Source organism: Gopherus evgoodei, chromosome 8 (assembly GCF_007399415.2).
Source record: "Gopherus evgoodei ecotype Sinaloan lineage chromosome 8, rGopEvg1_v1.p, whole genome shotgun sequence".
Taxonomy (NCBI): domain Eukaryota; kingdom Metazoa; phylum Chordata; order Testudines; family Testudinidae; genus Gopherus; species Gopherus evgoodei.
The window spans coordinates 107,828,943-107,899,127 of record NC_044329.1 but is presented as its reverse complement, the minus strand read 5'-3'; the positions used below and the strand labels follow the sequence as shown (position 1 = coordinate 107,899,127).

Below are 70,185 nucleotides of genomic sequence, written 5' to 3'. Positions count from 1 at the left end.
ATTCAGAAGCTCTGGGCTTTATCCCCACTTCCAATGACAAGTAGTGGGTGGGGAATGATTTTCCTGTCCCATAAAATTTTCTCTCATCCTAAATGGAACAAAGTTGAAATTTTCATGAACTGAAAATCCAAAGGAAAAAAAGTGATTGGGGTCAATTGCAACATTTTATTTAGATTTCAACCCTTTCTTAGTTTTTTAAACTGCAATTAGCTTATATTTTGAAAACAAAAAGCCATTTCAAACTGGGAAACCAGAATTCTTCATTTAGAAAATATTGAAATATCTATTTGGCCAACTGAAACATTTTCAAGTCAAAAAATTCATCCAAACCAACCTTTTCCCACTAAAAGCTTCTATTTCCACCAATCAGCATTTTCCGATGGAAAAAAAACCTTTCGTTGAAAAAATTCCTGAGCAGGTCTACTGATGATGTTACCTTTACGGCTCGCTTTGCAGAAGAGACTGAAATAGAAAACACCCCACCTAAGAGAATATGTGCAGTGCCCATTCTCTACTGCTAAAAATTCCAGTGCGCTCCATGCAATTTCCTAGAGCTTCATACTGCCCCTCATTACCGGAATATCTGAGCATCGCTGTGGTAATTCCCCTCTCTTTCCACCCAAGACTACATGACCCAGCTTGCTGAGCAGAAACACAGAGGCTTCCCCTCCTAACTTTATAGGGCCAGTACATCTTCTTGGACTCACCCGATCTATGTACGTATAGAGGACACTCTCTGGAGAGAGGGAACCTTCCTTCAGTTTCTCAGCCAGCTCCACAAGTGGCAGGGAGAGGATGTGACCAGCCTGTATCCCTGGGTTCTGCAAGGTGGAGATGCATTGTTACACAGGGAAGGTTTACAGAAAAGATACTACAAACAATGGAGCAATTACACTCCAGGAGTAACTCTACTGAAGCCTGCAGAGAGTTACAACAGGGATGAGCTTGGCTCCCTGAGTGAGCTTATAAACACCATCCAGGAGTATTAAAAACTCTTGGCGATGATTTATTCATGCTCTGCCTCCTCCTACCTAATCCACACTCTTCCTCCATAGATATATCCCCAGCCAACATGGCAGAATCCATTCTCCTGGACTCTGTGCGAGTCCGCCGAGGGGAAGCTCCTTACGGCATTGGAGCTTATCTTCTGGTTGCATTAGGGGACAAAGCAGAGACTTATTGAAAAACAACAATGTTTGGTTATTTCAGCGAGAGTGCTCGAGCAGGTTGTCTGCCAAAATACTTTAGTAAGATAATCGAGTTAGCTGGGTTGGGGCAAATTAGGGGAGTGGGAAATAGCTGCGGAAATTTTATTTTACAAATTCCGATCATGATTTACAAAGTGACCCAGAGAAAGACTTAGTAAAAACAGAAGAATCACACTACATTTTGTAAGAAACTAGTCAGAAAAGAGTTCGATTTTCAGTCTTGTAAAAGGCAATTTTGCAGCAGTTTCCCTATGAAATTGTTTTGCCATTTTTGATCAGCGATCACTGCTGGATGATTTCTGCCTATCTCTGCTAATCACCTCCAACAGGGGATTTTTAAAGCTCATAGAATCACAGAATCTCAGGGCTGGAAGGGCCCTCAGGAGGTCATCTAGTCCAACCCCCTGCTCAAAGCAGGGCCAATCCCCAACTAAATCATCCCAGTCAAGGCTGTCAGGATGTTCACTTTAAAGAATCAGAGGGGGAGCCGTCTTAGTCTGGATCTGTAAAAGCAGCAAAGAATCCTGTGGCACCTTATAGACTAACAGAGGTTTTGGAGCATGAGCTTTCATAGGTGAATACCTACTTCGTTAGATACATGTAGTCACTTTAAAGAGGTAGCCTTGCAATGCAACAGACCATGCAGGAGCAGGGAATGCATTGACAGCCAAGTTCCTGTTAATAATACAGCGCCGTCTCATTCCGAAAACCCACTAATTACCTCTTTGTCCAAGGAGCTGCAGCAACCTCAGTGTTTTGAGCTGTGTGACATAGTGGCATTACTTTTCTGTATGGCTTTATCCTTGTCTATAGTGCCTTGATTTTTCAGCTGAGACAGTCACCATTTTCAAAAGGGATTATTTGGTTGGAAAAAGAATTAAAAAAATTCACATTGTTCTGCCCCCAATTTGCAACTAGCAATAAATGTCAGTTTATCCCATCTCTGCTCCAAAGACCTTACAATCTAAGAGCTAGATACACACTGCAGCAGTGTCTGCTCATTTGTATGCAAGAGTTAAGCAGAAATAAAGTCCCTTTGCGTGGGCGTTACACCAAGGGCCCATGGCTCTCCAAAGGGAAAGGAGGCACTGAGGGCACCTGATAAAAGGGGTACATCACTGTATATGGAAGGGAGTTCCCCCTTGAGGTGGGCCGCTGCTCAGCATGATCTTGCCCCAAATGATCATTTAGGGAATGAACAATCTCGACCCACTTGCTTAAGGCAACGCAAATCCACCCCCAGCCAGAAAGTAAAAGTTACCTGCTGTTTAAACCGCCGAGCCACCTCTTCCATTCGTTCTAGACTCAGATCCCGAGTCCTCCTTGCCTGGTCCATCTTCTTCTGGATCTGTCTCTGCCCCACCCATCGCCACACCAGCACCGCTATGGCTGAGCCGCAGAGCAGGGCTACCACGGCATGAGGATCGACCTCGCCCTCAGGCAGGAGGAGCCTCCAATCTGCCTGGACCATAGCGGGACTGTCTCCCAACCTTCACGCCTGCTGATACGCTGGGCTTGGGCGCATTAGCAGGAAAGAACAGGTGAAGGCTGGTGCTACTTAACTGTCTGCAGCGCACAGTCAGCTAGAGACCAGATCTGAAACAGGAGAGTGTAGAACTCCAGAGCTGGGCATCCTAAACCCTGGACTCTGGCAGTGAACCTTTGCCCTGTCAGCAATAGCCAAGTGGGGACTGCATTTCTCCTCTGAGAAGGCCAAGAGGCTGTCCCGTTTGGAATGGGATGTTGAACATCAGCAGGAACCAATGAGAGCCTCACGGGCCTGAGACAAGCAGCACTCATGTCCCTGGTTTGGTCTCTCTGAGCGCCTCCTTTCCACGGATCAGCCTCTTGCCTGACCCTGTCTCATGAGATTCCCCCCAAATTCTTCTACTCTCCGATCAGGACCCTGGCACACTGCCTTGCATACCAACCACTTATCCCTCTGCAGGTCCAGCTGGGTTTGGGCCCCTGCGTTTCCTCCCTTCAGGGTCCTGGGGCCCACGATATAGCGACCCTCCACCTCCTTGCAACAAAGTGTTTTTACTGAGTGGCTGGAACAAAGCATCAGAGAAAAAAGGGTTTTGAAAACATATCAACCCCCCGCATTTATTTCACCCTATCTAATGGACAGAACCAAACCAACTCACGTTCTCCTAGCCAGGCCAGCAGTGACTAGAGGGGCCTGAGAGAAAGCAGCACGCCCATGTCTCCCTGTTCCCCGGCCCAGTTAATTCTGCACCCAACCCCCAAGTCAACCCTGTCCCTCCCTCAATTCTACCCCCATACCCCACTTCGGCTCCTCCTGGGGTTCTTCATTCCCCCCCCTTGAGGGTGGGGGCAGCAGCGGGGTCCCCTCTCCCCCTGCCAGGCATTCCTGGGAAGCACAGAGGAGTGATGAGCCGCTGGCCTCCTTCTGTTCCCTCCTCCCTCTGCTTGTCTCTTGCAGCAGCCCTGCTTGGTTGCTCATCCCCAGGAGGGCTAGGGAGGAAAGCAGCCAGTCAGGGTTTTTTTCTCCCAGGCGGTGCTTTAAACACTGCAGCCTGGGTCGTCCTGAGACCCATCCCGAGCTGGCTATAGGCCCTGCTGTTCTCCTTCCAGCCCCTCAACCTCACCCTCCCTCCCCTTGTCCCCTGGGTTCTCCCAAGTGTACGTGGGTCCTGACCCACCTTATCAAGCCAGGTTGGGGGCTGTCCAGGAGACTGGCCCAGGGCTGGTAAGGCCACTGGCTCTGGCACAGTCTCATACTGAGCCTTACATGGAAGTGATTCGGTGACATAGAAGTGGCCTCCTTGCCTGGAGCACCCTAGACAGATGCATTTAATCAAAACTCTCCGGACAGGCACACCAGGCTAGTGCCAGATCCAGAGACCAGCATGAATCATTATCAAACAGCACCCTCACACGTGTCCCAGCTTCCCCGGCTTTCCCAAGCCATGGATACAGGGCAAAGAGAACCGTTTTCCCCGCAGAGCAGCGTCACTCCCCCTGGGGCAAGCTGAACGACATCTCCATCGGACTCTGTGGTTGTCACAAAGAGAGAGATCCAGAACACAGCAATCATTGTAACCAGCTCGTAATCAAAAAAAAGAGAGAGGTCGAGATGGGGCCCATCTAAAATCCCAGAGCTTTGGGCACAGGGTGGGCTGAGAGGGAAAACCCTTTTCCCTCCCCCCATAACTTCCACGATTGACCCTTCTCGAAGGCGCTTATCTGTACCCCATCACTGTGGGATCAGAGCACTTCACACTCTCCTACTTGTTGTGGAAAATTGACCACACGGTTGATTTTGGATCAGGCAGCCTGAGGCTCCTTTATTTTATACGAGCATATATGCAAGGAGAGTCAGCATGGCGCCATGCAAGGCAGCAAGCTGCTCTGGCCTCCTTAAATTTTAGCTAGCTTATGGAGATTAAAACCACAGACAAATTACACATACTTCCATGTTAATTACCTTATTTGGAATACATTGCAAAATGAATATAGGACAAAAGCAAAAACAAGCATCTCGCTCACTAGGTCCCCCCTGTTACTCATTGTCTGTTCTTTTGTGGTCAGTGACCTCCTCTCTGCCCCTTATACACAGAGACAAGCTGAACCAAAGTTCAACACAGCCTAGAAACAAGTTTATCCAAAGTTTAGGCCTAAAAGCCTGGCCAAAGTTGTACGCCCATCATATTTTCCCTCACATACTTTTATCCTCAACACCCCTGTGAAGCTGGACTGGGGTGTTATCCCCATTGCACAGATGGGAAACTGAGGCATAGAGCGATTGACTTACCCAGGGTCACATGAGAAGTCTCTGGCTGAGCAGGGAATTGAATCGAGGCTCCCAAGTCCTACGTTTGGTGTCCTAACCACTGGGCAGTCCTTCCACTTTATATAATGGACAGACCTCTGACCTACCCTGAGCTTAAGGTGCTCAAAATCCAGCTCTGAACTGCATGGCTTAGACCCACCACTAGCAATAATTAATATAGTAACTAACCTCACTAACTAAAGGTTACAGCAGGAGTAGATGTTTTCTCTTACCCTGGCTACAATGAAATAGAGTTTAACCCGCCAATCTCTACAAGCGGTTTTGGGTTTTTTTCTTTTTGCCTCTCTTGGTGTGTCTCCACTACACCGTTAACCTGGCCTCCTATCCGGGTTCTAGCCCAACCCTTCCCCCCATCTTTCATACACGAAAACTTCAGACTTGGGTTTTGATGCTTATAGAGGTCTGAGAAAAAAGTGTCGAGAGGGGTGTGGGGGGGTCTATCACCAGCCCCAGATGTGTCCATCCTCTTGCTTAGAACTCAACTCCCCAAAATCAATCCTGTGCCCCAAGACATCCTATCAGTTCTAGCCTCATGTCTGTTCTGCCCACCATCAGTTTTGCTCCCCGCAGCGAGAAAGCTGTCAGCTCCGGAGGGGAAGGGGAAAGAACTTTGCCTGCTTTCTGACACAGCCTAGCCCTGATTGCTCTGCCCCTGGGCACTGGGGAAAGCAGCTGATCAGAGAAGCCCCCCTCAGCCTCCTGGCACACTGAGCCCTGATCGGGTCGGAGGTGCTCTCAGCCCCGCTGAGCTAGCCTGGCATAGAGGTAGCCCGGGCTCTGCTTTCACTCATGCTGGAATGCGCCCTGTTTGCAGTGAGGACGCAGGCTAAGCCACTCCAATGCTGATAGTCTGCCAGAGCCTTCCCAGGACTCCTGAGGACAGACGAGTTCTCCTGCAAGTCACACAGTGGACTGGGAAAGACTCAGCATTTCAGCCCAAAGAACCAAGGAACGTGCCCCCCTGAGTCTCCTGGGGGTTAATGCAGAAACCATGAGGGCACAGAAACGCAGGTGAGACTTCGCTGCGGACTGCTCACACCAGGGCTAGGCTAAGCCATGTGCTCAGACCAGGGGGCTGCTCACGTGGGCTAACTGCGCAGTGAAGAGACAGCCTATGTTTTTGTTGCCAATTGCCCTGATTCCCTCCTGGCAGCTGCTCGTCTTTAGTCCAGCCATCGCGAGGCACACGTCTGAGAGAAGCCGCCTGCGGCTGCGTGAAGGCCCCAAGCGTACTCAACAGCCATGGATTTCCACTCTAGGACGTGGCGCTAGAATCACCAGGCCAAGCGTTTCAAAAACGACTTCTGCTCATGGGCGCCTACATTTCTTGGAACCCAATTTAGGTGCCATAAGGTGGCCTGATTTTCAGAGGGTGTATGCTTGGCCCTATCTGTGAATCAGGATCTTTAAAGTGTCTCAAGCTGGGCACCCAAAACTCAATAGCTGCCTAAGAAGATCTTGGTTAATATCATCAGAGATCAATAGTTATATAGGTAATTTCTCTCCTTTCCCCCCCAACGTTTTGACCAGCAGAGGGCAGCAGGGCTGTGCAAAGTATTCTCGCCATGTTAAAACCACCACAGAATTCAACTTTTTGAAAACTTCACAGCAAATTCCACAATCACAGCCCAATGCAAAAAGTCCAAACATCCCCTGCCCCCCCAAAAAACGTGTCTCAGATCCAGAGAACAGTTTTCCTTAGCTTGCCATGGGTTTACATCAAGTCCTTTGTTTCTCAAGCTTAAACCCGGAGAAACTCCACTGAAATCAGAGGAGTTACTCCAGATTCATAGCAGCACCACTGTGGAAGTAGAGAAAGAACTGACAGGGATTTGTAGGGGATCTTAATGCATGACAGTCTCTGATAGCAAGCGTTAGGCTAACTGTAACCCTAATGACGCAAGATACGTAGAAGCGAGGATTGTGAGAGGCTGTGTGAGAACTGTGAGAGAAGTTGTTTTGACCTTGTGTAGATAAGAGACTCCAATCTACATTTCGTGTTAAGTGAGAAGAACAAGATTTAGGATGACCTATGTATAAACAAAATGCAGCTGTCAAGGTTTCTTTCCTCACCCTGAACTTTAGGGTCCCGTTGTGGGGACCTGCCTGGGCACTTCTAAGCCTAACTACTAGCTTAGATCTGGTATACACTGCCACCACCCAGAATTCCAGTGTCTGGGGCACTCTCTGTTTCCCCAAAACTTTGTCCCCTCCCTGGGTTGCCTTGAGGGACTTCACCAATTCCCTGGTGAACACAGATCCAAACCCCTTGGATCTTAAAACAAGGAGAAATTTACCATCCCCCTCCTTCCCCCCCCCACCAATGCCTGGTGAGTCCAGATCCAATCCCCTTGGATCTTAATACAAGGAAAAATCAATCAGGTTCTTAAAAAGAAAGCTTCTAATTAAAGAAAGAAAAGGTAAAAATTATCTCTGTAAAATCAGGATGGAAAATGCTTTACAGGGTAATCAGATTCATATAGCCTAGAGGGGCCCCACCTAGCCTTAGGTTCAAAGTTACAGCAAACAGAGGTAAAATCCTTCCAGCAAAAAGAAACATTTACAAGTTGAGAAAACAAACATAAGAATAACACACCTTGCCTGGCTAATTACTTACAAGTTTGAAACATGAGAGACTGATTCAGAAAGATTTGGAGAGCCTGGATTGACGTCCCATCCCTCTCAGTCCCGAGAGCGAACACCACCACCACAAAGAGCACAAACAAAGACTTCCCTCCACCAAGATTTGAAAGTATCTTGTCCCTTTATCGGGCACACGGTAGGTCATGCCGACGTTCCTCCGGGTAGCAGGCGCGGGGCAGGTCCGGCCAGCGCTCCTCTGGGTAGCGGGCGCGGGGCAGGAGCCCGGGCACCAGCGTCTGTCCTCTCCGGCAGCCTGCACCCAACTGAGCGCTGGGTCCGGGCTTTTATACTTCCTGTCCCTCCCCTTGACTTCCAGGGGGCGGGGACAGGCCGTGCTGGCTCCGCCCACTGAGGCACCTGCTCTGGCTCGTCCCTCTCAGGCGCAGGGGAGCCAGGGCGCCTCCTTACACTGACTCTGCTGCACCCAAACAAAAAGTGAGAACTGAGTTTTTCTCCGACACCACCCAGGGCGAAGTTAGGCCCAAGAGCTTTCAAACTGGCTTTGCAGAAACGATCTCCCTTTTCCGTAATTACCCTAAGAGCAGGCCCTCCACATTGCTTCTAGTACAGTTACATGGATTTCAAAGGGCAGCCGGACAGTCAGAACAGGTGACTGGATCGTAAAGGTATATATTTACATCACTGCCAAATAGGATCGCAGGGGTTGTTGGATTGCTTGTGTGGGTCTTGGAAGATGTTGGTTCAATTCCCTGCTCTCTCAGTGTGCCGAGGAGATTTTATATATAATATGTATGTGTGTGTGCGCGTGCACTCTCCAGTCTCTGGTGGGTGGGGGGGAGAGGATAAGGGGAGGGGCAGAGCCTCGGGCAGAGGGGAAGGGGCTGGGGGCTAGCCTCCTGCAATGCCACATTCACCTGCAGCCCATGCAGAGAAGGAAAGATCAGAAAGTTAGGAAAGGCCTCAGGGAAATGCAGCAAGGTCTGGGGTGGAACAGGCCTATACTGCTGACTATAGGGTCCCTGAGCCAGAACACGGAGTAGAGGGTGAGCCCAGGTTCTCCAACCAGCCACTGGGGAAGTGGCACCAGGGGAGTAAGGAAACTACTGGAGCCTGTGTGTGAGGAGAGACTTTCCTACTCCCCAAAGGGGAAACCACAGTAGTGACCTGAGGTGAGAGAGGGGCCGCAGAAAGAGGCAGTGGGACAGTGCACAGCTGCAGAAAGGGGAAATCGATCTGGTGAGCTATTCCCAGAACAGCCAGGAGGAGGCACCATACCTGCTGTGAGTGGAGCACCCCGTGACAGCTACCTCCACAGAGGACATGAATGACGAGGGAGTAAGTGATGTGACCTGCCTTGGATGTGCTGGGTTTTCATTTCTGCCAAGGGACAGAAGAGATTTCTCATGCAAGCCGGCGGACATACCGGAGAAGATACGCGGGCTGGAAGTGCAGATTTCAACCCTGCATAATATTTGAGATGACAAAGTCGTCTTGGACAACCAGACTTGGGAAGAAATCGTTGCCACAGAGCCCACAAGGGAAGGATCTGTGACAAGGCAACTGGAACAAGTGGAAACTGAAGGACTGGTCACCTGGGACCAAGAGGGAAAAGAGAACTACGAGGCGGGGTGCCGAAACAGGGAGGGGGCCAGGACCCTCCCACTTTTCTCCACAGGTCCTGCCTCTTGCCTCTTCCCTCCCCACCAAGGCTCTGCTCCACAGCCAAGCTGGCAGCTGGAGCCCAGCTGGGGAACCATGAACCTTCCATCTGCCTGGGGTGGGGGCGGGCCTGAGGCAGCTCCCAGCCCATGGCCCCGCTCCCTGGGCCCCCAACCAGGGCAGATGGAGGGTTTGCAGTTCCTCAGGCAACTCTTACCATGGCCCGTTCTGCCACAGGCTATGGGTCAGTCTTCACTGCAAAGTTAACGCAGGTGATCGGCAACTGGATCTGAGTGCCCAGGTCAGCCTAGCCCAGGGGCAAGGGCCACACTGCCAAGCCATACTCATGTTACTGTGTCCTCACCGGTGCCACCCTCCCAGTGTGTGTCACTGGGACTGCAGGTAGCACATCCCAGGGTTCTCTGTGCTGCACTCAACTGAGCTGTTCTCCGATTCCTTCCCGGTGAATTGTGGGAGAACACATCTGGGCATGCAGGGGGGACTGTGGGACAGCACTGGAGTGATGTAATCTGCACCCTCACTGCAAAGTGGGTGGGTTACCAGCCCGAGTGAAAGCAGTACCTACGCCCTAACCTGGGCCAGGCCAGCTAGGCTGGGCATGAAGTACCAAACTCAGGGGAGAGGGCTGTGTGTGTGGACGGGGGGCGGGCTACAGGCAACGTCTGAGTAAGAGTTAACTTTGCAGTGAAGACAGACCCTACGAGGCCCGGACCAACTTAAAAACAGCCCTGTACCTCAGTTTCCCTGCCTATAATATGGGGGAAACAATACTTCCCAGGAGCGTGGTGTGAGCCTTAGGCCTGGTCTACACTCAAAAATTAGATTGATCCAGCTCCGCTGCTCAGGGCTGTGTAAAGTTTTGCCCCCAGTTGCCATGGTTAGGCCAACCTAACCCCCAGTATAGCCGCAGCTAGATTGACAGAAGAATCCTTCCATTGCCCTAGCTACTGCCTCTCAGAGAGGAGGATCAACTACAGGAATGGAAAAAAACCCACAACCCTGCACTGGCACAGGAAGTGTCTCCGCACAGATGTGCTGCTGTACCATAGACATAGCTGTAGTTAGCGGTGTGCTAGCCAAAAGCTCAGAGATCCTAGAATGAGACTATGGCAGTGCCAGGTATTGGACTGGCATGTCAGTGCTGATGCGAGAGCCACCACAGCCAGGCGCGCCTCCCCCTCCCGCTGCCTGGAAGGGGCAGGATACAGCGATTAGCCGGAGAATGGAAAGCGCTATCAAGTTATTTATTGAAACCAAGGTTGTGCCATTAACATCGCTGTTTGATGCAGATGGCTGGCTGGCACAGACGAAGAACATTGTACCCAGCAGCGTTCCATCCTCCCCGTCGTTCAAAGTTTTCTTTGCCTCCTTCGGGTCAGCGTCTCCACCTCCTTCATGAACCGCAGGCACAGCTCCTCCTGCCACGGCAGAGCTACACACTGCACCGCCACGGGCAGCCCCACGCCTCCCCGGATAGCCTGACAGAGAGAGGGAAACAGGCTGATGCCCGACGTCCAGGGAAAGCCATCGTGGCCGATATAAGTTGTGGTTAGATGTTTGGCTGCGTGTGGGTGTTCTCCCTCTGCACAGACAGCCGGCACAGGAGACCTCGAGCGAACCACCCGATGACCACCAGATCTGTTAAGATCTTGAGCCATTCGACCAAAACATCTCTATTTATTACACTGTGATCCTGACCTTGTCTTTTAGGAGGGTCAGTGTGTTCCCGCTATCCATGGGTAATGTTTTTACATCATCCTTGATATCAGGATGTTCTGGATGTGTTCGCATGAGTGGTTTGTGCTCAGCACTTCTTAGGAATGTGTATTTCTGCAATATCAGCCCTGTTCTTGCCAGATTCTGTGAACTTGCAGGCAGAGCCCGTCGTTAGCTCGCAGCCTGACTTTGGCTAACTTTGCTTTATATCAGCAAAGCTTGCCCACTACTTTAGCTCAGGCCTCATACCAGGCCTCTGACACAAGGGCTTCTCTCTCAGGCTCTCTTCCTACTGCACCTGTCTCCTGAGAATGGTTAGCGACTGACCTTTACAAAGACCTTGTCCCACCAATCGTTATAGTGTCCTCTGTGGTTCTTCAGCTCTTCCTCATCCTCCTTCGTCACCGCAGTGACAGGCACAACCCCGGCGGGGAAGTCCAAGTAGTTATACAAAATAGTGTAACTCGCTGCCACTGCGAGAGAGAACAAAGAGGTGTCGCATTCAGGTTACCAATTGTACCCAGTTTTACCAGAAGAGCCTCCTTTTATTTGGGGTATGACACCAAGAGCAAAGATTTTTCATTGGTGATCGACTCCCTTTGTGAGGGAGGCATTACCATTGTTAGCTTAGAGAAGGATTTCACTGCTGGTTCCTCACATGCAGCACGGTAGGAACACTGGACCATAAAAGGCCTGACAGCTTCTCTACATCTGTCTTCTCTTTTGGAGGTCACTCCATCCAAGAATACCTCTTTTCCAGCAGACATTTCTCAAATGCCTGTCAGCTATCCTTCTCTATTCAGGGGCTTATCCCACATCCATCACCCTGGTATCTGCTCCTGAGATTATTCCATACCCAGACTATGCAACGCTCTGTAAGAACCACAGTATTGCGAAAACTTCAGGCTGTGCTGGGGAGGATATTTACAAAACATCAGAGGTAAAATTTTCAAAAGTGTGCAAGCTTTTGGGGTCTGGAAGGAATTTTCCTCCCGGGTGGATTGGCAGGGGCCCTGGAGGTTTTTCGCCTTCCCCTGCAGCGTGGGGCACGGGTCGCTTGCTGGTGGTTTCTCTGCAGCTTGAGGTCTTCAAACCAATTTTGAGGATTTCAATAACTCGGTCCTGAGATAGGGGTTGTTATAAAATTGGATGGGTGGGGTTCTGTGGCCTGCCTTGTGCAGGAGGTCAGACTAGATGATCAGATTGGTCCCTTCTGACCTATGAGTCTATGAGTCTATAAGCGACTTAGGAACCTCCATGCCATTTTCAGAAGTGACTTAAGCACCGAAATACCTTTGAGGATTTGGGCCTAAGTCTCACTGACTTCAAAAGGAGTTAGGCACCCAAATACCTTTGAGGATGTGGACCTAGGTGGCTAGGTCTCATTGACTTTCAGTGAGACTTGGTCCAAGTTATTTTTTAAAATGGAATGTAGGTGCTTTTGGAACTGTTATTGGGCATCCTTTGCTACATGTCCTGTGGCTGTGGTCTGACTTACAGGTGGACAAATGTCATCAAAATCAGAGAATTCTGCAAAAAAAACCAAAACCACTGCAGTGGGACTGCATTAAACCCTCTGGCATTAATGCTTGGAAACTGGACCAGCATTGAAAGGAATTTTGAACAAGTGCCTCCTGAACCAAACCGGTTGAGTTACCAGCGTAGACAAGACAAAACCACTGTCGGCGTGGAATGAAGCCTCAGTCACGCTTTCCAAAACAATATTGAAGATGGTTTGGTCCTACTACATTGGAACTAACCCATTTTCAGCAATGGTTCAACTTCTGAGCATTAGCAGAGCTTTCCAGGAAGAAGAAATCTCTTGGTGCTAGGATATACCCTAATGGGGGCTTCTGAGCCTGGGAGCCGTGACCACCCTGGTCTTTCCATGTTGCTAAATATCCTAGCTGGGTCCTAGATAAATCCAAGCTAGAAGGACAGGAGCTCCTGAGGTAGGCTAGCCTCCAGCCATTTCACAGTGGACTGCGAGGACTATTAAGCAGAGTAAGAACTGCCTAGTCAGAGTTCCTTGAACAACCCAAAGAGTTGAGATGGGCCTGACTCTAGAAGTTCCCAAGGAGTTCTACCTGAGAGCTTCCCAGGAAATCCAACCTGAAAAGCAGGGCCCACAACTGGACACAGCATCACATCCAGGTCCAGCTTCCTCCATTCAGTGATGAATTCTTGGCAATACTCCTAAGGAGCAAAAACACACTTGGAATTCAGTGTCAATAAGATCATAAAAATGATCCTACCAAAGAATAGACTTAAAATAATAAACCCGGGGCCAGATCCAAATTCCTGCTGAAGTCAATGAAACAAAAATCCCTTCCCATTGGCTTCCGTGGTCTCTGGGTCAGGCTCCGGGTTAGCAGGATCGTCACTGGGGCTCCACCATAAAACAGCTTTTAAAGTGTTCTTGGCAGTGGGAGTTTGCCAGGACATCTCTCCTCCTGACAAGGCTGATTTCAGACCAGCAAACAGTTTTCCAGTCTTTTCTCAAAGCCTGCACATAATAAACAACAGTATTTGGCACCTTTCAACCGCCCATCTCAAAGTGCTTTCCAATGGTGGGTAAACACCAACACCCCTGGGAAACCGAGGCACTCAGCAATCAAATGACTTGCCCAAAGTCATGCAACAAGACGACGGAAGAGTTGGGATTAGAACCCAAATCCCCTGTCTGCCCTATCCCCTTCCTCCCACCGGTGAATTGCAGAAGATAAAACACAGCCTAGGACTGTTACTGCACAAGACAGTGTTTTAACAGGGCTGGCTGGAAAGCAAGAATTCTGTTTTGTGAAACATTTTGAGGATTACAAATTTGGTTTTGTTCTGCATCAATCTCCCTGGCTAATGGATATAATTTAGACAAAGTGGATCAGCTCCAACAGAAGAGACAGACTATAGCCTGGTGATGAGAGGGCTCAGGAATTCAAGTCCCTGCTTAAGAACACAAGGTACAGTAGAACCTCAGAGTTACAAACCCTTCGGGAATGGAGGTTGTTCATTATTCGGAACAAAACGTTCTGGTGGTTCTTTCAAAAGTTCACAACTGAATATTGACTTAATACAGCTCTGAAACTTCACTAGGCAGAAGAAAAATGCCGCTTTTAACCCTCTTAATTTGAATGAAACAAGCTCAGAAACAGTTTCCTTACCTTGTCCAATCTTTTTTTAAGCTTTTAAGTAATTTACATTTAACACAGCACTGCACTGTATTTGCTGCTCTGCTGCTGCCTGCTTGTGTACTTCCAGTTTCAAATGAGGTGTGTCGTTTGACTGGTCAGTTCATAACTCTGACGTTCTACTGTGTAAACCTGGATTTTTCAGAACCCAGAGGGAGAGTCTCTCTCTGGTTTTGACCAGAAAACACTGTGTCAAAGAAAGATTCCTGACCAGCTTTAGCTACCAAAACTAAAGTTAGGCTCTTAAATGCCTATTTAGGGTCCTGAATAAAAGTGGCCAGGTTTTCAGAGCTGCTGAGAATTTGCAACCCTAGTTAAGTCCCTTGAGGAGCTGCAGGTGCTCAGGATCTCTGAAAGTTACACCACTTCTATTTAGGAGCCTAAATATGCATTTAGGGTCCCCAGCTTTAGGCACCGGGATTTGAAAGTGTCGGCCAAATCACTCCTCGGGAAAGGAGCAGATCCCAACGCCTTGTTTAAGTTGCCATCATTCTCAGTTAGAAGACACAGGGAGCAGAGTGTATCCTCTGTATTTGCCAACAGTAAAACTATGGAGCGGAGACCTGATTAGAATACGTGGGAGAGGAGCTCCTGGGAACGCCTTGTTTTCACACACTGCAAAACTCACAGAATTATCCAGAGGCAATGTGGTCTAGAGGACAGAATCCAGGTCTCAATCCAGTATTCCAAAAACTCTACCACTAACCTGCTACGTGACCCCAAGTCAGTCATGTCGCTCTGGGCCTTGGTTTCCCCTTTTATTCATTGTCTAGAGAGTAAGCTCTTTGGGATATGAATGATTTCTTACCATGTGCATACAGCAGCGAGCACAGTGGAATCCTAGGCCTGGTCTACACTAGGAAATCAGGTGGGTAGAACTACATCATTTAGGAGTGTGAAAAATCCACATCTGAGCCATGCAGTTAAACCAACCAAACCCCCACTGTAGACTGCGCTAGGCCGATGGAGAATTCTCCCGTTAACCTAGCTGCCACCCCTCGAAGAGGTGGAATCCCTATGCCAGTGGGAGAACTTCTCGCATCGTATTTTTTAAGTGTAGACAGGCCCCTGATCTTGGCTGGGGCCTGTAGGTTCTATCACATTAGAGACGTCCAAGCTTTTTATTGTCTTTGAAAAAATGTCTCCTTGTTTAGTAGACCCGACCTGGAAGGACATCCCCAATTCAATCCTAGCTTCCAGGGAGATATTTCAGAGCCGCCAAAATAAATCAGCTGAGCAAATATACTGGACTCAATCCTGGTTTACCCTCCAAAGGTTTAGGGCCCAACCCAAGTAACTGGCAGCCTTTCTGCTGATGTCATTGAGCACTGAATCAGGCTGGACAAAGAAGGATTAAAGAGTGGAACCAACTTATCCAGATGGTCCTTTACCTCAATCTCACAATGAAGTTTCCAGAGTTCTTTCACTGACCTACAGATGTCAGAAAGAAAATTGAAAGAATTAAACCAATTGCAAGAGACAATTTAAAAAAACTGGCTTTTGCACCCCATAATTGGCTGTCATAGTGTGCAACTGAGAAAGTGAGGGAGTGATTACAACTTGACTGTCCATTAATGGCTATTAGCCAGCATTAGTAAGGAATGGTGTCCCTAGCCTCTGTTTGTCAGAGGGCGGAGATGGATGGTAGGAGAGAGATCACTTGACGATGACCAGTTCTGTGCAATCCCTCTGGGGCACCTGGCATTGGCCACCATGGGAAGACAGGATACTGGGTTGGATGGACCTTTGGTCTGACCCAGTACAGCCGTTCTTATATTCTTATGACTGAGGTTGGCTAAAGACACGGGGTGACATACAGGTCAATGAGAGTTTTGCCATCGACTTCAGTGAAGCCAGAATTTCATCCATTCTTTATTACAAGAAGGGATTTCAGTATTGGGCCATGGCAGGACAGAGCTTGTCATGGGGAGACACCATCAGAGAGACAGCTAGCACATTCCGGACAATGGTTCAGTGATACCTGAAAGGTGGATTCTCCATCATTTTAAAATCAAGCTTGGATGGTTTTCTAAACGATTTGCTGCAGGATTTATTTCGGGGAATTTCTATGGCCTGTGTTAGACACGGGCTTGGAAAGATTTGATTTTGAATCAGTAAATGTTGGTAAACAATTTCACTGCACACACACAAACCAACGGGAAAAAAAATGCTTCCATGGGTGATATCTGAAATTTACAGATAGGCAAAGCTAGAAAAATGCTGCTTGAGAACTTAAGAGTTTAATTTAAGGCTATTTACTTTGAAAATTTTGACATGCGACGTTGACAATTTGTGTTTGAAGCTTTAACTTTTTACATCTCGATGTCCACTCTCATTAAATAATTCTTGTCTGACCCACCATCCCACAATTTCTGGCAACTATGACATTTAAAACCGAGACAATGAAAAATTCTTTAAAACATCGATCTCACCCATCAGACTTGAATTCTGCCAAGCCTAGTTATAGAGGAGGTCAGGCTTATTCCTTCCCGAGGGAACTGTCATTTCAGGGCAGATGTTGGACGAGATTCTCACTCTGCTCTGGTCCCTTTGCATCATGTAAAAGGGCTGGAGCAGTGGAAAGTGTCCCTAAAAGTCCTGGTTTAGAAGCCAGCAGGAGAAGCTGGGGGCGTGAGAGCAGGAAGGGTGTGTCAGAGGCAGGGCCCCAGTGTACAGAGATTCAGGAGCTGTGGCCCACAGGGCAGCCTGGGAAGGTTAGAACATAATGGCCATATCCCGTCCTCTGACTGCAGCCAATGGCAGGTGCTTCAGAGGGACCATTTTATTGCTTAGGCATAATAATAATATTATGAGGTTAATTTTTAAACTCAAAATGGTAAAAACACAGAAAAATAGAGCGAAGCCCTGAGGTATTTGTTCAGACTCAGAATTATTTACCTCTCGTTCATGTTTCCCAGGACTTTTGCTAATCTAGGCACCTAGAGGGGAAAAAAGGAGGAAAGAAAATGGACATGGAATACAGGTGTGTGTTTGTTTAAAGATACATCTAGCAGCTTAGATGACTGTGGCTACAACAAATGTAAATTTGGGAAATTAAAAATGAAACGTGCATGTCTAGTGGTTTGAGCAGGGGGCTGGGAGTCAGGACTCCTGGGTTCCATTCCCACCTCTGGGAAACAGTGTAAGGTAGTGCTTGGAAGAGGGGACCCAGGGGTGAGGACTCCTGAAGTCACTTCTTGGTTGTGTGACCTTGGACAAGTCACCTCAAAATGGGGATACCACCATTGCCATCTGAGACACCATGGCCACCCTGCTACGTTTAGCACCTCTGTGCTGCTGTGTGAGCTGGCTGGGGCCATGCTGCTTAAGGAGTGAGAAGGGGGGTCCCATCCAGAGACTGGCAGCTGAGCCAAATCACACATGCAGTGATGTGGACTCCTCTCTGCTCTGGATACAGCTCAGCTGGAACTCCTTTCATGAGGAACTCCAGACTGAACCTGCCATCATTGCTATTGCTCTCCTCGTGTATACTGCCTGCCTTCTTAGACGGCCAGCTCTTTGGGGCAGAAATGGGGCCTTCCTCCATCTATGGCAAATGCCCGGGCCGATTGTGGACACTGTCGGAATACAGATAAACAGTAACCATCTCAATACAAAGACGAGAGGTTTACTGTGAGCCACCTAATTAAATTAGCTGAATAGATATGTACAGCAAGTGGCGGCCCCGAGGGGGTTGCAAAGAAGCAGGTGGGAGCTGCTTGGATGGGCATGGTGCAAAAATCAAAGGGAGCCGTGCTTATAGAGACATCTTTGTACAGCGGTGGACTGAAAACGGCTGATTAAAGACAAAAATGTTTCTATCTTAGGTACCTAGCTGGCCCCCCACGACTGCAGAATCGTTAGTGTATTTAGTCTTGGATAGGGAATGCTCTTATCCCTATTGTAGGGCTGGGGATCTGAGGCTCAGAGATGCTCCGTAACTTGCCCCAGGTCATACAGGGAACTGAACCCCTAAGTCTTAGGCTAGCACTCAAACCACTGAACCATTCTAGGTATGATAGTTTTTGCAGCTAGAAAAAGGCACATGCAGGAGGTTCACCTTGCCCACAGGCGGGCAGATGTCTCCTCCCCGAAACCCTGCTAAATTTCTCAGGGCCAAGTCCTGGCTTACACCATGCTGGCAGCACAAAGGGGCCTTAAAGCGGCAAATAATTTATGCCGACGTTAAGCCCCCTTTACACCTGCGGAGTGGTGCAAAGGGGTCTGAGTGCAACTTGAGAATCAGGCCCTCAGTGCTCACCTTAGTCAGCAGCTGCTCCATACATTCTAAGGAGGTTAGCAATAAATGAACCTTACTATTGGTTTGCTAATCCAGGACAAGAGACTTCTTAGCCAGCCTGGTGCTTTACACAACAGAAGTAACTGTTTAATGTTGGGATCTTCTAGTTCCCCTTGGCTGAAAGAGAACAATACACTCAGTTTATTAGGCATTAAGGCTGGAGCTGTAATTCAACTCTCATACCATCAACTCCCCTGCATGGCATGTTAACGCTGAACTCCATGAAATACTCCATTGGGTTCTCCTGAAAGCTGTATTTCTAACATCCCTGAGCAGATCAGCCAACCTAAGATTCAACTCAAAATTTATGTTCTTAAGCTGCCAACACCACGGATACCAGTGAGTGTCAGCTACCCTCAATATCCAGCAGATCTGCTTTTCTATATACCAGTGAGTGTCAGCTACCCTCAATATCCAGCAGATCTGCTTTTCTATATAGCCTCCTTCCCCATCTCTACAGTATCTGAGCACTTCACAATCATTAACGGTTTTATCCTCACACTAGCCCTGTGAGACAGGAAAGAATTATCCCTCATTTACAAACAGGAAACTGAGGCAGAGAGAGGTTAAGTGACTTGCCCAAGGTCACACGCAGTATCTGTGGCGAAGCATTGACTCGATGTCTTCGGAGTCCCAGTCCAGCACCTTAATCAATAGTTTGTCCTTCACTCCTCTTTGTCACTTGGCCTTACCCAATAGATTACCCTTCGTTCCCCTGGGTATTTTTTAATGACACCCACATGCACATTTTAATTCCTGTGCAACAAACAGTTGCTCGAGACGATACTTACAAGCGGTCCAAAAAGGTGGAGCACCCGTCTGCAAACAATCCTCTTACAGAAATATCAAACATAAGGTGTTCAATACGACAGGGTTTGAATGGCACCAGCTAAATGGGACAAACGACAGTGGGGTATGAGAGGCTTTAGTGATGCAATACAGCGAGTGGTACAGAACTGGGATGGGGGAAACAGTTAAGGGCTCCTGCATCTGTCCATTAGCACAGTTCACTCTCATTCTGTTCACCAGGGCTCACAAGGAATTTCTGATGCTGATGTTCCATCCCCCAAACCTTAAAAAAAACCCCAAAGGACAAAGAAAGCCGCTATTCCTGAAGCCAGTTACTCTGCACTGGGTGGCAGTGAGCCCGAGTCCGCTGAGAGCACTTGAGCACACAGTGATGGAGCAGCTGTGTTAACTTACACCCACACAGAGTTTGGCCCAATGAAAAGCAGATCTGCAGCCAGCAACTGCTCTGCTCACTCTGTATACAGCCCCTGTTCCTAATCATGATGGAAACTGGAGAAACAGACCTGATTTCTTACACTATTATGTCTGCGGTGCTCAAAAGGGATCCCCCAAACAATGGGGACCTCCAGGAATTGAATAGGGTCCCAAGGAAATTAAAATCCTACAGAATTTAATAGGGTGGTTTTAATGTTATTTTCTGTTACATTCAATAGGACCCTTTCACAAGGGACTGGAGAAAATTAAACAAGTTACTGAAATGTTGCATTTCTCAATTTAAACCCCCCCGCCCCCACAAGATGCACAAATTACCAAATGACAATTTATTTCTCTCAGTAAGCGCATGCTAATGTCATGGAGGCTGCTTTGGGGATATCTATATACTGGAGCCCAAGGATGAAGTCCTGACTCCATTTAAGTCAATGGCAAAATTCCCACAGCTTCCCTCAGGGCTTGATCTGAAGTGTTTAGGACAGGCTTTGTGCAGGGAAGCCCTGATTTGTGCTCTTTGGGTGGGACGCTGACTGAGGCATGAAAGAAATGGGAAAGGCTGATATGTACACGGACAACAGTTAGGCAGGGCCGGTCTTTTAGTTCTGTTTGTACAGCACCTAGCACAATGGGGTCCTGGTCTAAGTTCCCTCTAAGCTGTGCAGCCGTGCAGCAGGTTATCAAGGGCCATGCAGGCGCATAGCCACAGGGGCCTGGACTGTGGCTGAGGAGAGGCGCCTCTCTCCTGGCCCTGACCCTGGAGAGGGCTGGCAGGAGTCCTCTCTTCCTGCCGCAACCCCGGGGCAGCCTGCACCCCAAAGCTCCCAGTCCCTCCCCAGAGCCCTCACTCCCTCGCATCCCCAACCCTCTGCCCCAGCCCTGAGCCCCTGCCTGCACCCCAATCCATCCCTGGCCCCATCCCAGAGCCTACACCCCACCACACACACACACCAACCCTCTGCCCCAGCCCTGAACCCCCTCCCACACTCCAAACCCATCCTCGGCCTCACCCTAGAGCCTGCCCCCCAGCCAGAGCCCTCACCCCCCCTACACACACCAACTCTCTGCCCCAGCTCTGAGCCCTCTTCTGCACTCTGAACTCCTTGGCCCCACCCCCGCCACACATCACCTCCATATTGGTGCACATAACAAAATTCATTCCGCACATGGATGCGAAAAAAATGAGAGGAAACATTGGTTTCCAACTAGGACTCAGAAATGCTACCGCAATACACACAAGTGTGTTCTTGTTCTCAGTACCGTATGGCCTGCGTTCTCCAGAAGCTGCTTGGTCTCCAAAACTGCCCGTCTCATGGAAGGACCTGGCATTGTAAAAGAATCAGTGTCGTAATATCCTACGCGGAGGGGCCGTGAACTGGAGAACACCTGGAAGAAAGGGTTTTAAGGGAAGGTTGGTGGTGGTGGTAGTAGAAGGTGAAGCTTCTGCCAAGAACGACAGTCACATTTGAGGCTGTCAAGCCAGGAACATACGCCAATTAAATCAATCCCACTGGGCAAGACTTGCAGGTCCCCTTGTGCCAACTTTCACATCCTCCCTCTGCCCGTATACCGATGGGGACAGATCATAGCAACCTAGGGCTGCATGGGACATCGAGATGTCAGCAAATCCAGTTCCCTGCACCAGGGTGGGACCAAGTAAACCTCAATCGTCCGTGACAGGCGTTTGTCCAACCTGTAATGAGGAGGATTCCACAACCTCCCTTGGAAATTTATTCCAGGGCTTCACTATCCTGAGAGTTAGAAAGTTTATTTTAATATCTAACCTAAATCATCTTTGCTGCAAATTAAGCCCATTGCTTCTTGACCAACCTTCACGGGACATGGAGAACAATTGATCACCGTCCTCTTTATAACAGCCCTTGACATATTTGAAAACTATTACCAGGTCCCTCCTCAATCTTCCGTTCCCAAGATTAAACAGGCCCAGTTTTTTTAAACCTTTCCTCACAGGTCAGGTTTTCTAAACCTTTGATCATTTTTGTTGATTTCCTCTCTCAATGAATTCACATTCTTCGTAAAGAGTGGCATCCAGAACTGGATGCAGTTCTCCAACTGAGACCTCACCAGGGCTGAGAAGAGCTTGGCTCCGGCGAGGTTTCAGCACCAAAGTCTTATGCAAAGATGGACATAGTTCACGCACATTCAGATATGAGTTAAAGTTCATATAAAGCATGGCCTTGCAGGTAAAGCCAGAGACTTGGAGAACTAGGGTCTCTTCCGACTCAGCCACTGATTGCACTGCATGCCTCAAACAAATCACTCCCCTCCTGTGTGCCTCGGTTTCCCCACTGGTAAAATGGAGATTATATTATATTAACCTCACAGGAGGGAAGGGAGTTGGGGAGACTTAATTTGTGAAAAGTGCTTTGAGAGCCCCAGCAGAATGCAAGTGACTTTATTGCTCTATTTTCAAAGGTAAAGGATAAGAAGCTGCTCATCAGTGGGATGCTCTTGGAACATTTCTCCTCCTTCAGAGACCTGTCTGGTTCTTTACCTCCTCGTTGAAGGGCACCGGCGGCACGGTGGGGTCCAGGTGGAACATGTCTTCACACAGGAGTGCCCTCATGCACAGAACCAGGCTGTCCACGTCCCTCGCCATTGGCCCCACCCCTACTACAGCTGGAACAAAAACCAGAGAGAACATTCATGCAGTCAAACATATGGACCTTGTGGGCATCTTCGGGGGCATAGCTTACATAGCAATTGCCATACAGAATTAGACTGGGGTCCTCCTAGTCCAGGATCCTGCCTCTGACAGTGGCCAGTACCAGCTGCATCTGAGGAATGTGCTAGAAATCCTGCAGCAGGCAAAGATGGGATAATCTTTCTCCAGGGAATGTCTCCTCCTGCCCCCAACAATCAGAGGTTGACTTATGCCCTGAAGCATGAGGGTTGATATCCCTGCCAGAACTCCTTCCCACTCCCTCAATTCTTACTATAACAACTCTGAATGTTCTCATTCACTGTATAAATGTAGAAGGAGTCCAGGTATCTCTGATACTTATTTCATTTCTAATCCAGAAAATTTCCAAACAGTGTTGAGTTTTGTTGTTGGGTTTCTTTTAAGGCTTAACAAGAACCCCCAGAGCTCTGTCACAAGTGGAGCCGGGCTGCGCTGGAAAAGAGGCAGGGAACTCTGAAGAATTCCAGACAGAGTTGGTCCGAGCTCCGGCCTGCCACCATATCTATTGCTAGGCCTCCGCACGCCAGTAAGAGCGGCAGCACTCCACTGTTTAGACCTGGAACAGGACATGTGAACTGGTGCTCAATAAGACAGCTAAGGGATTGGGAAAGGGGAGCACCAGCAATCTCTGGAAACCTTCAGATGTTTTTATGGCTGGCCCTTGTGAATAGATTAGGAATCGGGATGTGTCCTTCTGTAAGGATGGACACCAGGTAGACCAGGCTGTGGTTGAAAACTCAGGGTTTTCATTTGGCCTTTATCAGAACAAGCCATGAAAAAAGAACAGCAAAGTGCCCTTTATCCAGAATCATGGGTCACATGCTCCCTTCAGCACCAAAGTGCAGAATACAATATAGAAGAGTCCAAGCAGAGGTACATCTTCACCAGCCACTTGTCCTGCATGAAGACTCTCTGTCCAGGCATTTATCTATCCCCCATAACCATACTATCCCAGGGTCTATTGTCTTCTGTTACCTTCCACACCTCAGGCAAGAGCAGTGAATTATGTGCCTCCAGCTGCATTAACGGGCAGGCCATCAAGTTCATGTGTCTAGCAAACCCAACCTCTTCACCTGAATACAATGCAGCTCATGTCCAGAGAACATCTCAGGATAGGGTTCTCTCACTCTGGCTAGGTTCTTCTCTTGAGCCCCTAAAGGGACGCTACATCGCTTTGCAGCTCTCCAACCACGTGGATCTCATTTAAGAGGAGCCAAAACCCAAGAAAGAAAGATTCCCCAGTAATCAAAAGAGAAAATCCTACCTGATTTCTGCCCCGGAATACTGGAGACCATTCCTTTCTTGCTGTGGGGAGTATATAAAGACAGACAACAGAGAAGATTTGTTTTAAAATTGTGGGTGATATTAAGTGATGTAGAGAACCAGCAGAGATTCTCAACCACCTTCCTGTGAATTGCTGTTCCTTGATACGAGCTGGACCCCACAGCACTTGAAAACAACTAGGAGTTCCTGATAAAAGGAATCAGGTCTATTCTGGAAGGATCTGCTTGCTTGCTTTCACTCCGCTTTCACTTGGTCATGAATGCTGGAGCCAAGCTTATGGAGGATTCCATTAGCCCACGACCACTGCCACGTCCTTCCAAAGCATTCACACTTTGGGCTGAAGTTTTGCAGAGTTAAGTCTCTGCCCAAAGGAGAATTTGCATGGGCACAGACCCGGACACAGCAAACATGGGTTCTAGTTCCCGCACTGCCACTGGTCTGCTGGGCGACCTGTGGCAAGTCGCTCCTCCTCTCTGTGCCTCAGTTTCCCCCATCTGTAAAACGGGGATAATGATACTGAGCTTCAGTAAAGTGCTTGCAAATCTACTGATGAAAGAGTTAGGTAGTGTTAATTAGGTAACCATCTCCCACTGAAATGAGAGTTGAGCACCTAATGCCCTTCAGTGCCTTGGGAATCCTAACCCCTCTCTCTTTACGGGAGGGCTATTCGTGGCAGGGGAGGAACTGCACTTTAAGAGTGCTTCTCTTGGGTTTTGCTTTTGTGATGAAAGAAGGAGTTTGCTGAGTTGTGAAAAACTTTTATGTCAAATGCCAGCATAGAATCATAGACATGAAGGGCTGGAAGGGACCTCGAGAGGCTATCCAGCCCACCCCCTGCACCAGGGCAGGACTAAGTAAACATAGCCCAACCCTGACAGATGTTTGTCCAACCTGCTCTTAAAAATCGCCACTGATGGGGATTCCACCACCTCCCTTGGTAGCCTGTTCCGGAGCTTAATTGCCCTTGTAATTCGAAAGTTTTTCCTAATAAAGCTTCCTTGCTGCAGATGAAGCCTGTTACTTCTTGTCCTGCCTTCAGTGGGCATGGAGAACAATTGATCACCATCCTCGTTATAACAGCCCTTAACGTATTTGAAGATGACTATACGGGGGACACAATAACATCTCATCTCAAGTTTAAACATGTCCCGTTTTTTTAACCTTTCTGTGTAGGTCAGGTTTCTAAATCTTTTCTCATATTTGCATGATCACTGCACATGGTAGAAGAGGTGCCCACCCAACATGCTGGCATAGTGAAGTTGTTACAGTGTCTCATACTTTAGACACACGGGCAACATCTCGGTCCCACTGAATTCAATGGCAAAACACCCACTGACGTCAGTGGGTCAGGATTTCCGCCCCGGAACGGTTTTCACTGAAGCATGAGTTACTACAAGACAGCAAGACCCAGTGATACACAGTACCTCAGTCTGCCTCCAGTGGCTTTGAGCGAACAAATCCCACAGAAGGCTGCTGGAATACGGAGGCTTCCTCCTACATCCGTCCCAATGCCCAGGATGGATCCGCCGCTGCTAATCAGCGCCCCTTCTCCTCCAGAGGAGCCGCCAGGCGTTTTGCTGTGGTCCAGAGGGTTCACTGTCTGGCCAAAGATTAAATTACTGCAGTCATAGCTAAAAGGGATCGGAAGAGAAAGGACACCAGGTATACATGAGGCTCACTTAAAACCTGATCCAACGTCCACTGAAGTCAGTGGCAGCCTTTCCATCGACTTCAGTGTGCTTTGTGTCAGGCCATTATATTGCAATATGGAGTTATTTGTTACAATATATTTCCCTCCCCTCCCCCTAGCCCTTAGCTAAATACACTATATGTAATACATACACTGTAATTAACATGATCTTTTCCAGTTATGTTTATACATGGGAAGTGGAGGAACAGCGGGGGGAGAAGTCCACTTCTTTGTAGAAATTTAAATTAATTCTATTTTGAACAGCTCTAAAACTGGCTGAAAATGTAGGGGGAAACTGAGTGAGGGAATCATTAGATTTTGCGTCCCGGCCTCCCCCCATTTTTCATTCAAATTAGAAATGCTGTCAACGTTTTTTTCACTGAAATTTCAACCCACTCTAATGACGTATATACACGCTACGGCAACAAAAATGAGTCAGATCCAATAAAAGGATGCCAGTTACTTTAACAGGGACTGGGGAACGTTGGTCTTCACAAATGGAAGTGCCCCCCGTCTCTTTAACACCTGCACCACCACGCAGTCCTCAGCAGCAGGCTGATTGAGACGTTTCACAAGCCCCAGGGTGGAATCGTGGCCCTGAGAAAAAATTAAAGGAAAAGAGACAGTAGATTCAAAAACTTCCAAAGGGAGGACTGCAACTTTCTCATAATTAAGCAGCAGTGTTTGGCACAGTTTACTTTATGAAGCTATGTGTGTGTGTATTTGCATGCATAATCATGCGCGCGCGCGCACACACACACTTGAGAAGAACATTTCAAACTGGCTTGGGGAGACCCATGGCCATGCAGAATGACACCTGATTGAAGCCCTCAAACAAAAATAAAAAGGGGAAGGAGGGGTCAACAACAGGAGAGTATCAGGTCCACAAGGAGCGATACTGGCATCTACTCATAGCTAAACTTGGAAGGATTCGATCTTTAAACTGGTAAATTTTAGTCATGATGATTTCACTGTGCACATACAAAACTGGGAAAAAATATTTCCAGCAATAATTGAAATGTACAAATAGGCAAAGTAAAAACCAACCAACCAAAAACAAACAAAAGCAACGCTGCTTGAGAACGTAAGCGTTTGATTTAAGGATATTTGCTTTGTATATTTCGACACGTGATGTTGACAATTTGTGTTTTAAGCGTTATAAAAGCTTTAACTTTTTGAATCTCAACTGCTGCTATCATTGATGACTCTCTGATCCCCGCAGTGTCTGATCCCCCCATAATTTCCTGCAACTGTGAAAACTGTATTTGATAAAAAAAATTTTAAAATGCTTTAAAAAAATCACACATTGATATTATCCGTTAAAATGATTTAATAAATGAATTCTGCCAAGCCTATTCACAGCTAAATACATTCCTAATATTGCTTTCCCATGTCAGCAATTCACAAGGTGGGGTTGCAATTGTTACTGAGAGGGAGGTGTCCGGGAGATGATTTCTCTATGAAGAGGTTGCCTTCATTATGGAAATGTTTGCGAGCACCTGTCTTACCCCATCCAGCCATTAATTGACAGACTATGCCTGACTCAGAGGCTGCTACCGACATTACAAATCATGAAGATATAGACAGCTGAAGATCAGCGAATAAGGAAGTGTTTTGCTCACAACATTCCATTAGGCTTATGCTCCTGCAGCTCTAAAGCAATCAGCGGATGGGTGCTGTACCTTACAGTTAATGGAATCCTTTATACTGACTGGGACCCCATACAGCAAGTCCTTCTTCTTCTGCCTTTTCACTTGTTGAAGCTGGGACTCAGACTCCTGGAGGTAATCAGTCACACAGTTGATGTCCTTGGTCACTTGCAGGGCCTTTGAAAAGCAGACAAAGCCAGTGAGGGAGACAGTCATTCCAGAGAGAACCCCACAACCAGGCCGGATTCTGAAACTGCCTACATCAGAGCAGAAAGTAGCTCTGTCCATTCTTTTCCCCATTCAGGCAGCTTTATCTGAGGACAATTATTTCTGGGTGTGTGCAAAAGACACTGAGACACAACCTCCGATGGCCTGGCTGGTTTACAATTAGACGGGGTTCTCCTGTCAATTCATTAATCCTCCTCCGCAAGAGCTGGTAGCTAGGTTGATGTCAGAATTCTTCTGTCAACCTAGCACTGTCTACATGGGGACTTAGGTCGGCTTAACTAAGTCCCTCCAGGAGGTTGATTTTTCACACCCCTGAGCCATCTCGCTGGGTCACTCTAGTTTTCTAATGCAGACCAGTCTTTAACACCGATGTACTCCAGAGGGGTTACCCTCATTGACCCCTGCTGAGGATCCAGTACAGAACAGTATTGCAATTTATTTGGAGAAGTTTCTAGGATTATATTTTAAAAATAATGTGTTGGTCATTAACTATTTTTTTTTAAATAAAATCAATTCTAAATACACGTCTAAGTTTACTAGCCATGATTAAGGATGTGATTTTGTCACAGATTCCATGATTTTAGCAGACCTCAGTGACTTCTGGCTCCGGCTGTCAGACCCCCACCAGCCAGCGGGGCTTGGCTTCCATGATTCACTGTTTATTGTCCATGTCCTGCCCATGAATTTTAATAAAAAACCCTGTGCCAAAATCTTAACATGGTGATGGAGGACAATGAAAAGCTTGATGCTTTATTTGCCCATAAAAAAAAAGTTGGTCAAACGGACGTATTGATTTTTGGAAGGCAGAAACTTAGATGTTGGCATAGAAAGTACACTTAAGTTTGCAGATGATACCAAATTGGGAGGGATTGCAACTGCTTTGGAGGACAGGGTCATAATTCAAAATGGTCTGGAAAATTGGAGAAATGGTCTGAGGTAAACAGGATGAAGTTTAATAAAGACAAATGCAAAGTGCTCCACTTAGGAAGGAACAATCAGTTTCACACATACAGCATGGGAAGAGACTGCCTAGGAAGGAGTATGGCAGAAAGGGGTTATAGTGGACCACAAGCTAAATATGAGTCAACAGTGTGATGCTACTGCAAAAAAAGCAAACATGATTCTGGGATGCATTAACAGTTGTGTTGTGAGCAAGCCACGAGAAGTCATTCTTCTGCTCTACTCTGTGCTGGTTAGGCCTCAACTGGGGTATTGTGTCCAGTTCTGGGCACCGCATTTCAAGAAAGATGTGGAGAAATTGGAGAGGGTCCAGAGAAGAGCAACAAGAATGATTAAAGGTCTAGAGAACATGACCTATGAAAGAAGGCTGAAGGAATTTGGTCTCTTCTGACCTATGAGTCTATGAGTCTATGAATTGGGTTTGTTTAGTTTGGAAAAGAGAAGACTGAGAGGGGACATGATAGCAGTTTTCAGGTATCTAAAAGGGTGTCATCAGGAGGAGGGAGAAAACTTGTTCACCTTAGCCTCCAATGATAGAACAAGAAGCAATGGGCTTAAACTGCAGCAAAGGATGTTTAGGTTGGACATTAGGAAGAAGTTCCTAACTGTCAGGGTAGTTAAACACTGGAATAAATTGCCTAGGGAGGTTGTGGAATCTATGACAGCATCTCTGGAGATATTTAAGAGTAGGTTAGATAAATGTCTATCAGCAATGGTCTAGACAGTATTTGGTCCTGCCATGAGGGCAGGGGACAGGACTCGATGACCTCTCGAGGTCCCTTCCAGTCCTAGAGTTTATGAATCTATGAAACCACCATGCCCGAATCCATGTAGGCAGATGGCGTGACAGTGTGGGGCCTCATTGATTTCACTGCCACACAAGCATCGACCCATAGAAGTCCCTTTGCACAACCAGGGATTTATTGTTCATTATTTCCCTTAGCCCAAGTTGCAGAATACGCCACAGCAGTTCCCCTAGCTTGGATATGTGCAGGACTTTGTTAGCCAATCCGACATTTTCATGAGTCAGGTAGTGACGTGGTTAAGGATACACACTTTCAGAATGTTAGCTTGCTTCATAAGCTCTTTTGGGATGCAGATTGAGCCTAGAAACGATCCCAATGATAGCTTTTCTTTGTAGTCATCTCAAATTCTGAGCATCCTCTTTGTTTCACCGTGAATTGTTGGCTTGAGCATTCAGCCCCAACCACATATTCTGTTTGCACTGAGCAATGCTCTCTTTTCAGACCTCCAAGCACAAAATCACACCTAGTTTGATTAGTAACAAGCCTTGGAAATATGTCATGTGCATTCCTCACCTTGTCCATGTAAGTATAGAAGACCCAGTCTGGGGAAAGGGAACCGTCCTGGAGTTTCTCAGAGAGCTCCACCAAGGAGAGAGACAGGATGGGATCTGCATCTACATCAGGATTCTGAGGGAGGAATTAAACATGGAATTGGTACGTCTATACTTGTGAAGTGCTGGAGAATGTTGCTGTGCTCTCAAACAGCAGCTGCAATCTGCCCTGGAAATGGATCTACTTTGGCAGCAGGTGCTGCAATCCCCATGTGTAACCTGTGTTAAATAAAACACCCACGGATCCTTAAAGGTGCATAGTTAAGGCTACAGAACAGCGATGACTCTGGTTGTCATATGCTCATAACTTTTCAAAACCAGCTGCCTCTGAGTTGACTTTCCCCATGCTTGCTGTCTGCCTAAAGGACTTTTAAAAAGTTGAAACAAAGTCATTTCTTCTGATTTTTGGATGATGGAAGGGGCAAAACCAGCATCATTTCCTGCCCTGTATTAAAAAAATAAAAATTCTACAAACATTTTTTTTAAGTCTTGCTACAGCAAAAGAGGGCCAAGCAGTGAATCTTGACACCGAGAGAGACTCCAGTTCTGCCATTTGGTGTCAGCCCGTGTGGTGTAAAGGTCAAATGGCAGGATTGGGGCCATGCTCCTTGGATTGAGCAGAACAAGTGTAAAAGCAGGAAAGTAACAGCTGACTCAAAGGTCACTTCTGGAGTAGCTCTGGGGAGGTCAGAGAGCTAAACGGCCCCCAGGCCTCTCTCAAAGACCATGAGAAACTCTCAGGCACGATGGAAAAAAACAAATAAAAACAGGACTACCTTAGGCCCTTTCATCTCAGCAGACGTGCTTTTATTTTAGTCCAGACCTTCCCACTTTCCCCAGCCTCTCCATTAACTTCCCAGCCTCCTCCAGAAACAAACTCAGGGCTCAGTCCTGCAGGCAGCTGAGCGCCTCTGACCCTGACCCAGCCAAGCACTTCAAACATGTACTTGCAGCCTCAAAGTTCAGTAGTCTCAGCTGAAGCCACTAGGTTTAGTCACATGCCTGAGTGCAAGGCTGGATCAGGGCCAAAGTACAGTACTCAGGAGCCTGCAGGGTTGAGCACTTGGCTCAAACACTGATACCTGTAGGTTAGTTTACAAACATACACAAGAGTGGTTATGGGAGCAGGGTACTAGGTATCTCCGGAACTCATCCAGGCTTACTCTCTCTAGGTTCAGAGATTCCCCGGTGGCACAAGTTACACAGTAGAACCTTGATCACCTCAAAAGGAGAGCTGGGTTTGAAGCAACCCCCCAGAGCTGAACACAACAGAACTGCATTTGGGGCCCATGTGCAATGAAACCCCCTATTTTCCATTGCTATATATCACTAGCACTGAAATTTGAATCGATCCAAATCTCATTTCTCTAAATAAATGCTGCATCCCGACTATTATCCAGGTAATAAGAAGACTTAACTCTTACACAGCACTCTTCAACAGTAGATCTCAGAGAGCTTTACAAAGGAGGATAGAATCTTTATCCCTATTTTACAGATGGGGAAACTGAGGCATACAGGCAAAGCAACTCATCCAAGGTCCTCCAGCAGGCTGTGTCTCCTGACTTCCAGCCCATAGCTCTATCTAGTAAACCACACTGCCTTCCTAAACAGCAGGGGCCTACTACCCCTGCTGAACGACCTGCCTTTATTTCTGAATCTATTCATCCTGGTGAAATATACTAGTGAGACTGGCACTGGTGCTTTCACATCACAGAGTTAAAGTGGGCAGAGGTGATGCAAGATGTGACTGCAATTGGGATGCAACCTTTGAGACTTCAGGCACTTAAAAGAACCTGAAGAAATCTGCTCTCTCCAGTTTTATAATGCTATCACATGTGATGCAACAGATTACTTTGTGCATGTGGGTTGCTCACCAATCAATCTCACTGATCAGCCGTGTGATTAAATGGCAGCCAGTCTGGGAAAACGGGGACTGGACAGAGGAGCCAAATTCCTGGGCATTAAGACTGCAAAGTGATCATGAGGTGATTCGGCCTGTCCTTTCTTGCTTCAGGTCTTGCTAGTGCAGGGGGAATTGAAACACAGGTTGGCCACAGCTCCCCTCCCCCAAGCCAGCTGTACTTTGGCCAAGCAAAAGCACGTTATGAACAAAATGCTGGAAAGCCGGAGAGTTGGCAGTTAATGTTCAATTCACTCAGTGCATTGCCCATAACACACACACACACACACACACACACACACACCCTCAGCAGAGAATTCACTCCCCGGCTGTAGCACTCTCTACTGAACAGGTTCCATAGGGGCTTAGGATCATTTCCACTAAACCCTATTACAGGGGTGGGCAAACCACAGCTCGAGAGCCACAAGCTGCTCTTATACATTTAAAGCGCAGCTCACTGAGCCCCTGCAGTTCGGGACAGGGGGCAGCTCCAAACTTCAGCCCTGTGAGAGGCACCTGCCAGGACTTGGGGCTTCGCTTGAGCAGCCCCCAGCCGCAGTGGGCACCCTCCCCACAGGGCTGGAGCCCCCTGGCACGCCAAGCCCTGGAACTTCTGAAGATTATCATGTGCGGCTCAGAGGGTCCCTAAATTTGCCCTATTTCCTTGCGACAGGGCCCTGGGGGGAGGGGTGCGTGTCTCTCTTTCGGACAGTCGCTACCACCCATCCCTGTCCTGTAGCCCGGTGGCAGCTAAGCACTTCGATGTCCCCCGGCCACAGCCAGCAGGCACCAGGGCATCTCCAGCCCGGCCGGGGCAGGTGCCTGCAGCCCGGGGGTGCGGCCCGGCGGAGTCTAGCTTGGAACTCAGCCCGGAGCAGGAGCATCGGGGCGCCCACCTGCTCCCGAAACCGCCCCGCGGCCTCTTCCATCCGCCCCAGCGCCAGCTGCCGCCGCCGGCCAGCCTCGGCCACCGCCCGGCGGAGCCCGCTCCTCCCGCGCCAGCGCAGCAGCAGGGCGGCCGCGGCCGCGCCGCAGAGCAGGGCGGAGATGGCCGAGGCGCCGGCTCCCATCGCGGCTCCCGCAGCGCCCCGGGGACCCCGCGCGCTCCGCCGCGGCAGGCAAAGCCCAGCCCCGGCTGGATTCCCCGGGCAGGGGGAGCCAGGGTGCAACTGATTGGCCTGAAAGACAGACGCATGCGCGTGTCACTTCAGGGTGTGCAGGAAATCAGCGTGCGCGTGTGTGTGCTTGTGCAATGCACTCCCCCAGGGAGCGAGGCAGGGAGTGTTTCCTCCGACAGCCACCCCCGGCCTCTCCCGAGCTGAGCAAAACGCTGCTGACAAGCACAGGTTGCAGCTAGCACCCGGATTTGCCAGGGAGTCCCACAATTGCCCCCCCCCATGATCTTAAATTGGGAAGGGGCAGGGATTTCCCTACACACCCACCCCCAGGGCCGGCGCTTCCATTTAGGCGACTTAGGTGGTCGCCTAGGGTGCCAGGATTTGGGGGGGTGGCATTTTGCCGGGAGGGTGGCAGACTGCTCCGGTGGACTTCCCGCAGGCGTCCTTGTGGAGGGTCCGCTGGTCCTGCGGCTCCGGTGGAGCATCTGCAGGCACGCCTGCAGCAGGTCCACCGGAGCCACGGGACCAGCAGACCCTCCGCAGGGACGCCTGCAGCAGGTCCACCGGAGCCGCGGGACCAGCAGACCCTCCGCAGGGACGCCTGCAGCAGGTCCACCGGAGCCACGGGACCAGCAGACCCTCCGCAGGGACGCCTGCAGCAGGTCCACCGGAGCCGCGGGACCAGCGGACCCTCCGCAGGGACGCCTGCAGCAGGTCCACCGGAGCCACGGGACCAGCGGACCCTCCGCAGGGACGCCTGCAGCAGGTCCACCGGAGCCACGGGACCAGCGGACCCTCCGCAGGGACGCCTGCAGCAGGTCCACCGGAGCCGCGGGACCAGCTGACCCTCCGCAGGGACGCCTGCAGCAGGTCCACCGGAGCCACGGGACCAGCAGACCCTCCGCAGGGACGCCTGCAGCAGGTCCACCGGAGCCGCGGGACCAGCAGACCCTCCGCAGGGACGCCTGCAGCAGGTCCACCGGAGCCACGGGACCAGCGGACCCTCCGCAGGGACGCCTGCAGCAGGTCCACCGGAGCCACGGGACCAGCGGACCCTCCGCAGGGACGCCTGCAGCAGGTCCACCGGAGCCGCGGGACCAGCGGACCCTCCGCAGGGACGCCTGCAGCAGGTCCACCGGAGCCACGGAACCAGCGGACCCTCCGCAGGGACGCCTGCAGCAGGTCCACCGGAGCCACGGGACCAGCGGACCCTCCGCAGGGACGCTTGCAGCAGGTCCACCGGAGCCACGGGACCAGCAGACCCTCTGTAGGGACGCCTGCAGCAGGTCCACCGGAGCCACGGGACCAGCGGACCCTCCGCAGGGACGCCTGCAGCAGGTCCACCGGAGCCACGGGACCAGCAGACCCTCCGCAGGGACGCCTGCAGCAGGTCCACCGGAGCCACGGGACCAGCAGACCCTCCGCAGGGACGCCTGCAGCAGGTCCACCGGAGCCACGGGACCAGCAGACCCTCCGCAGGGACGCCTGCAGCAGGTCCACCGGAGCCGCGGGACCAGCAGACCCTCCGCAGGGACGCCTGCAGCAGGTCCACCGGAGCCACGGGACCAGCAGACCCTCCGCAGGGACGCCTGCAGCAGGTCCACCGGAGCCGCGGGACCAGCGGACCCTCCGCAGGGACGCCTGCAGCAGGTCCACCGGAGCCACGGGACCAGCGGACCCTCCGCAGGGACGCCTGCAGCAGGTCCACCGGAGCCACGGGACCAGCAGACCCTCCGCAGGGACGCCTGCAGCAGGTCCACCGGAGCCGCGGGACCAGCAGACCCTCCGCAGGGACGCCTGCAGCAGGTCCACCGGAGCCACGGGACCAGCAGACCCTCCGCAGGGACGCCTGCAGCAGGTCCACCGGAGCCGCGGGACCAGCAGACCCTCCGCAGGGACGCCTGCAGCAGGTCCACCGGAGCCACGGGACCAGCGGACCCTCCGCAGGGACGCCTGCAGCAGGTCCACCGGAGCCACGGGACCAGCGGACCCTCCGCAGGGACGCCTGCAGCAGGTCCACCGGAGCCGCGGGACCAGCGGACCCTCCGCAGGGACGCCTGCAGCAGGTCCACCGGAGCCACGGAACCAGCGGACCCTCCGCAGGGACGCCTGCAGCAGGTCCACCGGAGCCACGGGACCAGCGGACCCTCCGCAGGGACGCTTGCAGCAGGTCCACCGGAGCCACGGGACCAGCAGACCCTCTGTAGGGACGCCTGCAGCAGGTCCACCGGAGCCACGGGACCAGCGGACCCTCCGCAGGGACGCCTGCAGCAGGTCCACCGGAGCCACGGGACCAGCAGACCCTCCGCAGGGACGCCTGCAGCAGGTCCACCGGAGCCGCGGGACCAGCAGACCCTCCGCAGGGACGCCTGCAGCAGGTCCACCGGAGCCACGGGACCAGCAGACCCTCCGCAGGGACGCCTGCAGCAGGTCCACCGGAGCCGCGGGACCAGCAGACCCTCCGCAGGGACGCCTGCAGCAGGTCCACCGGAGCCACGGGACCAGCGGACCCTCCGCAGGGACGCCTGCAGCAGGTCCACCGGAGCCACGGGACCAGCGGACCCTCCGCAGGGACGCCTGCAGCAGGTCCACCGGAGCCGCGGGACCAGCAGACCCTCCGCAGGGACGCCTGCAGCAGGTCCACCGGAGCCACGGAACCAGCGGACCCTCCGCAGGGACGCCTGCAGCAGGTCCACCGGAGCCACGGGACCAGCGGACCCTCCGCAGGGACGCTTGCAGCAGGTCCACCGGAGCCACGGGACCAGCGGACCCTCCGCAGGGACACTTGCAGCAGGTCCACCGGAGCCACGGGACCAGCAGACCCTCCGCAGGGACACTTGCAGCAGGTCCACCGGAGCCGCGGGACCAGCAGACCCTCCGCAGGGACACTTGCAGCAGGTCCACCGGAGCCACGGGACCAGCAGACCCTCCGCAGGGACACTTGCAGCAGGTCCACCGGAGCCACGGAACCAGCAGACCCTCCGCAGGGACGCCTGCAGCAGGTCCACCGGAGCCACGGGACCAGCAGACCCTCCGCAGGGACGCCTGCAGCAGGTCCACCGGAGCCACGGGACCAGCAGACCCTCCGCAGGGACACTTGCAGCAGGTCCACCGGAGCCACGGAACCAGCGGACCCTCCGCAGGGACACTTGCAGCAGGTCCACCGGAGCCACGGGACCAGCAGACCCTCCGCAGGGACGCCTGCAGCAGGTCCACCGGAGCCACGGGACCAGCAGACCCTCCGCAGGGACACTTGCAGCAGGTCCACCGGAGCCACGGGACCAGCAGACCCTCCGCAGGGACGCCTGCAGCAGGTCCACCGGAGCCACGGGACCAGCGGACCCTCCGCAGGGACGCCTGCAGCAGGTCCACCGGAGCCACGGGACCAGCAGACCCTCCGCAGGGACACTTGCAGCAGGTCCACCGGAGCCACGGGACCAGCAGACCCTCCTCAGGGACACTTGCAGCAGGTCCACCGGAGCCACGGGACCAGCAGACCCTCCGCAGGGACACTTGCAGCAGGTCCACCGGAGCCGCGGGACCAGCAGACCCTCCGCAGGGACACTTGCAGCAGGTCCACCGGAGCCACGGGACCAGCAGACCCTCCGCAGGGACACTTGCAGCAGGTCCACCGGAGCCACGGAACCAGCAGACCCTCCGCAGGGACGCCTGCAGCAGGTCCACCGGAGCCACGGGACCAGCAGACCCTCCGCAGGGACACTTGCAGCAGGTCCACCGGAGCCACGGAACCAGCGGACCCTCCGCAGGGACACTTGCAGCAGGTCCACCGGAGCCACGGGACCAGCAGACCCTCCGCAGGGACGCCTGCAGCAGGTCCACCGGAGCCACGGGACCAGCAGACCCTCCGCAGGGACACTTGCAGCAGGTCCACCGGAGCCACGGGACCAGCAGACCCTCCGCAGGGACGCCTGCAGCAGGTCCACCGGAGCCACGGGACCAGCAGACCCTCCGCAGGGACGCCTGCAGCAGGTCCACCGGAGCCACGGGACCAGCAGACCCTCCGCAGGGACACTTGCAGCAGGTCCACCGGAGCCACGGGACCAGCAGACCCTCCTCAGGGACACTTGCAGCAGGTCCACCGGAGCCACGGGACCAGCAGACCCTCCGCAGGGACACTTGCAGCAGGTCCACCGGAGCCGTGGGACCAGCAAGCGGCAGAGCGCCCCCCGCGGCGTGCCGCCGTGCTTGGGCGGCGAAATGGCTAGAGCCGGCCCTGCGCCTAGAGCACCAAAAACCCTGGCGCCGCTCCTGCGCACCCCTGAATTTCCCAAACACCCCCAGTTTTGTGAACAAGTTATGTGCAGTGTTGCCAATGTAATATTTGTCTGGAAATTTGAACTGAAACATTAATACACACTTTAAATGCATATAAAGTGTATGATGAAATAAGTGTATCTGAAAAAATATAATAGATTTTAAAAGTCTGAACATAGACTAGCTTCCTTATACAGCCGTTGTTTTTTATGACAATGTCAGTGCATTCATTTCAGTGATATTGGCCAACCTAATCATTTCAAATGATGATTTGTCAGCAAAGTCTAAATGAGCTCTCCCTGACAGCTAGTGATGAGCTGGGGGAGGCATCAAGACCAGATTGTGTTACAGTCACACTCTTCCTAGATATCCAGCAAACAGAGCTGTGTGCCCAAGTGATAGACTTTGGCTGGAGCTGGGTTACAAATCACTTGAATGTGTGTGTGTGGCTGGGGCGGGGGAAATGAAATGTTATTCTTATTGTATGAGTAAAGGGCAGTAGAACTGTACTTAGCTTGTGCTGATTGAGGGCATCAAAAGAGAGGGTGGGGACCTGTCCCTCTCCACTGTTTAAAGACAGAGCTGATTAGGCTCCATAGAGTCTTTTGTTCTGTTAAGTGACCACTACAGCCGAAATCACTGAGAATCAGGTCTGAGGCCATGTCTACATCTAAAATTTTGCAGCGCTGGTTGTTACAGCTGTATTAGTACAGCTGTATAGGGCCAGCGCTGCAGAGTGGCCACACTTACAGCAACCAGCGCTGCAAGTGGTGTTAGATGTGGCCACACTGCAGCGCTGTTGGGCGGCTTCAAGGGGGGTTCCGGGACGAGAGAGCAAACCGGGAAAGGAAACCAGCTTCCCCGCGGTTTGCTCTCTCGGTCCCGGAGCCACCCAGCAAACCGCAGGGAAGGAGACCTGCTTGCTCGGGGTTCCGGGACCGAGAGAGCAAACCGGGAACGCCGCGGTTTGCTCTCTCGGTCCCGGAGCCAGCCAGCAAACCGCAGGGAAGGAGACCTGCTTGCTCGGGGTTCCGGGACCGAGAGAGCAAACCGGGAACGCCGCGGTTTGCTGTCTCGGTCCCGGAGCCAGCCAGCAAACCGCAGGGAAGGAGACCTGCTTGCTCGGGGTTCCGGGACCGAGAGAGCAAACCGGGAACGCCGCGGTTTGCTCTCTCGGTCCCGGAGCCACCCAGCAAACCGCAGGGAAGGAGACCTGCTTGCTCGGGGTTCCGGGACCGAGAGAGCAAACCGCGGCGAAGCTGGTTTCCTTTCCCGGTTTGCTCTCTCGGTCCCGGAACCCCGAGCAAGCAGGTCTCCTTCCCTGCGGTTTGCTGGGTGGCTCCGGGACCGAGAGAGCAAACCGCGGCGTTCCCGGTTTGCTCTCTCGGTCCCGGAACCCCGAGCAAGCAGGTCTCCTTCCCTGCGGTTTGCTGGGTGGCTCCGGGAACGCGAGAGCAAACCGCGGCGAAGCTGGTCTCCTTTCCCGGTTTGCTCTCTCGGTCCCGGAACCCCGAGCAAGCAGGTCTCCTTCCCTGCGGTTTGCTGGGTGGCTCCGGGACCAGAGAGCAAACCGGGAAAGGAAACCAGCTTGATTACCAGAGGCTTCCTCCTTCCACGGAGGTCAAGAAAAGCGCTGGTAACTGTCTTCATTGGATTACCAGCGCTGGATCACCAGCGCTGGATCCTCTACACCCGAGACAAAACGGGAGTACGGCCAGCGCTGCAAACAGGGAGTTGCAGCGCTGGTGGTGCCCTGCAGATGTGTACACCTTCAAAGTTGCAGCGCTGTAACTCCCTCACCAGCGCTGCAACTTTCTGATGTAGACAAGCCCTAAGTGCTTAGATCTGCTGTGGGACAGTGTTTCTGTGGAAGAAACGTCCCCCCAGTCTGCACTAGCAGGGAGGTTCCTTCCCCCCCCCTTCCCCAGTGAAAACCAACCAAACTCTATTAAGTTGCAGGCAATTTACATAGCTGTGAACACAGAAACTAGAGTTTTATTTGTATTGCAGCCCTCTGGCCATATTAGAAATCAGAACAAAACAAATGCAAAGTAAGGTGAGGGCTTTGTGCTTGACAACTTTGATAGCAACTATTTTAATCTTCAAATACTCGTTCACAATAGGTGGTGCTAGGCTAATAAGATGAAGACTACCTGTGGCTGTTAGAGGTTTAAACGTTGAAATTTTTCTCATGAAATTAAATGTATTGTGAAAATTGTCTGCTTTTGCCTGAAAATTCTAATAGTTTGTCAAAAAAAGTATCTATTCTGGCTGAAATTTCACCAAACCATCAATTTTTTGGTGAAAATTTTTGACAAAAATGAAAAATAATTAACGGGGGGATGACTATTTTCCAACCAGCTCAGGTTAAAGTCCCTAGTTTTTTTAAGGTTGCCAAATTTTAAAGGAGGGAACACCCAAACTGTAAACTGAAGCTGTTGAAAGAGAGACAATAACACAAAAATGTTGAGTAATGAGTTCCTATAATTCTGGCTAAGTCTGAATTTCCATTTTTTCCTCCCCTTCCATTGGCTTTGTGTGTAATGGTTTAACACTGGATACACACCACGGTTAGCCAAATAAATAAGATCAAAGTAGTGTTTTAAGCAGGACGTTGCCTTGTATATGGGCCTTGTCCATGGTGGATTTAGATCCTTGCTGGAATAAACTTGCTCCTGACGATAGACTGATGGTTTATTCTTAGCAATTTAAAGTTTTAAAACCAGCAGCCTTTCCTCATTAACACACCCAGCGCCTCTCATCCTGGGCGTGATCTCACAGTGGGTACGTCTACACTGCAAAACCAAGGCAAGCCCCAGCAGCGAGTCAGACCTCGGGCTTGTGCTACAGGGCTGAAAACAGCAGTGTAGGTGTTCCGGCTTGGACTGGAGCCTGGGCTGTGAAACCCGGCGAGGCGGGTGGGTCTTGGAGCTTGGGCTCCTGCCCGAGTGGGAATGCCTACCCTGCTATTTTCAGTCCAGTAGTGCGAGCTGGAGTCAGTTGACTGGGCTCTGAGACTCGCTTCCACAGGGTTGTTATTTTTCCAGTGTGGACATAGCCTGTGTCTCTCCACCCCAGCCAGTGCTGCTCCATGTGCTGGACGTAAGTGGATAGATATGGTGCTCCCTTTCAGGGAGCGCCGAGCCCTTGGCCGAGGGGCAGGAGTAGAGTGATCAGATAGCAAGTGTGAAAAATCAGGACAGGGGTGGGGGGTAATAAGCGCCTATATAAGAGAAAGTCCCAAATATCAGGACTGTCTCTATAAAATCGGGACATCTGGAGGCTGGCAACGGGAGGTTCCGCGGCCGAGGGGAATGGCAGTTGGAAGTGGGCAGTTGGCGGGAGGCTGAAGGCAACGCTCAGCACGGCAGGGTCCCCCTGCGCTGCAGATGAGGGGCCAGGCGGTGATGAAGGAGCAGAGCAATGAGCTTGGGAGGGACAGGGTCTGGGGAGCAGGGGCGGGAAAATGAGCTGAAGAGAGAAAAGCAAGGCTCAGCCTGAGAGAGAGAGCCTGGAACGCCCCCCAACAGAGAGGTCAATGTGCTGCTCCTGGCTCGGAGATGGGGTACAGGGATGGGGGATGGAGGATGCAGGGAAGGAAGGAGGAAGGGGCTGGGTGTGTGGGGATGCGGAGAAGGAGGGGGAGGGGATGGGGGAGGTGTGAGGGGCTGTGGGGAAGGAGTGGAGGTGGGGGAATGGGGTGTGAGGGAGTTTGGGGAAGGAGTGAAGACGGAGTGGAGGTGGGGGCTGTGGGGAAGGAGGAGGGATGGGATAGGGTGGGGTGGGTTGTGGGGAAGGAAGGGCGATGGTGTGGGTGGTGCGGGAAGGAGGGGGGAGGGTTGGAGTGGGGGGGGCTGTGGGGAAGGAGGGGGTGGGGTGCGGTGTGGGGGGATGGGGTGCAGGGAAGGAGCAAGGATGGGGGTGGGGATGCATGGGGGAGTGTGGGGAAGGAGCAAGAATGGGAAGGTCCAGAGTTTGAATCCCTACCTGCTTCGTCTTTGTCTGACGTCCCTGGGAGTTAAACCCCCAGGGGACTAGGTCCCTAGTGTCTGCCCCAGCAGGCCACATGTGCCAGCCTGATGCAATGGGCTGACCTTTGCTTTGCTGCTCAGCCTGGGGGCCACTTCTCCCATCAGTGGAGGCTGCTCAGATCCTGCAGTGACAGGAGACCAGGGTGTGGGGTGAGGGGAACAGATCCTACTGGCTGCGTGGCTGGGCCTTGCAGAGCTCCTCCTGGCAGTAAGGGAGCGGGTACTAGGCTTTGAGAAACGTCCCCTCTCCTACAGCCTGCAAACCAAGCATGCAAGCACGTCAATGCACTCACCATAGCAGGGACCTAGACCCTTTGGGAGACCAGGGTCTTAAAACGAGACCCTTTGAGAAGCACCAACAACCAGCACTTCCATTTTCTGCCCCTCCTTTAGCTCCAGCGGTAGTGGAGGCTGATCGTGGTTGGTATTCAAATGGCTGAGAATTGGCCCTTCCTTACTTGCCCTGTTGATTTCAGGGTGCCCTGGCCGCTGGCAAGGCCTGTCTCGCTATGATCCCTGAGAAGATGCGGCAGCTGCTGCCAGAGGTGGAGCTGGATCCCAGCGTTATCTCCGTCGTGCTCTGCAGCTCCACCGTGGCCTTCCTGGTGCTCAAGTGGATGGTGAAGAAGCTGGTGCAGCAGAGGATGCGGGAGGCAAGGAGGAACCGAGTGCGCGCCCTGGGCCTGATGGAAGAAGCTGTCCAGCAGTTCAAACAAAAGGTGACACACCCGGATATTCCTCTCGTCCTCAGAAAGGATCATGCATGCTCATCTCATTAACAGTCTCAAAGAAATGTGTCATGGGTCCAGCTGCAAAAAAAACCCTCCTCTCAGAGCTGGGAGAATGAATGATCCCTGAAGTCTTGTGACTTCTGCCCGAAAGTTTCCTTTATAATCTCCTGCACGCACGGGTCTTAGCTGTCAGCCTAGCACACAGACCTGTCTCCCAGCGTGAGATTTGTTTTGTCCCTGATCATCCAGGACCTTAGGACGGCTCCAAGCTTAGCCTAGCCCCACTCATGGAATAAGGAACTGCTCATCTTAAGGGCAACAGGAACAGACCCAAAATTATTTGCAAGTCTCCTACTTAACCCTAGACTGTTTAGCTGAGTTGCAACCCGGTATGTCAGAATCAGTGAACTTATTTGAACGCTGTCTGAGCTACAGCCCCATCTCTTGTCTACACAGTGACCTACCACCTGGGGAGGCCCTGAGCTAATTTTTTTTGTCGTATGTGTTACATGAAATTCGGCTTTACCGTGCACCCTGCTGGAAGCAGATGGCGCTGGTGGAGCAGGCTGAATTTGATGTCATGCATTGTATCATAGACCAGACTGCATCTCAAATTAACAGTTCAGAGCTACTTAGAGGACTGCTATAAATAATGTAGCAGCAGGAGATCCTTTGGAATGAGCCCAGACCACATTCAGCATGGAAACTTGCAAATGATCGTCTATGTGTCATATACCCTATACTGCACTGATGTACAAACTGATTCTGTTTTCAGCCAAATTTCCTTGGACAATGTTGCGGGGGAAAGCAGCTGTTTGCTCAGAAATTAGAACAGTTTGGGAGTGAAAACAGGAAATCTTGCATATTTTTTTTGTGGGGGAGAGGGTGGAATTTGACCACCTTTGCAATGAAATGCAACTGTCTTGAATTCACAGGTCTTCAGCTGTCGATGGGAATCATTCACCCAGGTCTTGAAACCTAGAGACAAGATAGGGAGAGAAGCTGACCCTGTAACTGTGGGACAATGCTTTGCTAGAGCTGGTCAGAAAACAGGGGAAAATATTTATGGGGGAAAACAACTGATTGAAATTTTCACCTGTTTTTTTTTTTATTATACACACAAGAGTTTCCAACCAGCTCTGTGCTCTACACAATAATTTCCATGTATCTACTACACCTTGCAGAACCCAGAGGTACAGGCCAGTCGCATCCTCTCTCTGCCGCTTGTTGAGCTGGTCAAGAAACTGAAGGAAGATTCCCTGTCACCAGAGAGCGTCCTCTACACGTACATGGACAAGGTGAGGAAGTCATCCCTTCTTCAAGACAGCAAGGATGTAGTTAAAGCACTGAACTGGGACTCAGGTGATCTGGCTTCAACTGTAGACTCTGACACACACCTCCCTATGTATCCTTGGGCAAGGGAATTCATCTGCCTTGAGCTCAGCTAACCAACTATAAAATGGGGATTATAACACTCCCTTTAACTTGCTATTTCATCTGTAAGCTGTTCCAGGCAGGGACTGATGCATTATGTGTCTGAACAGCACCTAGGACAATGGGTGGCCCTGAGTTTGGTTGGGTCCTCCAGGCCAACTCGAACAGATACAATAATAATAACTAGTGCTAGATTTAGGATAAACTGGGATTGTTTGCTTAAAATTTCTCTTTGAAGTAAGTTATCAGAGTTGCTTAAATCTAGGGCTGGCCCTCTGCACTAGGGAAAATTTCCCCTATAGAGTTATTAGGAGTTTTGCCTGGAGCAATGCCACTTAGGACTTGTCTGTCTACACACAGAAGTTGTTCCTGTTTAGGTCCTTGTGTGGAAATACTTAATGCAAAGAGATAATGTCTTGTTCTGTGGTGTATTGAAAACTGTGAAAATTATGATCTATAAGTTCTCAGGTTTTCCTCATCCTCCTTGCACACCAGGGGGCTCTGTAGGGAAGCATAAGACCTGCCTAGCATGCAGCAGCAGTCAGTCTGCAGCTAGCCTGCTAGAATAAGGTGGAATGAGTTGTTCCTTTTTGTTTTAGGGAGCAGCCTGTTTTGTCTCTCTCTGTTGTTGTTGTTGGTTTTTGCATTCTTGCGTGTGTATGTGTTATGGGTCTGAATTCTGAGAAGTAAAGTTGTGTTACATTGTAACCTTGCAGCAAAAGTATTTTATGGTTATTTTTTATCTAACTCCTCTGTTTCTATGCCATGAAACACAATAAGGCATTCCTGTTTCAGAAGAAGAGTGTCCGCACATGGAGTTAATCAGGAATAGCTATTGCACTTTAACTTCACCCCCTACCTTAATCAGAAACAATTTTCAAGTGTAGATCTGGGTACAAGGTTTTGCTTTTCTTCCTTCGTTATAAAGCATAAACTCAGATGCAGGGTGAATTAAAGGTCTGAAGAGGTGAATGACCCTTTCTTTCCCTCCTGTGTTTTCTTGGCAAGGCCTTAGAAGTGAACCGGGACGTGAACTGTGTGACAGATTTTATTCAAGAGTGTGTGCACCTGCTCCAGGAAGTGAAGGCGCAAAGGGAGAAAGGGTTGTTGTATGGAGTTCCCATCAGTATCAAGGATTCCATTGGATACGAGGTGCTTCTGTATTTCCCCTTTTTAAAGAGGCATGTAATGTTGAGATAAGGGAGTGCACTTGTTGGAATTGGTAATAAAATACACGGACTACTATAGTGGAAGGTATAAAGAGCAATTGATATGGTATATGTGCTAGTTGGTGTGTCTGTGCACCATTGCCCTCTGCTGGATAGAAGTGCAACTGTCCATATGTGTCAAAAGCTGTATGCTGCAGAGAGTGAACAGAGATTCTCCTTTAGTTCAACTGATAGGGGGCTGTGCTTTTGGAGCAGTTCTATTCCCCACTGATGCTGTGAAGTTCCAGCTGGCTGTGAATTCATTACAGTGTCATTAACTTAATTAAAAGTATTGGCTCATCCCTGAAATATCGATGAGCTTGTTTATGGCTCTGCCATCAGAGTGTGAGTGCAATGAGGCTGCATTGAAGCAGTGTCATGGCCAGGTTGGCAGAAAGATCCCTGTGATCTACTGAGTCAGCTGCCTTGAGAGATGTGGCGATATCAGAGGGGGGTGACTTGCAAAGGGCTGCGGGGGCGAAAGGGGGTGTCAGACTGTAAGAAGGCATCTCATGGCTGGGACTGGAGAGCAGTCAGGATATGTGGGGGAAATTGCTCATTTGAGTTGGAGTAAAATGATCCCCAGGAGAGAGAGAAGGGCCTTCAATGGAGCTGCCAGCCCTTGTATCACCATTAATGGCCATGTACCAGAGGACACTAGGAGGCAGCTGCATGTCCGTTTCCACCCCTCGCGTTAGGGCTCAGAGGATTCATCCATGGTGACCACGGTGTCAGTCCCGTGTCTCTAACGTGCTCTATGTCTGCCCCTGTTCCAAGGGTCACGTCTCCACCTGTGGCTTGGGACAGTACCTTGGCTACCCGGAGCGAGAGGACAGCGTCTTAGTGAAGGTGCTGAAGAAGCAGGGGGCCATTCCGTTTGTGAAAACCAACATCTCCCAGTGCTTGATCAAGTAATTGGCGGGTGACAAGGATTGCTACTTTTCCGTACCCCCCTGCCGTGACCACCAGTGTGGGAGGGTGGGAAGACAGCCACTGACTTTGGTAGCCTTCAGATCTGGCCCTCAGTGCTTAGCGAGAGAGAACGTAAACAAGAACATAAGAATGGTCGTACCGGGTCAGACCAAAGGTCCATCTAGCCCAGTATCTGTCTACCAACAGTGGCCAATGCCAGGTGCCCCAGAGGGAGAGAAGCTAACAGGCAATGATCAAATGATCTCTCTCCTGCCATCCATCTCCATCCTCTGATGAACAGAGGCTAGGGACACCATTCTTTACCCTTCCTGGCTAATAGCCATTTATGGACTTAGCCACTATGAATTTATCCAGTTCCCTTTTAAACATTGTTATAGTCCCAGCCTTCACAATCTCCTCAGGTAAGGAGTTCCACAAGTTGACTGTGCGCTGTGTGAGGAAGAATTTCCTTTTATTTGTTTTAAACCTGCTACCTATTAATTTCATTTGGTGACCCCTAGTTCTTGTATTATGGGAATAAGTAAGTAACTTTGCCTTATCCACTTTCTCAACATCGCTCATGATTTTATATACCTCTATCATATCTCCCCTTAGTCTCCTCTTTTCCAAGCTGAAGAGTCCTAGCCTCTTTAATCTTTCCTCGTATGGGACCCTCTCCAAGCCCCTAATCATTTTAGTTGCCCTTTTCTGAACCTTTTCTAGTGCTAGAATATCTTTTTTGAGGTGAGGAGACCACATCTGTACACAGTATTTGAGATGTGGGCGTACCATGGATTTATATAAGGGCAATAAGAGATTCTCTGTCTTATTCTCTATCCCCTTTTTAATGATTCCTGACATCCTGTTTGCTTTTTTGACTGCCTCCGCACACTGCGTGGACATCTTCAGAGAACTATCCACGACGACTCCAAGATCTTTTCCCTTACTTCTTGTAGCTAAATTAGCCCCCATCATATTGTATGTATAGTTGGGGTTATTTTTTCCAATGTGCATTACTTTACATTTATCCACATTAAATTTCATTTGCCATTTTGTTGCCCAATCACTAAGTTTTGTGAGATCTTTCTGAAGTTCTTCACAATCTGCTTTGGTCTTAACTATCTTGAGTAGTTTAGTATCATCTGCAAACTTTGCCACCTCACTGTTTACCCCTTTCTCCAGATCATTTTTTAATAAATTGAACAGGATTGGTCCTAGGACTGACCCTTGGGGAACACCACTAGTTACCCCTCTCCATTCTGAGAATTTACCATTAGAGAAACACCAGAGGCCAGACTGTCATCACCTTGCTCGTGTGACCAATCATGTTGGCTCAGATCTAAAGGTATTTAGTCACCTAACATCAGTTGAAATCAATGGAGTTAGGCGCCTAATAATCTCTGAGGCCCTGGGCCGTTATCTTCACCGGGACTACTCCCAGCAGCAAGGTGGTCCCAACTGGACAGTGAACATTCAAGATCCAGTGGAAGTTAATGTACCCCATCTCTCTGTGCTCAGTGTAGGGGGGCCCCCACCCCATCAGAGAGGGCCTTCCCAGGACTGCTGGGGACTCTGCTTCAGGGAGGTGCTGATGGAAGGGGGTGAGCCAGAGCCACAAAGCTCTGAGTAACTCTGTGCACTTGGGGCGGCTCAGGTCCTGCTCCCCCCTTCCTGCGTTTAACTCAGAAATGCTCACACAAGGCAGCAGCCAGGGCTCCGGCAGCTCCCGCTGGAAGTCAGTTTCCATGCAATTCTCTTGCTTTTCCATCAGCCGCAATAGTCCAGGCACCTATGCAGGAGAACTATGCTGAGGCTACTGCTCTCCAGTAAACAGGGCCCTACCAATTTCACAGCCATGATAAATGTGCCATGGACCGTGAAATAAGTCCTTCCCAGTGAAATCTGATCTCCCCCCTGTTGCTGGGAGCACCCTAGCTGGGGGCTCCTAGCCGCTAGTCCAGGCGAGCTGAGGTGGGACATGACTTGTCCTTCCCCTGCACTACTGTTCTTGGTAGGGAGATCCGACCCACCGCCAGAGGCAGTGCAGAGGTGAGGGTGGTACACCCTCACTTCTGTGCTGCAGCAACCCCAGAGCTGGGCTCGGGGCACCCCCAAATTGTCCAGAGCTCCTGGGCACAGCTAATCCATCACTGGCCAAAACTAGCAGCTAGGGGACCCTGGCTGGGGCACTCCCAGCAGGAAGGGGGGATCAGACCCACCTCCACTTCCAGGAACTTCCACCAGCTGCAGGACGCTCTGGGGCTGGAAGAAATGAGGGTGGCAATCCTGCAACCCCCGACATCAGCTTTGCAATCCTCCATTACCCGCTTTTGGGTCGGTTACAACACTGTGACATTTCAGATGTAAACATCTGAAAATGTGAAATCGACTAATTTTCAAATCCTAGGGCCACGAAATTAACCAGAATGGATCATGAATTTGGTAGGGCCCTACCAATAAAGGAATATATTGTAGGTGGATCAGTGGCATACTCCCCCTTCCCCCGCCCGCCGTTGTTCTCCAGTTGTGAGCTGCATTGTACCTTATTCACCAGCAGCAAGCGGCCTATGCTAGTCCTCCATTATTAAGATCACTGTTGAAGTAGGAGTCAGCACATTTGCTCTTGGCTGATCTGCTGGACTCTGCTGCCTGTTGGCTTCACTGGTCTTTTGAGTGGAGATTTGGGTCCATAATAAGGTGAGGTGAGGTGTCCCGGTAAGGTGAAAGGGTAAGCAGGCCTCTGCGTCCTTCAGCACTATGGAAGGGAATGTGATGTGGAGAACTGAGCTCACTGCCATTAACTGACCTGCTGCTTTCCGTCTCACTCAGCTACGACTGCAGCAACTTAATCTTTGGTCAGACGGTGAATCCGCTGAACCACAAGAAAAGCCCCGGCGGCTCCTCCGGAGGGGAAGGGGCGCTAATCGCCGGAGGAGGGTCCGTCCTGGGCTTTGGGACAGATATAGGTGGGAGCATCCGCCTGCCGTCCAGCTTCTGCGGGCTGTGCGGACTCAAGCCGACGGGCAACAGGCTGAGGTAGGTGCTGAGACCTGCCCCCAGCCTGCCAAAGGGCTGCGTTGGTTTCTGTGGCACTGAGAAGGGATTGATTGCTTGTTGTTTTGTGCAGAGCCCCTCACAGGTAACAAGGAGCTTCCATGGCACAGCATGTGCTGAGACCAAGTGCCCACCACCCTGAATTGCTGCCACTGGGGGTGAAAACCCATTGCCCAAAGCCAGCCTGGTCCCCAGCCTTGTGAATCAAATCCAAGCCCACTGAACCCCCAGCTTCCTCTCTCTGAGTGTCATCACAGATCTTGAAAGGCTGTGTCCAAATGCCATTGAAATCATTGGGAAGACTCCAAGTGATCTCAGTGAGCTTTGGATTGGGGCCTGCATGGGCAGGTCTTGTCTTAAACGCCTCGGGGCTTAATTCTGCCCTGCAGGGTATGAGTAACTGCCAGTGACTTCATTTGGGACCAGATCTGTATCCTGCAGTGGAGAATAGGACCCTTGTGGATTAGGGGGAGGGGCTAGCGCTGAGCTCTTCCCCTTCCTCATGAAAAGTGATCCAGTGAGCAGTGAAATCCATGGGAGCCTTTCCCTTCATTTCAGTAGGTGCTGGATCAGCCGCAAGCTGATTCATCCCCCACCTGGGCAGGTTTCTCCCTTACAACTAATCATGGCAGCTGATCTGTTGACAGATCTTAAATCTATTTCCCCTGCCTGTCCCCTCCTGCCCCCTTCAGATGCCTTCTATTGTTATCCACAGTATTTATGTGTTTGTTTATTTCTATCTCCCACGGTCCCTCCGGAGTTAGCGGCCCTGTCAGTTACGTCCAAACAGGTGAGCCATTTCTTCAACGACCTTCTCGATCTGAACCTCTGGCAACAGATATTAACCACGGTGAGGGTCTCAGAGAGGAACTAGACTGGGACACGGGCATTTTATGTTCCATCCCTGGGTGACTTTGGGCAGGGACACTTCACCTCTCTGTGTCCCAGTTCCCCCTCTGTAAAGTGGAGGTAATAACCCTTCCTTTGTCTCGTGCCTTCTTAGTCCCTGCTCCAAAGAGTTCAGTTTGTCTTGTGCAAAGCCGAGCTCTGCTTGAGGCTTCTAGGTTCTACGGTAATACAAAGACATACTAATTATAATGGAAACTGTCCTACCTCGATGGTGAGCCACTAGGTTGGAGATGAAATCAGGGAAATGCTCATCTAAGTGCAAGTTTCAGCCAAAGGTGGGATATAGTGACTGGGAATCCGATCAACCAGAATTTCCGCTGTCCCTATGACTAGCCTCTCTTCCCATCCATGCTCCTTAGCCCCTCAAGAAGGGCATTCTCTTCCCGTACACTTGCTTTTCTGCCCCCCTGACCCGTGGACTTCTTGCTGTGTCCTTCCTGGCTCAGCTCTGGGACAGACTCAGCGGGTCAAGTTCTCCAGTCCTCACTCAGGCAGACATGTTTTGTGACAGCCCCTTATTAGACTGAAGAATGCCCTTTATTCATGTTAGGCTAACTACTGACAGATCTGTCTTCTGGGACCTTGAACTTGGACCTTATCCACATGGGGGAGGGGGCAAGGAAAGAAGTGCTTTTCTGTGTTTGTGAGCAGTTCCATCAGAGATGGTATATGGGCAGAGTGCGCATGAGGAGCTCAAATGTAGAAATAAATGGAGTTTCTTATTCCATGAGCTACACCGTTTATTCTAGATCTTCAGAATAAAAGAATTTATCCCTTTATTATCACAGCTGTAGACAGATATGGAGACCATTGTGTATGCTATAAGCATACCTGGCCTTGAGACATCTGGCTACCTTGGGTGAGCTCAAACATTTGGTTTAGTGGTTAGCTACATGTGTGTTCTTTTACTTCAGTTACAGGAATGGTCGGGCCAATGGCGAGGGACGTGGACAGCCTGGCTCTGTGCATGAGAGCGCTCCTGTGTGACAACATGTTCCACCTGGACCCCACTGTGCCACCCCTGCCTTTCAACGAGGAGGTAGGTCATTGAACGGTGACCAATTAACGTTAGATGGTCACACTGGTTAGGCTCCTTCTTTTGCTGAAATCTACATTGTGGTCTGAAAAGCCGTGACAATGTTGGCTGATCTGGCCAACGTCTTCACATCCCACTACCTGGTATCCTTGGGGTCAGGGCCTGTGGTCCCTCTGACGTGGGGAGATTCCAGAATGTGTGGGGTTTGGAAGGAGGCTGTTGGCTAGAACCTCAGAGACAGAGAGAATATCAGAGCTGAGCACCCATGATGGAATCACAGCCACAGGGCTTGTTAGGAGAGAGAAACCACTGGGGACAGGGCTGGGGGCAGGATCTTTGAGTTGGGAGATGGGAGGGAGCAGAATCAGGACCTCATAGGATTGGGCTGAGGGCGAAGGTTTGCCCATCATTAGTCCCAGCTGGGAAGAGTCTGGCTGATAGTGGTTTAATCCCATTATTCCCACAGTTCTAGAGACGTTAAGGGCAGATATGTCTCCTTTCAGGTGTACTCCAGTTCCACCCCTCTTCGGATCGGGTACTATGACACAGACGGCTATTTCCTGCTACCTCCTTGCATGAGACGGGCTGTGCATGAAACCAGGACGTTGCTGCAGGAGGCTGGACACACGGTACGTTCAGTGGCACCAACCTGTTTGTTCATAGCCAGCTTTATTCACATGATCGATATAACTACATGAATCAAAGTGATAAGGAGAAGCAATCTGGCTGACTGTAAGGTATAGGTTAATTAACCCTCTGAAGCCTACCAGGTCTCATGCCAGATGGCAACAGAGAACCACATATTTGTATCTAGTTATCACACTACCTTGATTGTGACTGGGATGAAACGTATAATGATTAAAATGCCTTTCACAAATACAAGAGGATCAGCTAACGAGAAGATCTTGCAACTAGAGATAGTTGGGAACTGGCATTTTTGTTCCATGGGAAATTCCAACATTTCAGAAAAATATTTTGTCCCAAATCAGAATGAAAAACCAGAATTTCAACATTTCCCATGAAACAAAACTCTTGAAAACTTTGCTTCAGCTCAACTGGTGTTTTGTTTAATTTTCCCAATTTCGGTTTTGTTTCCATTTTGGTATTTGCTTTTCTAAAAAATTTTAAAATACACTTAGCATTATTGAAATGCTTCATTTTGATATTTTTAAAAGCAAAATTTGGTTTAAATCAGCATGTTCCTGTGGAATTTCAGTTGCGATAAAATGACATTTTCCAATGGAAAAAGACATCTTCAGTCTGCTCTAATTTCTCTCCTTTCCATTCAAAGATAGTACTCAGACTTCATTCCGCACATTAGTATTTAAGACTCTGTCTAGGTATTTCTACTGTACTCATAGCTGTGCCTTGTAGTCTCTCCATCCTATGTAAACTATCCATCCACTTTCAGACTGCCAGATGAGTTGTTCTGGGGAAGAGACGGACTCTCTCGGTAATTCTTCTGTGTTAACTGGCTCCACTAAACTCTGTGGTATCTTTCGCTCTTAATTTTAAAAACAAAAACAAACACAGTATTTATGTAGGACCTGTGGGCCAGGTGGAGTAAACTGGTGACCTCAGTGAAGCTACGCTGGTTTTATTTTCCCATGTGACTTTGGGCAAATCATGTATGTTCTTTGAGCCTCTGCTGTGAAAAGAGGCTAATCATACTTTTGGAGGGTGCTTTTGGATCTTTGGATGGAAGATGCTATACAGTGTGACTGTGTGGTATTATTTTTAGTAAGATGATGGCAAAGGAAAAGGATAAATTGAATAAAAGAAATCAGGAAAAGCTTTCTCCCCTCTCCTCTCAAATTTCTTTTAAAATCTAAGTATATTTACATCCATAATATGCAGGAACTCTTCAAAAAAACCCAACACTACCATTGATGGGCGTTATTACATCCTAGGTGTGTTCATGTCACTCAGTGGCCAGCAAACAATTCTATGCAGGAGTTAAATGATGATAATATTATGGGCTACTCTGCAGCTTGCACTCTCAGAACCGTCCCGCGTGCAGATGGGTGCTGAGCAAGAGTCCTGTTTATACTGCAGATCTTGGCTAAATGGAGGTAGGGTTGTTTTGTGAAGAAAGCACTGCAGTGACACTCCGGAGATCTGGGTTTAATTCCTGGCTCTGCCAGGCAAATCACCAGATCTCTACCAAGTGTACATACAGTGCCGAGCAAAGTGGGGTGCCGATTTCAGGTGGGGCCTCTGGATTCTACCAGAATATAAGTGCTTACAATGAAGTATTGTCTCCCGGTTTTTGAACCGCCTCCTCTTTCACCCAGCTGATCCCGTTCGTCCCCCCACGGATCGACTACGTCATGAACGAGCTCTTCATGAAGGGCCTGTTTGCCGATGGCGGTGCTGCTTTGCTTGAGAAATTGTAAGTGTGACCGAGGCCGGCCATACGCAGAGGGGTGGGTGTAACTAGCGACAGCAGGCTGGGTCTCCACAATGAAGTGAAGGAGCTACAGGGACACGGGACCATTGCCTAGCAGTGCTGTGGGCCTGACTGCACTGTCTTCTGTGGAGTCGTGGCTGCTTACAACCGTGGTGAACTTGGGCTGGGTCTACTACGGAGGGGCTGGTCCCGATAGGCTGGTGGAGCTAAGCCCCACCAATGAGGCAGGGCTTAATTTGTAATGAAAGAGTTGCCGGGACTCAAGCAAGTTTTTTAAACTCATCACTGATGCAGCAGAGCAGGAGGTGCCAGGGCTACGAACAGCCAGGCCCGGAGGTGCCAGGGTGCTGATCTGCCTGGCCAGAAGGTGCTGGGGCTACGAACAGCCAGGCCCGGAGGTGCCAGGGCGCTGATCTGCCTGGCCCAGAGGTGCCGGGGCTCTGAATTGCCAGGCTTAGAGGTGCCAGGGTGCTGATCTGCCTGGCCCAGAAGTGCAGAGATTCAGCAGATTGGGAATGTGGGACGGGGCTCAGGGCTAGGAGCATGGGGTTGTAGGGTGCAAGGGGGTGCTTACCTTGTGGTGGGGGGCTCCCATTGGCATGGCCCTGCAGCTGCTAGATGGCCGAGGGGGCAGGCATGGCTTCGCGCCACACACTGCTTGCACCTGCAGACCCCACCCTTGCAGCTCCCTTTGGCTGCAGTTCCTGGCCAATGGGAGCTGTGCTAGCCGGTGCTTGTGCCTCTCCACTCCCTAGGAGCTACAGGGACGTGGAGCCAGGTAGGGAGCACCGGGAAGCCCGGCCAACTCCTCCCTCCCCCCTAGCACGAGCAGGGGTCTTGGGCCACCTCCCCTAGCACCCACGGCACCCCAGACAACCCTCCCCCCCCCAAGCACCTGCAGCCCCCCACCCAAGTTTTAGTCACAGGGATTTTTATTAAAAGTCATGGACAGGTCACGAGCCATGAATTTTTGTTTACTGCCCGTGAGTTGTCCAGGACTTTTATTAAAAATACCCATGACTAAAACGTAGCATTAGGTATGTCTGAACGACACTCATAATGTTTCCAAGCCTGGGCCTGAGCATCCACACTGCTTTGTAATCTTGGGTCTCACAGCTGTGCTAACACATCCGTCCTGCACCACACAGACCTTCTGACTCGGCCCTGCGGCTTGAGCTGTGTCCACACTGCAAAATGACAGGGCTTGGACCTGAGTTTTGGTGGACTTGGGCTTTGATTCCCCCTTCTCTCCCTCTTGTAGGGTCTTATGACCCCGGATCTGGCGTGCTTGCTGACTTGAGTCATGCAGATGTGGGTGTGGATGGAAGTGGGGCTTGTGCTCAAACCTGAGTCAGATCCTGGGCTTAGTGTGCAGTGTAGACATACTCGCAGACTGCAAGTGGCAGAGGAAGGAAGCACTGAACTGGGAATATGGCCTTCAGCTGGGCTATTGGGGTTTGGCCACAGAGCCTGGGTCTGAATGCCATTTCCCCTGCTGGTCAAGCCCCACCACTTGTTCTGGGAACCAGCTGCCACTGGCCTAGTACCTCTGGGCCAGTTACTGCTGGGAATACCCAGGCATTTATCCAGGCAAGGGACTAGTCCATAAGCCAGCTGGTTTCACTGAGCAATGCCATGAAGAAGAGTAACATGATAATGTAGGCTAGGAGGCAGGCTTTTCCAGCCTCTTGCTTTATAACAGGGAAGAGTTTATTTCTTGCGCCTTATGTAGTGGCTAGCGCACAGGACTGCAAATCATCTGATCTGGTGACTGTCTCTTTGTGGGAGCTTGACCTGGTCTCCAGGGGTTCTCTCAGTCGTAGATTTATTTGTTTGCAAAGAACGTTGATCTCCTTGGCTGAAAGAGGCTAGCTGAGGTCTGTGTTATGTAATGAATATCAGACATCTTCTGGCTAGGAATCAGCACTGGGTAGACCCAGCACAACTGGCTCATCCTGACTGCCTCTTTTCTGTCTCCCTTCCCAGTGAACTGGACAGTGTGGATCCCAACTCCTGCTCCCAGATCAATTGCTACAGACTCCCCTTTCTCCTGAAGAAGATTCTGGCTTTCCTCACCAAACCCCTGGTAAGTTACATCTTCTTCCCTTCAGTGCCGGAGAGAGGGCATGTTTCACACTCATAGCTGGCTCAGGGGGGGACTTAGACCCCGATCCTCAAAAGCACTAGGCACCTAATTCCCATTGACATCAATGGGAGACAGGCACATAAATTCCTTTGAGGTCTGGTCCTGCTCTCACTCCCACAAGCTCTATACCAGTGCAGCTCCACTGGCTTCAATGCAGTTACTCTTGATTTACACAGGGCGAGTGAAAAGCAAGCAGGGACCCACCCAGAGTACAACCATCTCCTTCAGGGTAACACATAGTGTATTGACACAGTTTGGGATAGCTGCTCAGGGAAAGGGTCAACATGGTAATCTGGCTTAGAGCCCAGCTTGTAACCTTACATCCTGAGTTAGCTCACTGCAGCTTTAGTCCTGAATATCAGTGTGAACCAAGAACCATCAGAGCAGACACTGAGTGCAGGAGATGCCTAGGAACAAACTAATAATTGAAAAGTGTTAGTGAGCAAGCCAGGACCCGGACACTAGGGATAGACACGGGGGTGGATCCATGGGGCCTTGGAGTCCAGTGAAACGCTCCTTGGAAAATCTAAACAATGGGAGTGATCCTTTCCCCATATAGCAATGTGCGCTTCAGATCTGAGTTCCTCACAACCCCCTGGGAGGCAGAGCAGGGATCCCCGTTGTAGGTCTGCTGAGACAAGTAACTTGCCCAAGAACACACTAGAAGTCAGTGACAGAGCTGGGAATTGAATTTAGCTCTTCCAACATCCCAAACCCCTGGGCTAGCCGCCTTCTCTTTGTGAGGCTCTGTAAACATTAATGTTTTTTTGGTTGAATACTCAGTTTTTTGATTTAAATACTCAGCCAGTCAAATCTGCCCTTGGGCAAAGGCCTAGCACTGAGCCATCCCAGGGCTAAAGTGTGACATATGTGAGTAATAGGGTTTATGCTGGCCTTCTGCACAGGGTGAATTCCACCCATCAGGCAGGATATAAACTGTTTTCCACTCTCTTCCAAGTCACAGCCTTAAGGGAAGAGAGTCTTTCTAGTGGCTAGAGCAGGCATGTAGGAGTCAGGATTCCTGAGTATTATTCCCAGTTCTGTAGCTGATCACTGTGCCTCAGTTTCCCCATCAGCAAACTGGGGATAACGATACATACTTACATTGAGATCCTCAGCTGTAACACGCTGTGCAAGCACAGCAGAGTGTCAGTGTTAGTGTTTTGATTTTGCAGAATTAAATGTTTGGGAAAGATACATAGAGTTAGATCATTCATAATTAGGGCCCTATTAAATTCGTGGCCATGAAAAATGTGTTACGGACCATGAAATCTGGTCTCCCATGATGAAATCTGGTCTTTTGTGTGCTTTTACCCTATACTATACAGATTTCATGGGAGAGAACAGCTTTTCTCAAACCGGGGGTCCTGCCCCAAAAGGGAGTTGCAGGGGAGTCACAAGGTTATTGTAGGGGGTTTGTGGTATTGCCACCCTTACTTCTGTGCTGATTTCAGAGCTGGGTGGCCAGAAAGCGGCAGCTGTTGGCTGGGCACCCAGCTCTGAGGGCAGTGCCCCACCAGCAGCAGCGCAGAAGTAAGGGTGGCAATACCACACCATGCCACTCTTACTTCTGCATTGCGACTGGTGTCAGCTCTGCCTTCAGAGCTAGGCTCCTGGCCAGCAGCCGCTGCTCTCCAGCTGCCCAGCTCTGAAGGCAGTGCCGCCATCAGCAGCAGCAGCACAGAAGTGAGAGTAGCAGAATCGCAGCCCCCCCTACAATAATCTTGCGACCCCCCTACCATAACTCCTTTTTGGGTTAGGACCCCTACAATTACAACACCATCACATTTCAGATTTCAATAGCTGAAATCATGACAGTTATGATTTTTAAAATCCAATGGCCAGGAAATTGACCAAAATAGACTGTGAATTTGGTAGGGCCCTATTCATAATCTTCAGTTTTGTCACTAAAAGATTGTGCCAATGGTAAGTTTGTTAGTGGATCACTTGCAGTGTCTGTGCTTGCTTGACAAAATCTGCATCCTGGCATGTGCCATATCAGTGCCTCTGGAGCTGTTTGAGCATAACTTTTTCCTCTGAAAACCTTTCTCGACGATCTGACCTGATTCTGGCTTCCCAATGGTGATGCTCATTGACACTTATGTTTCTTTGCAGTTCCCTCGATTCTCCAGTTATTTGAATGCACTGTGTGGAGTGTGGTAAGAGGCTGGTTTTTTTCGACTTTAATAACAGTATTCTGTTCAAGTAACTATAGAGAACGATGATTTCATGTTACAGTTTATAGTCGTGTAGAAGTGAAAAGATCTTTCCAGCATAAGTTCCCTGTTTCAGAATGACTTTGTTGTGCAGACATCTGATTGCATTGTTCCTGGGAAATGGAAGTGAATTGTGACATATGTTCTTTCAGAGTCAACAGGGTTGGATGAATGGATGGTAAATATTTTTTAACCAGTTGAGAAGTTGCTAGTGCCACCTGTTGGTACAATTGAAAGATTGCAAGTGATTAGAGCAAACAGAGAAATTGCTAATGTCAGCTGCTGGGAAGAATAGTCCTGTAAACAATTATTGCTCATTTGCATCACATCACAGAAGGGCATGGTGGGAGGCGGGATAAACAACTAATAGTTATTGCTCTAGGATCTGTGTTAATTACGTCATGTCAAAGTTCCTGTTGTGGCTTCATTCTGAATCCATGTGTTAATGTTAAAAGCAGCTGCCATAACACACAGTGCAATCTAGAAAAAATGGAGGTTGAATGGAAGAGAAACTGAGGCAAGGTTGGGTTGGGGAAGGAATTCAACGGAGAGAAAAAAATTAAAATTCTCAAAGCAAAATATAGGGACATTTCCAATTTGAGGAGTGTTTTCTAATTGAAAACCAAGGAAACCACAGGGTAGAAGAGTGTAAAGAAAATGAACCAAATCTTATCCCCCTGTGTAGCTCTCCCATTGGTGAATAAGGCCACACCGGTTCCTTGTACAGTGTGTGTGTTACAAAGTGCACGGCAGACAGAAGGACAGATCTGTGGTGTAAATAGGCACACCTCTCTTGACGTCAGCGGAGCTAGGCAGGCACTAGTTCAGGATCTAGCCCAGAATGTCCACTCCAGTGAGGGAAAAACATGGAAACAACTGTCCTGTCTGCTCACCTCCCCCCACCATGACCTCTGGGTGAAAGGGTATGATAAGGGTTGAAGCTTCCTGTGGCCTAGAAAGACCCTGGCTGAGAATCGGTGAGCAGCGGCTGTGTTCGCCTGATCAGTGCTCAACAAAGCATTTGCACACAGGCTTATGTCAATGAGACTGAGGCCTGGTCTATGCTACAGAGTTAGGTTGACCTAAAATGCTGCTCCCACCGATGTAACGTGCCCACTACATCGACTGAATGAGAGGCGTAGTGCTAAGGTCGATGCAATGAGGTCGACCCGGTGTCAGTTTAGACGCTGCATTGCTTACATCGACTGGTGCTGCCTTTCAGAAGCCGTCCCACAATGCGCCACACCGACAGTGAAATCGGTGCACGTGCAACTCCTGGTGAAAATGTGCAGTGCCCACGCAAGAAGCAGAGTGTGGACGTGCAAAAGCAATTCAGTGACCGCGGTGGCTGTACATCGACATAACTTAGGCTATGTCCCCACTAGCACTTTTGTCGGTAAAACTTTTGTCAGTCAGGGGTGTGAAAAAACCAGTCCCATGACTGAGATAAGTTTCACCGACAGAAGCACCAGTGTCTCTAGTGTAGACATAGCCTTCAGTAGACTTAACTGTGTAGTGTGGACTTGCCTTGAAGCACATGCTTAAAGTTTAACATGAATAAGTGCTTTGCCAGATAAAGATCCTAGACTCAGGGTCTCAGAGTTGAAGAGCAAAGTGTGTAAGCAGATCCCCATGCATGTAGACCCCTGCTCCTATATGGATCCCTTCTGCTTTCACTGCTGCTCTGGGCAGGCTCTGAGCTCCTTGCAGGATCAGGGCCCTGGTGGTGATGATGGTGATGAGTGATCATTTTAAAATTGTAGCCCTACAATGTCGATGTTCTACTGAGTTTCCTGGAAATTAAAGGATCCAATAGAGTTCTGCAGGAGCTACACAGTTCTGATTCAGATCCACATTTTTTTATCCCCTTCAAATGTCAGGGCTATCTGAATCAAGGGTCTTCGTTCAGGCCATTGCAGAAACAGGGGCCATCTATGAAATTTGGACACCAGTTATTCTCCTGGGCCCATTCCAAATTCCTACATATTTGAAGTGTGTTTTGTGTTAAAAGAGGGTTACGTTGCCTGGCATATCTAGAGGGGGGTATCAGTGCGTTAAGAAACCAGATGGCGACTGCATTGTGCTTTATCGATATTTCATCCATTCACACACCACCCATATGGAGAGACTGTGTCCCAATTTGGTAGTGAACCAGTCACCTGCCCGCTCAATAATCTCTGTCACTTTCTTCTGTCTGGCTAATTTTAGGTCGCCGAAAGAATTCTCGGAGCTGCATGCTGCATTGATGGTAATGTGACTTTTTCAATACAAAAGATAAAAAGACATGTTAACCAGACATATTCCTGAGGAAATCAACTATTGCCCCAGTCTCATAGTGGCCATTTAGTTCAAAAACACAATCAGTTGCACTGTCATCAACTGATACAACCTTTAAATCTCCCGGTCCCAAAATCCCATAAGCTCTTCACCCTACCATGCAACAGCACGTATTGGGACACACGGTAACTCAGCTCTTCCAGGTTGGACATCTAGGTTTCTGCTAGCATCTTCCATACCACCAAAGATTTGGTATGCAGTCCCAGCAGCGTGGAACATTAGCAGGAAATTACCAGCCATTTATATTGGAGAGGGAATTTTCTGTGAATATTGTAACTATTCTAACGAGGCTCTTTTACCATGCCTAGCCTAGTGGTATCTGAATATTTGTGCTGTGTTCATGCTATGTGTTTACTATCCATAAATATTCTAGTAAACAAGCTTTACTAGTGCATGTGCAGGTCAAAAGTAAATTCACAAATAGTCAGTGACCGTGAATCTCAAATTGCAGAACTAGAACCAACCACAGTGCAAACTTTGCAGCTCAGAGAACTATCCCCTCAAATATGCAATTTGAAATTTGCACTGCTGTTAGTTAGGCCCTGCACACAAGTCATCTAATCTAGGAACAGAAATCATCTCATGTGACCGATCAACCTGCCAGGTCTTTGATCAACTGATCAAAGGTGGGAATTCAAATATTCCCAATAAACTATTTGCAAACCATCTGCAGATCAAAACTTATGCATCGGAGAAATTGGTAAATTGTGTGGAATAAGGAATATAAAAGAGAATTTTCCAAACTGTTTGCAGAAGGTGAAACTCATACCATGCCATGCAGAGGAGCCAGCACAAAACTCATTTACTAAGGGGTTCATAGGAGTTGTTCTGACCCTCCATACAGGAGTCAGTTCCACCCATTATTTTCTCTAAATAACTCACCCAGATCACTTCGTGGAGCCTTAATATTTATAAAGCACAATCAGATCCACAGAGGAAAAGCCAAGTGTTATAATTACATCTTACTAATTGGGGAAATCCTGGTGCTGCCTTGTTCTAGATATACCAACAGGAATTCCTCTCCAGATGGAGAAACCTGGATCTGGATGTCATCCTGTGTCCTGTGTTAGGCCCTGCCTTCACCCTGGGGTATCCTGGGAGACTTATTGGTAAGTTGCAGTGCTAGAAAGAACTGTCCTAAGGCATCCTGCAAAAATTGAACCAAACCGAACCTCTTTGGTGGGTCAGGAACCTTTGCTTAACTAGTTCTCTCCTCTCCCCAGTTTTTGCCTGCGTCTGAAAACTGTTCAAGCCATTACATTTGAGTCTGGTCGGGTGTCTCCAGATCCAGGCCATGGTATAAAGAGAGAGGCCGTTTGCCAGATCCCCAAATTAGGGAGAAATGGATTCTGTGTTTGACACAGATTGATTCTGATTTCTCTCATTGATTTTGCACTGTCAGGATCCTAGACACCTGGTTAGGTTCTTCCTCCCAAGGAACTCCAGATTTTATATTGTAATAGGATGGATAGTAGTTCTAGCTACTATTGCTATCAGGAAGTTCCAGGGGGTTATGCTGCCCAGCAAGGTGACAGCCATGCAGTCCCTGTTGGGTACACATTTGATATACTGATATCAGAAGTAAGATTTGAACTCTTGAAAATGCTAGATGCTCAAGGTGCTGGTGTTAGTGTAGGCAGGTGTGTCCTGGAGGCAGTGAGAATTGGGTACTTGTGTAACATAGGCCCTGCTCTGCCCTGCATTACTAACAGCTGAGAGTGCTCCTCCTTTGGCTCAACTGTGTAGTCACAGAGTCCTATATGGCCCCAGATTTATTACCATATTCTGTGCATCACATTTCCAGCTGCTGTTTCCTCTACCATGTTGTACAACGTCTTAAACTTCCCTGCTGGGGTTGTGCCGGTCACCACCGTTACGGAGGCTGATGAGGAAAATCTGAAGCATTACACAGGGCACTACGGTGACCCCTGGGATAGGAGATTGAGACAGGTCAGTTTCACAGTGATGAATCCCCATTGTTTTATGGCATAGGCAGGTTAGGCTTTTGGGGCAGCATGGCCTTGTTTTGAGAGATCTTGTTATATCTTATCATAGCAAACTGTCCAGGCCAGATGCAGATTTCACAGGTGAATGCTTCCCTAGATCCATAGTCTACATGTTTCAGAGCAAGGGTGGCTGTCCATCATGGCGTTTATATAACAATCTATTATAATGACCAGGCTAGTGTGTATTTGTGGACCACTGCCCTCTACTGAATGGAATCAGAACTGCTCCACGGTGGGTCATTGGCTCTATATTGTTCATGATGATTTTCCTTTAGCTCAAGCCGCAGGGGGGCTATGTTTCTGGAGTAGGAAGATCGGAGTCCTGCCTTGAGGTTGCAATGGAGTTCCGAGTGGCAACGGTGTACAATATAGTGACAGCTGAGGGATGTCTTATGTGGTCATAGATGGTCCTAATATCCACAGACATGGATGCTGTCATATCGATCCCAACGAAGGGGCTTGTAGCAAAGTGCTGACTCACTGGCACGTGCCTCCTGCTGGACATCTGGGAATTAGCTCTCTCAGCCCTGGAGTGCCCTCTATGGGCCGGTGTCTCACCCTCTGTTATATACCCCTCTCCAGTCCCTTTATCTCCACCACATATAGGCCCCATGTCCCTCCCAGACCACGGTACCCCTTACCTTGGGGTGCTACCCCTTACCCAGGGAACCCCACTCCCCTGAGCCCACCTCGCCTCAGTGGCCTACTGCTAGTCCTCATCTAGCTCCTTTACTCAGGGGCAAATGGCAGTCTGCAATGGCTACTCATCATCGACTAGGGGGTTGGACCTGCTGCCTTTCCCTGCAGCCGCAGTACATCCTTAGGCCTTCCTTTCAGGCCTCAGCCTGGGAGGTCACCAGGCCTGAACTCCCCAGCTCAGCCTGCCCCTTCTCCAGCACTATTCTGTTGAAGGTACCCTGTGCTCTTAGGCAGCCCGGTCCTTCCCACCCCAAGGCTGGAGTGAGACTCCCTGCCTTCTAGCTCACAGTCCTTTTTATACCAGCCCTACCGGGACCGGATTGGCTGCTACCTGCCTTCACCTGATTGGCTCCTTGGGGCAGCCCTTTCTCAGAGCTGGTATTAACCCCTTTCTCTCCGGAGTGGGGTACTTGCCTTGCTACAGGACTACTGAAAGATCACAGGGTGGTTGCTTTCTAGTTTATTGTCCTCTTGCAGGTTGGGAGTGTTGCATAGTAGACTCTCTCTCTCTCTTTGGTAGATAGGGCCCAATTCTGCTCTGCAGAGCAGAGAGGCTACCAGCTAGATCCATTGCTACGGGGTCCCTGCTGGGCCAGGGAAAATTTCCCGGGGGTGGGCCAGGCCGTTGTACCCTGGAGAGCACTCTAGTGGACGACCACCAGCACACAGCCAGCCCCACTAACTCATGGCTAGCTTTGTGGCTGATGGCAAAATAACCTGCAACCCAACTCCCCTGGGGAATGGGGTCATGGCCTAATGTATTGCCAGCCACACTCTCGGCCACTGTGCAGTCAGCGGGTGTGATGGCAACATGTGTAGCTGTACCCAAGGGAGCTTCTAGCTCAGGCCCGGGAGCAGTGAAGCCATGGCAACGAATGCTCCAGCGTGGGATGTACAAGCCAGCCCAGAACTCTGCATAAGTACTCGTGTACGTCGCTGCAGCGTCACTGCTCCTGAGCTAGCCAGATTAAAGCTGGTGGAGGTGTGCCTGCAGGGGCTTCCCTTATTCCAATCCTGGGTCCTATGGAAGGATCCTTCCCTTCTTCTTTCATGAAGAGAAGGAGGCTCTGTAGCAAGGGTGCCCAACCTGAGCCTGGGAAGGAGCCAGAATTTACCAGTGTGCATTGCCAAAGAGACACAGTAACACATCAGCAGCCCCCCATCAGCTCCCCATCAGCTCCCCCATCCTGCTCCCAGTGCCTCCTCCGGCCGATCAGCGCCTCCTCCTCCCCTTGATCAGCTGTTTTGTGGCATGCAGGAGGCTCTGGGAGGGAGGGTTGAGGAGTGAGGGCGTGGCAGACTCAGAAGAGGGGGCAGGAAGGGGTAGAGTGGGGGCCGGGCCTGTGGCAGAGCCAGAGATTGAGCAGTGAGCACCCCCAGCACATTGGAAAGTTGGCGCCTGTAGCTCCAGCCCCGAAGTTGGTGCCTATACAAGGAACCGCATATTAACTTCTGAAGAGTCACATGTGGCTCTGGAGCCACAGGTTGGCCACCCCTGCTCTATAGGTCCTGTGCCCCACAGCAGCACAGGTCTTTTGAGTGTCCCTAATAATATTCCTTGGCTTTTCTCCCCTCTGCAGGCTGTGGAAGGAGCCATGGGGCTGCCCGTGGCGGTGCAATGCGTGGCTCTGCCGTGGCAGGAGGAGCTGTGCCTTCGATTCATGAAGGAGGTGGAGAGACTGGCCCAGGGGCAGAAAAAGCAAACTGAGGATAACTTACAGCGTGGAGGAGCCCAGGCTGATGTGACAAGAGATCTGCAGAATGATGTGCATACAGAGGGGCAAAGTGATGTGCAAGCACAAGCATCCCGCACGACTGTGCAAACGAACATACTAATGGATGTGCAAAGAACACTAGCTCAGACTGATCTGGTTGTTGACGTGCAAACGGATGTGCAAAACCCAGGATCTCAAACTGATTTGTTAGCTGACGTGCAACTGCACGGGTGCCCACAGTCCTCTGGCCCTGACATGCAACCGGACGTGCAAACACAACTAACCCAACCTGATGTGCAAACACAACTAACCCAACCTGACGTGCAACTTGATGTGCAAACACAACTCACCCAGCCTGACATGCAACCGGACGTGCAAACACAACTAACCCAACCTGACGTGCAAACACAGCCTTCCCAACCTGACATGCAACTTGATGTGCAAAGACAACTCACCCAGCCTGACATGCAACCGGACGTGCAAACACAACTAAACCAACCTGACGTGCAAACACAACCAACCCAACCTGACATTGAAATACAACCAGCCCAGCAAACACCGCCTTCCCAATCTGATGTGCAGACCCAACCAACCCAACCTGACGTTGAAACACAACCATCCCACCCTGACATGCAATCTGATGTGCCAACTGTCTAATGAACAAGGAGCGCTCTGCCCCCTATTAAAATGCAGCCAGCTCTGGCCATGGCCGTTGTTTAGCATCACCAACGCACTTTTATTGGGGACCAGAAGTGAAGAACACCACATGCAGCTGAAAGGAGAATTTGGATCGGCTGATGTAATTACCCACATCTCTGTTTGATTAGGACACCAGAGCCAACCCCCCAGCTCTTGTGAAAAGTGGCAGGGTTTGGTCATGAGAACTACATTTGAACTCCCCAAGTTAGCACCTCCCCTGTAGCACAGCGCCCCCTAGCACAAAACTGGGGCATTTGTTCAAAATGGAATCCACGAAAAGAGAAACTGAATAAAACCCTGTTTGCAAGTCCTAGCGCCTCTGGGGTTTGTGAACCTGGGGAAGTGGAGGAATGAATGACTTCTCTTAATGGCAAATGGCCAAACCTCTCACAAGGATTCTCTCCTCTTCAGAGAAGCTTGCAGCACTCGGTGCTTTTAGTGCTCTTAGGAATGGGGCAAGCGAGTCTCTGAAAGTCATCAAAAAAAGCCAGGCACTAATCACATTTATTCTGCCTGGGGCGGGGGGGGGGGACTCAGTGCTTGTGAGGTGCTCAGGTGCTAGAGTCCAAGAGCCTCCATGCAAACAGATGGGGAGCAAAAAAAAAGCCCCCGCCACCACGCCCAGCTTTCACTTGTGTCCCCCATGGCAGCCCTTGAATTCAGGGCTCCAGAGGGGAACGGCTGATGCCCAAACCATTTTTCTAACCATTCTGGAGGAAACAAATAATATAGAAACTGACTCAAAATACGGTGACCAGCTGAGCTCCCAAAAGCTTTTCAGACATCAAAAGCCTAATATGCAGTGCTTTGTTTGTGTCGCACCTTGCCAGGGCTGAGCCCCGGCACCTCTGGGCCAGGCAGTTCCTAGCCCCCGGCACCTCTGGGCCCGGCAGTTCCTAGCCCCAGCACCTCTGGCCAGACAGCTTAGTGCCCCGGCACCTCTGGGCCTGGCAGTCCCTATCCCCGGCACCTCTGGGCCTGGCAGTTCCTAGCCCTGGCACCTCTGTGCAAAGAGATGGGGAGCAAAGAAAACGGACCCTCAAGCCCAGCTTAAGACTTGTGTGATCCACGTCAGCCTTTGAAGTCAGGTCTCCAGAGGTGAAACACTGATGACCAAACCCTGCGTTCTCAAACTGTTATCCATGGGTCACTTGCTCATGACTCGGAGAGCAGGCTGGTCACATGGGGCTGTCTCTGCCTCCTCCTTTCTGCCACAGGGAAGACGCAATCTTGCCTCCTCTGTGTCCTGTTGGTCTCAGTGTCTGGTCATACTGTGTGTGTGGGGGGGAGCTGTGCTCATAGAGGAGATTCTACCTATGGGGTTTCCTGTGAGTTCTCCCAAAGGGAGGGAATTTGATCACAGCTGCAAGAAGAAGGGGGGCTAGGTCCCCAAAACACCCAAATCCTCCAAGATCAGCGCTGACTTGCCCCCAGATCTGCAACGTGCCAGTGCCTCTGGATTGGGACCCTGTGTTTCCTTGCCAGCATGGCTTTGGGAGGCATCATTCCTCTGCTCTGCCAGTTGCTGCTGGAGGGTGACTTCTTGATCTCTGTGTTACCCATGTGAGGTGCCACACTTCCAACAGCTCTGGCTCCTCCCACTCCAGCCAGCACCTAGCTGAGCCCCCATCTTCCAAGCCATCCACTCCAAGACCCACAGGATCCACCCATCTACCACCCGTGTTGCTTTCAATGAAGGTCTGGATCCTCCCCGGCACTGCAGTCAATGCTGAGTCACACCAGCTGAGGATTTGGCCCTGGGCCTGTAATTGGTTTCCCTGTGCAGCATGATGGCAGAAAATTAGGGCCTCGCTGTGATCGACATCCCCTTCCTCTCACCTCCTTGCAGATTAACTTGGGGCCTAATTTCTAGACGGGAATGCCGGCGTCACAGCAACCCGAGTCAAAACAGCTTTGCATTTAATGTGAACATTAAAAAAGAAAAAGCGAGAGAGAAAGAAAAAGAAAATGTAAGTAGCTAAAAATATTCCCGTAGTTGTTTTACACAGCTGAATGAAGATAATTGTATTGGCAATTGTGAGTGATTACTGTATTATCTGCAGTCAGAGAAAGTTATTTTTTGAACGCTAAGGGAATTAATGATACATAAAACTATGTTCATAGTGACTGCATTCATCAGCAGAAACGCTTTGCAGAACAGAGCCGCACTGTGATTACTCCAACTGGCTTGGAAAGAGAGTGGGGGAGAGAGAGGTGGATTCTGGATATTGCCAAAGATTTACATACATTTACATTCGGAAAGGCTGATCGCTGCCCGAGCTGATTACATGGAAGCAGAGTCTAACTGCACTCCTGGCTCGAAAGCCTTCAAGTGGGAACAATTTGGTCACTTCTCTTTTATTGGTGGCTCCTGCATATATATTAAAGCAAGGAGTGTGTGTGTGTGTGTGTGTGTGTGTGTGTGTGTGTGTGTGTGTGTGTGTGTGTGTGTGTGTGTGTGTGTGTGTGTGTGTGTGTGTGTGTGTGTGTGTGAAATTCAGTTTAAATGATCTTGGGTAATAAAACTTTTCAAGATGTAGTCGGTAGTTTTGTACAGCCTGACATGCTCCTCATAATCATAGGCCAACAGTCAAATCTTTAAGGGAGACAAGGTGCAGGAGGTAATATCTTTTATTGGACCAACTTCTGTCGGTGAAAGAGATGAGCTTCTGAGCTTCATGGGGGTCTGGGAAAGGTCTCCCCTCCTGGGATCAACACGGCTGCAACAACATCGCAATCCACACATCTTTAAGGAGCGCTCTGCATTTGCCAACTCTCCGTGCATTGAAGTGACTGTTTCTGAAATAAATGACTAATGTGTGAGTTGATTCATAGGGGCCCAATCAAGAGCCCACTAGAGTGGTCTTGGATCCACCTCTGGACTTTATAGCTACCCTGGTTCTTTGAAGTATTCTGCTGGCCCTTCGCAGAATGATAGGGGCTAGTCAATAAAGGGAGCGTAGAGATGGCTGAAAGGGAGTAGAAAGTCTAAGACTGCCTGACTCTGAGGGTATGTCTATACTACCTGCTGGTTGGTGGGCAGTGATCGATCCAGCAGGGGTCGATTTATTGCATCTAGTTTAGATGCAATAAATCGACCCCCGAGTGCTCTCCCATCGACTCCTGTACTCCACTGCCGCGAGAGGTGCAGGCGAAGTCGATGGGGGAGTGGCAGCAGTTGACTCGCCGCGGTGAAGGCGCAAGTTGACAGCAGTTGACTCGCCGCAAGTGAAGGCGTAAGTTGACCTAAGTACGTTGACTTCGGCTACGTTATTCATGTACTGAAGTTGCGTAAATTAGAGCGATCCACCCAGTGTAGACCAGGTCTTAGACACAGTGGAGGTATCTGGGAACCCTTGCAATCAGCCTGAATTTAAGGAGTCTGTAAGTCAACTGTGTACAAGTGACTCAATAAATGGTCAGTTCAGCAACAGTGAAACCTGCCTAAAACAACCACTCACGGAACTAACATCAGCTGGATGATCACTGGAGCAATCAGGGTGTGGGAGATCCTTTCAGGGTCTTGTAACATGGGAGGTTGATTAATTCAGGCTACTGCTTTGATCCTGCTCTAATAAGGGGAGTTAATACGCAAAGAGATGAGCTGCTGCCGTAAGTGATTTTCAGTGGGAGAGACTGGGTCCAATTTTCTGCTGTGCTTCCAAGGTGCCCAGCATTGGAGCAGGTGGTTTTACAGCACCTCTGGATTGTGGGCTGCTCCGGGCTCACAATCTGCCCCCAGTGTTCTCTGGCCAGCAGCTGCTCTGAGATACAACAGCCCATCCTACATTGCCAATAGGCCCAGAAGCCCAGTGATGCCATATACGACAGGCCCACCCCCTTCTGCCCCCAGCCCTCCAGGGATTGGCTGAAGGCACCTGGGCCTGAGCCCTGGCAAGTTGCAGAGCGTGCAGAACGGAAGGATCATCCAGTGGTTAGAGCACAGGCTTTCAGGGAACTGGGGTCAGATCTCTGCTCTGACACAGATGGCCTGTGTGCCCATTGACAAGTCACTTAGGCTACGGCTATGCTGCAGCTCTGGGTGTGGTTTGCAGCTTGCGTGAATGTACCCATGCGAGCTAGGTTGATCCACATAGATGCTTGCAAGTCCCCTTAGTTTTTCTATGCCTCAGTTTCCCATCTGTACAATAGGGACAACTGCACATCTCTACCTCACAGGGATGTTGTGAAGATAAAGACTGTGAGATGCTTGGGGACCAGGGACATTATTTGCTGTGGGAGGTGGCTGCCCCACACAGGTAGATGGAGGGTTAAAGCAGCCTTCAGGGAGCCTGCGCAAACCCAACCAATGGAAGGAGGGCTTGTAGAGATCCAATCAGGGGTTGGCTTGTTGAAGCAGCCAATCAGGGCCAGGGAGGGCTGTATAAGAAGAGCTGCTCACTAGAGCAGGGGTAGTCACTCCCTGAAGGGTGAGGGAGGAGGACACAAGCTAGCGTGGTGCTGGCCAGGATCAGCAGAATGGGAGAAAGCTCCAGGCTGCCCACCTGAGGCCCGTATACAAGGGTGGAGAAAGTGTTGGGGCTGCGGGGAAGTGGCCTGGGGAAAGAGACAGCAGAGTTGGAGGAGGGGCTGTATGTGGCTGCTGGCTATTGGGTCCCTGGGTCAGGACCCAGAGTAGTGGGCGGGCCTGGGTACCCCCCGTTTGCCCCCATTGGCCACTGCATGGACTGCAGTCTGCCCCTGAGACGAGCGGCTAGAGCCTGGGCTGCCGATTGCCACTGAGGCAAGTGGTTGGACTGAGGACTGTCGGTCCCCCAGAAGGGGGAAAGAACCGAGTGAGGCATAGCCGGAGGGCTGTGTCCAGAAGAGGGTGGGCAACATGGTCCAGGGAGCGATGCGGGTCCTGGAGGCGGAGACAGAAGTGAAGACAGGTGAGATACCATCTGAGGAGGGCGCGCTGGAGATCTTGAGCTAATTCCCAGAACAGCCAGCAGGAGGTGCAGTGATGCTAAGTGATGTGCCTTGTTACACCCCCACAGACCTTGGTTTGCCCCCTCCAACTTTACATAGGTCTATATGCTCCGTTCCCCCTCCCTCCAAGGCGTTGCAGGATATTATATAATCACATAATGTTCTATATGCTGACACAAATTTGCTCCCCCATCCCTGAATTTTTCTGAAATGACACCCCCCTAATGGGAGCCATATAAATCCCCTAGATATATTTAATGGACCCTAAATGCTAGAACAAGGGACAGAGTCTGTCCTACTGTTGGATGGTTTGTGCCCAGAATTTAGATATTTTTAGTAGTAATAATTAATTATAAATACTCTTAATTTAATAGATATTCTAAAATATCTGTGAGCCCCGAGTTTGCTTGTTTTACCACACTGCCACTGCTCTACCAACATTGCACCTTGTACTAAGCCTGAGATCCAATCAGTGAAGCTGACGGGACCCAAAAGAGAATTGCGTGGTTCTATTTTCAATATCCAGGAGGAAGGACTTAACAAAAACTAAATGCAGGGTACTTAGATGTTAAAAGCATGTCCAGCCTCAATCACCTACGGGGTTACAATCAGATAAGAACATTTGCTTTTAAAAAAAAAGTATATACTCTGATTCTTGGCTTATCGTTTTATTTTGTGTCACATATAGTTAGAGGGACAGATTCTGCTGGGCAATGCAGCCTTTCAAATTTAAACCACTAGAGGGTGAGATTGAACTTCCATCCTGCCATTTGATTTGGGTCACCCAACAAAC

At 50.1% G+C, this 70,185-nt stretch overlaps 3 protein-coding genes across 3 annotated transcripts in view; 1 reads left to right on the top strand and 2 right to left on the bottom strand.

Annotated features, from left to right (window-relative positions):
- The window catches only part of LOC115656534 (vitamin D3 hydroxylase-associated protein-like), a 20,284-nt gene extending 17,605 nt beyond the window's left edge, over positions 1-2,679 (bottom strand). The window contains exons 1-2 of the mRNA XM_030573347.1: positions 2,470-2,679; positions 708-821 (exon numbers count right to left, since the gene is read on the bottom strand). Of these exons, the coding sequence (XP_030429207.1) occupies positions 708-821; positions 2,470-2,679 (324 nt within the window). The remainder of the gene's footprint in view (positions 1-707; positions 822-2,469) is intronic.
- A 7,866-nt stretch (positions 2,680-10,545) lies between these two features.
- Positions 10,546-32,594, bottom strand: LOC115656733 (fatty-acid amide hydrolase 1-like). Its single transcript, XM_030573840.1, has 15 exons — positions 32,421-32,594; positions 29,587-29,700; positions 27,113-27,256; positions 25,894-26,027; positions 25,165-25,371; positions 23,721-23,761; positions 22,268-22,392; positions 21,013-21,138; positions 19,305-19,402; positions 18,531-18,630; positions 17,112-17,152; positions 15,605-15,644; positions 13,113-13,221; positions 11,353-11,498; positions 10,546-10,787 (listed from the first exon to the last, which is right to left on the bottom strand). The coding sequence occupies exons 1-15, from the start codon at positions 32,592-32,594 to the stop codon at positions 10,659-10,661; spliced, it is 1,728 nt and encodes a 575-aa protein (XP_030429700.1). The 3' UTR covers positions 10,546-10,658.
- Positions 32,595-41,457: 8,863 nt separating this feature from the next.
- On the top strand, positions 41,458-66,314 carry LOC115656799 (vitamin D3 hydroxylase-associated protein-like). Its single transcript, XM_030573946.1, has 16 exons — positions 41,458-41,667; positions 42,864-42,977; positions 44,122-44,265; positions 45,099-45,232; positions 48,063-48,269; positions 49,654-49,675; positions 50,086-50,235; positions 50,736-50,861; positions 52,527-52,624; positions 54,629-54,728; positions 56,904-56,947; positions 59,213-59,252; positions 60,342-60,450; positions 61,146-61,291; positions 63,627-63,831; positions 66,310-66,314. The coding sequence occupies exons 1-16, from the start codon at positions 41,458-41,460 to the stop codon at positions 66,312-66,314; spliced, it is 1,854 nt and encodes a 617-aa protein (XP_030429806.1).
- The last annotated feature ends 3,871 nt before the right edge of the window (positions 66,315-70,185 follow it).

Bases quoted from the DNA above. Each gene is read 5' to 3' on its own strand.
- LOC115656733 (XM_030573840.1), bottom strand. From the start codon at position 32,594: ATGGGAGCCGGCGCCTCGGCCATCTCCGCCCTGCTCTGCGGCGCGGCC. The intron at 29,701-32,420 runs GTGGGCGCCCCG...TTCCTCCCTCAG, and splicing joins CGGGGCGGTTTCGGGAGCAG to AATCCTGATGTAGATGCAGA. The intron at 13,222-15,604 runs GTAAAGGACCAT...TTTGCTCCTTAG, and splicing joins AACTTCATTGTGAGATTGAG to GAGTATTGCCAAGAATTCAT.
- LOC115656799 (XM_030573946.1), top strand. From the start codon at position 41,458: ATGATCCCTGAGAAGATGCGGCAGCTGCTGCCAGAGGTGGAGCTGGAT. The intron at 50,236-50,735 runs GTAGGTCATTGA...GTCTCCTTTCAG, and splicing joins CCCTGCCTTTCAACGAGGAG to GTGTACTCCAGTTCCACCCC. The intron at 56,948-59,212 runs GTAAGAGGCTGG...GGCTAATTTTAG, and splicing joins AATGCACTGTGTGGAGTGTG to GTCGCCGAAAGAATTCTCGG.